At 34.0% G+C, this 72,089-nt stretch overlaps 8 protein-coding genes and 2 pseudogenes across 8 annotated transcripts in view; 3 read left to right on the top strand and 7 right to left on the bottom strand.

Annotated features, from left to right (window-relative positions):
• The first annotated feature begins 3,737 nt into the window (after window positions 1–3,737).
• LOC142630720 (UDP-glycosyltransferase 83A1-like) lies at window positions 3,738–5,291 on the top strand (annotated as a pseudogene).
• Window positions 5,292–8,485: 3,194 nt separating this feature from the next.
• LOC142630774 (UDP-glycosyltransferase 83A1-like) lies at window positions 8,486–10,055 on the top strand. Its single transcript, XM_075804823.1, has 2 exons — window positions 8,486–8,957; window positions 9,172–10,055. Exons 1-2 carry the CDS (start codon window positions 8,486–8,488, stop codon window positions 10,053–10,055), a joined length of 1,356 nt encoding a protein of 451 aa, XP_075660938.1.
• Window positions 10,056–16,242: 6,187 nt separating this feature from the next.
• LOC142631511 (small ribosomal subunit protein eS19x-like) lies at window positions 16,243–19,140 on the top strand. Its single transcript, XM_075805676.1, has 4 exons — window positions 16,243–16,432; window positions 17,876–17,966; window positions 18,078–18,261; window positions 18,728–19,140. Exons 1-4 carry the CDS (start codon window positions 16,349–16,351, stop codon window positions 18,798–18,800), a joined length of 432 nt encoding a protein of 143 aa, XP_075661791.1. The 5' UTR covers window positions 16,243–16,348; the 3' UTR covers window positions 18,801–19,140.
• Window positions 19,141–22,338: 3,198 nt separating this feature from the next.
• Window positions 22,339–23,469, bottom strand: LOC142632785 (RNA polymerase II C-terminal domain phosphatase-like 4). Its single transcript, XM_075807124.1, has one exon. It carries the CDS (start codon window positions 23,467–23,469, stop codon window positions 22,339–22,341), a length of 1,131 nt encoding a protein of 376 aa, XP_075663239.1.
• Window positions 23,470–28,916: 5,447 nt separating this feature from the next.
• LOC142632233 (putative F-box protein At4g22030) lies at window positions 28,917–30,345 on the bottom strand. The gene has a single exon (XM_075806658.1). It carries the CDS (start codon window positions 30,302–30,304, stop codon window positions 29,045–29,047), a length of 1,260 nt encoding a protein of 419 aa, XP_075662773.1. The 5' UTR covers window positions 30,305–30,345; the 3' UTR covers window positions 28,917–29,044.
• A 4,019-nt stretch (window positions 30,346–34,364) lies between these two features.
• On the bottom strand, window positions 34,365–35,770 carry LOC142632183 (putative F-box protein At4g22030). Its single transcript, XM_075806597.1, has one exon. The coding sequence runs from the start codon at window positions 35,699–35,701 to the stop codon at window positions 34,448–34,450; it is 1,254 nt and encodes a 417-aa protein (XP_075662712.1). The 5' UTR covers window positions 35,702–35,770; the 3' UTR covers window positions 34,365–34,447.
• A 7,890-nt stretch (window positions 35,771–43,660) lies between these two features.
• LOC142632185 (putative F-box protein At4g22030) lies at window positions 43,661–45,172 on the bottom strand. Its single transcript, XM_075806599.1, has one exon. The coding sequence runs from the start codon at window positions 45,084–45,086 to the stop codon at window positions 43,833–43,835; it is 1,254 nt and encodes a 417-aa protein (XP_075662714.1). The 5' UTR covers window positions 45,087–45,172; the 3' UTR covers window positions 43,661–43,832.
• Window positions 45,173–53,112: 7,940 nt separating this feature from the next.
• Window positions 53,113–54,418, bottom strand: LOC142633131 (putative F-box protein At4g22030; annotated as a pseudogene).
• Window positions 54,419–61,919: 7,501 nt separating this feature from the next.
• LOC142632137 (putative F-box protein At4g22030) lies at window positions 61,920–63,406 on the bottom strand. Its single transcript, XM_075806553.1, has one exon. The coding sequence runs from the start codon at window positions 63,319–63,321 to the stop codon at window positions 62,068–62,070; it is 1,254 nt and encodes a 417-aa protein (XP_075662668.1). The 5' UTR covers window positions 63,322–63,406; the 3' UTR covers window positions 61,920–62,067.
• Window positions 63,407–71,800: 8,394 nt separating this feature from the next.
• The window catches only part of LOC142630207 (putative F-box protein At4g22030), a 1,250-nt gene continuing 961 nt past the window's right edge, over window positions 71,801–72,089 (bottom strand). Inside the window, exon 1 of the mRNA XM_075804174.1 lies at window positions 71,801–72,089. This exon is cut by the window's right edge and continues 961 nt beyond it. Within this exon, the coding sequence (XP_075660289.1) occupies window positions 71,812–72,089 (278 nt within the window). The 3' untranslated portion in view covers window positions 71,801–71,811.

A 72,089-nucleotide genomic window follows, 5' to 3' on the forward strand; every position in this document is an offset into this window, starting at 1 on the left:
GTGTCAGAAAAAAGTAAAAAATTTTGTAGTTAACGGGCACCGTGCGGTGCCCCTTAACACAACCCTTTTTTTAATTTACATGTGAGCAAGGCACTCACATAATGAGCTTTAATGGGCCTGTTTGTTACACAATCTCAAACTCACATTTTTACATTTTAAATAACTTTACATACTTTTCCACACACTTTTTCACCCACACAAATTTCAAAAAACTACAAAAATCTCATCTCAAACTACTCTACCAAACACCCCCTAAAATTCAAACTTCAAACCCTATAAATAGAGTTCAAAGGTCACTTTTTCAAAGAAAATGGGGGGAAGAGACAAAAAAAAAAGCTGAATAATAGAAAATGTTTAATTTTCTCTCCTATCTATTTAGTTGGGAGGATAGAAAAGTATAGAGATAGAAAACTTTTGTATTTTGTTGAAGAGAAAAATGAGAGAATCAAAAATATAACTTATATAAATTTACTTATTACATTAAATAAGAAAATTATTATTTATTATCAATTAAAATTAATAAAATTACATCTTATAAAAATTAACACAATACACATATTATACTATTTTAAATTTTTGTTATTATATATATATATATATATATATATATATATATATATTAAAACAATGCAAAAAATAAATTTTTAAAAAAAAGCACAAACTGACGCTGAACAACATGATGAAAAAAGTTAGAAATAATGATATAATTGAGGTAAAATTGTAAATTAAATGGCTCAAGCAAAATAGCTTCTATTATACTCACGAATTTAACGTGGGTTCTAATTAGCTCAACTCGTAAAATATTTGATGATGTATAAGAGATCTGGAGTTCAATCTCCACCAACACCGAAAACTATTCTTCGATACTCCGAGATTGTTTAAAAAATGGTATGATTAATACCATCTATTTTTGGAAAGTCTTTATAAGGAATTGAAAAAACTATCATACTAATTAATTACTTTTTCGTTTGTTCATAAAAATATTTCTAAAGTAGTTTACTAACGTGCCCTTAGTAAATCCCATTAAAAAATAATTGGTTTTTGGCGGTGAGAAAACTCTTGGCCCACCAAAAACTCTCCTACTTTTCCCTCTTTTACCGGACAAACCAAATCCAAAGATGATTCTCACTCCTCACAGCTACCATCAGCTTCGCCGCGGCTGCTTTTCGGCAAGTTCAAGTCAAAGATAGAAGAACTACTAAGAAGAAAGATAATATTAATTCCAAAGTCGATTACAACAACGCTAGGCTCCAAGACAAAAACAAGGGTAAATCTACCATTATCTATGTAGTTTTTTATTTCATATCATTGCAAAAGACATGTTATTGAGATTTATTGAATTTGGTGCCTATGACCACAAGCCCAACTAAATTGTAGTAATAAGAAAGTTGTCAAAAGGAGTTTCTTTGAATATGATCACAAGCCCAACTAAATTGTAGTAAGCTTAAAGTCTATAGTGAGCCCATTTGAATTTTCTTTGATCTTCTTTTCAGTAAAATTTTTCTTATGGATCTATGTGATTGTGGAATGCTTTTTCAAGGATGCAGTTGCTTCAAAGTTCTGTTTTCTTAATTTTTACAAAACCCCAACTTTTAGTTCTTATTTTCTCTTATTTTCTTTTTTCTTTTCTTTTTTGAGAAAGACATAAAAGTGAAACAAATATACATATTTACACATGTTTTTATTAAAGTTGGGTAACAAGAGATAATGTGACAATTTTCAAATTACGGATAGACAATGTAAATTCAAGTCAAATTATAATAGATTTATGGTAATTACTCCATAATTAACATACGTAACCTACGTCTTAAGTTTTCAAAACTTGTCATGTCATATACGAACCCATACCCATACATGTAAAGGTGACCATGCTTCGTAGTCTGTGATTCTTATTAAAGAAATGCGTAATAGTAATATAGATGAATCTTGAAAATATATTTTGTTATTAACAAAGTTTCTCTCCAAACTAGTTTGGAGAGAAACCCTACAAAGTCATCATATATCTTTATATTGAGTGTGAATTTTGAAAATCTAACCGTTAGATTATATGTTCTTATTACATTTTTAATACTTACAAAATTTCAAGAAGATCAAAGATCAATTGCTATGTCATCAAATAAATGTTATAATTTCAAGTTTTTGTGATTTAAAGTTATATGTAAAAAATAAGTTAATTGATCAAATAGTAAATAATATCCAATTTGAACGAAATTTGATACGTATGTTAAGAACATAAGGAACATGAAATTCAACGGTTAGATTCTCAAAATTCACACCCAAAAATGAAATATATAAGAAGTTTGAAGAGTTTCTCTCCAAACTAGTTTGGAGAGAAACTTTGTTCTTTTGTTATTGGGCCCATGCTTCCTAGTCTATGATTCTTATTAAAGGCACGCACAATAGTAATATGGATGAATCTTGAAATATATTTTGTTATCGGGCCTGCACTGGAATTCTGTCCCCAGCAAAACCCAAGAAATTTTGGTTTTCCAAATACCCAATCACCATCATGTCCAATTCCTTTAATTTAAGATTAGAAATTCAGCTCCAATTATTGTTCCGGGCCTAATTTGATGGAATAGTCAATGAATATTAATTTAAGACTAGAGATCAAATTCTTTAGAACCCTGCAAGTCATGCACCTTGTCTTGCGGCATCCAATTTCACGTTTGCCAGAAAGAGCTATAAAAATCCAACTAAACCTTCTATCTCTCTCCAAATTTTTGCTCCTATGAGCTTTTGACTTTAAAGTTTTAAGGCCTTAATAGTTAATTCACACTATCTAACTGTCACACACACAGATCATAGCTGTTGTCTGATATTTTGCTGGATCTTCAGTTGACTTCTTGTATGATTTCACACTAACCCATTCATGAACTAAAGTTATTTTGTTCTGCTTTTTACCTGATTCAATACATTTATTTATGAAATTAGATGGTCAAAGTTTGGATTCACCAAAAAAAAAAAGATGGTCAAAGTTTGAATTGCATATATGGGTAAAACACAACTAGTGTTATCTTTTCTAAGAAAAATTAAATTCAAAACAACATTGTTTAGATTTAATTGAGAACCTAAAGTACTATATTCGAGTTTTACCCTATATTTGATTTATTATATATATATCCTTATTGTGTATTAAGATTATTGTTTTTTTGCCATTCGAATCCCCCCTCCCCCACCTATCAAATTATCAAAAATATATGTGGATATTAATTAAGATTATTGTCTTGATTTGCTACATGTTATTACATTGATAAATTGTTCTTTCAATTCTTACCCTGAGGTTATTCTCTTCATGTTCCTGTTTTATTATCAAATCGGAAATTTTAAAGTTATCTTTTTGTAACAGTAGTGTGCGATTACCAATGCCTTTCTCGGCCTTCTAGCTAAGATCAAGTGTGTGATTTACCATTTATCATGCTTTTTGCTCGTAATATATTGTTTTATTTCCTTGTTGTTTACTACCTTCAAACTATGAGACCATTCTAAAGCCTGTCAACATTCGACTTCTTGTGAATTATTGGAGCTCTTCTCAAAAAACAAAAAAGTTTTTTTTTTTTTTTTTTGGCATTCTTAGAAAGTCATGCTATCCATATTCTAGCAATGTGTTGGAGATTTACATGAGATATTGTTCATGATTTAATTGGAATATGACTTCGATGTGTTATTTTACAGATTTTGGAATTTTGAATTTCTGGATGTTATAATTTTTGTGGCAATATAGAGTAGAATTTGTCATGGGCAGCCAATCACATGTGCTAGTCGTATCATTTCCAGCACAGGGCCATGTTGCGCCACTTATGAAGTTGTCTCACCAGATAGCTGATCATGGGATCAAGGTCACATTTGTTAGCACTGAGTTCATAATTGCAAGATTAACAACTACAATGCCAGTGAATAGCCTGATAAGGTTGGTCTCACTACCAGATGGTCTAGAACCTGTGGATGATCGAACTGATGCTCTTAAACTGATAAATAGTTTTCAGGAAGTTATGCCAGGTCATTTCAAGGACTTGATTGAGAAAATTAACGAATCTTATTATGATCGGATTAGTTGTGTCGTTGCTGGGATATCGGTTGTGTGGGCATTTGAAGTTTCTGAGAAGATGGGAATTAGAAGTGCTGCATTTTGGCCTGCTGGACCAGTAACCTTGGCCCTTACACTCCGGATCCCAAAGCTTATTGAGGATGGAATTATAGACACTCAAGTAATAACTAACTAGTATTTTTGACACCTCCCAGTCTCTCCATTTCACTTGAAATGAAGAAAGTTCATTTCACGGTTAAATTTTTATTTTAAATGATGAAAACAAAAAATGGAAAGAAGTTAAAGTTCCATGAAGGTTACTTTTAAATTAAACAATTGATACATGATATGGTACTTGTTTGGTTTTAGTAAAAATAATCTGATGACCCTGTAGGAACTCCAATAAAAAATGACTTGATTTGGCTGTCAAAGGAAATCCCTGCATGGAAAAGCTCAGAGTTTCCATGGAGCTTCCCAGAGAAACAAGGACGCAAAACATTTTTTTTCAATATGCTTTTAGGATGAACCATTTTGTCAAACTATGCAACTGGCTTCTCTGCAACTCATTCTATGAACTAGACTCATCGGCCTTAAATTTAGTTCCTGGGATCATACCTGTCGGTCCATTACTTTCAGGTAGTCAATTGGGCTGTCAAATTGGAGGCTTTTGGCCTGATGATTCAACTTGCCTAAGTTGGCTTGATAAACAACCTGTGGGTTCGGTCATTTATGTTTCCTTTGGCAGTACCTCAATCTTCAACCAACAACAATTTGATGAACTAGCACTTGGACTTGAACTGATAGGTCTTCCATTTTTGTGGGTTATTCGATCTGATATCACCAATGAAGCACTCTCGGAATTCCTAGATGGGATTAGAAAGAGAATAGCTGATCGTGGAAAGATTGTTGATTGGGCACCTCAAGAGGAGGCGCTAGCTCACCCTTCTACTGCATGTTTTATAAGCCATTGTGGATGGAATTCAACCTTGGAAGGCATAAGCATGGGAGTCCCATTTCTATGTTGGCCTTACTTTACAGACTAATTCACATATGTGATGTTTGGAAGGTTGGTTTAGGGTTGAACCCGTATGAAAATGGGATTGTCACAAGGCACGTAATCAACACAAAGATAAAAGCATTGCTCTCTGATGATGTTATAAAGACAAAGGCACTAGAGTTGAAGGAAATGGCTAAAAAGAGTGTTGGTGAAGGTGGATCTTCTTTTAAGAATTTTGAAAGCTTTATTGAACAAATGAAGCATTAAGATGTTTTTAGAGTGTTTATGTTTTATTGTTTCAATGTCTATCGAAGTATGCAATTTCACTCAAGCTTATTGCTAAAAAAATGAAGATGTGAGCAGGTGTTTAAAGATTTGAATTGCCATAATGGCTTGCGAAGTTGGCATCATGAAATCACAATAGGATGTTCTTCAATCCAAGTTCATATATAAATATTTAGTTTTTCATAGAGACTTGATTTTTATATAAAAGGCAAAAACACTATTTTGGTTCGGGGTTATAGTCAATTTGATTTCTATATTTTGGTAGTCATTAATTTGGTCCATGTTATTTTTAACTTATAATTAAATTAGTCTCTACCATTAACTTACTAATAGAAAATGTCTATATAACAAATGGTGTGCATTGTTGGCGCACAGATGGCTAATAAAATAATAATAATAATAATAATTTAATTACTGCTTTTAAAAAGGCCACCTCAGCAATTTTATCAACATCAGCAAATTTAAAAATATATGGAAGAAGGGATGAGTTTTTTTATTATTAAAAAATATCAAGTTTTTCTTACACTTTCTTGTTAGCCAAACACAGAAACCCAGAAATGCAGAAATAAAACTCAACCCAAAAATTCATTCGTTATCTCGCAATCAAAACTTATCATTATCACCCACAAAACCTTCGAATATGAATTCAGCAGCACAAAGTAGCATACCCCTACTATAACGCGCAATCCCACTTGAAGAAAGTGAAAAGAGGATTCCTTCTAGTGGGAATCAGAGTTAGTGAGGAAAAGATTTTGGGTTTTGGGTTGCTGTGTTTGGCTAACAAGAAATTGCAGGAAAATTATGATTTAAAATGAAAAAAAAAATTTAAAATAGAACTCATCCTTTTTTCTTTTTTCTTTTTGATGTTTAATTTTTTTTTCATTTTTAATATTGATGATGTGGCTTTTTTTTTTAAGAAGTAATTACTTTTTTTCATTATTTTACTAGTCATCTGTGTGCCAACAATATGCACCATTTGCTACCTAAGTATTTTCCGTTAATCGCTAGAGACTAATTTGATCGTAAGTTAAGAATAAGATTGACCAAATCGACTACTGCCAAAATATAGAAATCAAATTGACTATGACATCAAGATGATGTTTTATTGGTGTCACTCGGTCATATAATTTAAAGTAACTTTATTCTTTTTATTTAGTTTACTTATGATTCTTATTAAAGGCTCGCCTAACATTTATAATATGGATGAATCTTGAAAAAATATTTTGTTATATTGCTTGCACTGGAACTCAAGTCAAATTATAATAGATTTATTGTAATTACTCCTTAATTAAGATACATATTTTCATCGCACCTGTTTTCTAAGTTTCCAAAACCTGTCATGTCTTATACGTAGCCATACCCATGCCTGTATTTGTGACCATGCATGCTTCCTAGTCTATGATTCTTATTAAAGGCATGTGTAATAGTAATATGGATGAATCTTGAAAATATATTTTGTTATTGGGCCTGCACTGGAATTCTGTGTCCCCAGCAAAACCCATGAAATTTTGGATTCCCAAATACCCAATCACCTTCATGTCCAATTACTATAATTTAAATCAGAAATCCAGCTCCAATTATTTTCAGGACCTAAATTGATGGAATAGTCAATGGACATTAATTTAATACTAGAGATAAAAAATAGATAAAAAAAGACTAGAGATCAAATTCTTGAGAACCCTGCAAGGCATGCACCTTAAATTGTCACATCCAATTTCACATTTGCAAGAATGAGCTATAAGAAGCCAACTAAACCAGCTATTACTCTTCAATTTTTAGTTCCTTTGAGCTTTTCACTTTAAAGTTTTTAGGCCTTATACACACTGTCACACACATAGATCATAGCTGCCTATCTGATATTTTTCTGGATCTTCAGTTCGACTTCTTGTATGTTTTCACACCAACCCTTTCATGAACTAGAGTTACTTGTTCTGCTTTTACCTTATTCAATACATTTATTTATGAAATTTGATGGTCAAAGTTTGAATTATGTATATGGGTAAAACACAACTAGTGTCATCTTTTCTAAGAAAAATTAAATTCAAAACAACCAAGTATTTGCATTTGATTGAGAACCTAAAGTAATGTATCTTTTTTTTTTTTTCTTTTTTTTGCCCAGAGTCTTATAATTCAACTAGTTAGTGCTTCTTGGTGTTTCAAATGAAGATATCCAAGATTAGAATCCTCTACCCCCAACTATCGAATTATAAAAAATAAAATAAAAAAAACAAAGTTTAGTTACGAAATTAGTTGTAGTCTAAAACTACAAACTCACTCAATAAAATAAATATTACAACATATTTTGAAAATCTAACCATTGAATTGTATATTCTTTACGCTCTTAATACACATGTTAAATTTTATGTCAATTTGATATTATTTACTATATGATCTATAAACTTATATTTTATGCCTAATTTTAAATTACAAAAGCTTGCAATTTAAAAACTTTATTGATAACATAGCTATTAATCTTTAATTTTCTTGAAATTTTACAAGCAAGGAAGATATAAGAAGAAAATGTAATTCAATGGTGGATTTGTCAAAATTCACCTCAAATGAAAGGATATTAAATAAGTTTGCAGTCTAAGGCTACAACTAATTTTATAGCCTAAGACTACAACTAATTTTGTAACTAAACTGTAAAGGAGCGTAATAATTAAGATTATTGTCTTGATTTGGTATATGTTATTACATTGATAAACTGTTCTTTCAATTCTTCCCCTGAGGTCATTCTCTTCATGTTTTTGTTTTATTATCAAATCAGAAATTTTACAGTTATGTTGTTATAACAGTAGTGTATGAATTACCAATACCTTTCTTGGCCTTCTAGCTAAGATCAAGTTTGTGGTTTACCATTTATACTGCTTTGCTCATAATATGCTGTTTTATTTAATGGTTTTTAACCTTCAAACTAGCTCTTACACACATAGTCCTATGAGACCATCTTAAGCCTGTCAAATATTCAACTTCTTGTGACTTATTGTATCGCTTCTCACACTAAAAAAAATATAAATAAATATATAAATAAATTTGACTTATTGTTGCAGTCTTAAAGGGTGATGCTATTCTTATTCTACCTATATGTTGGAGATTTACTAGGGAGATTGTTTATGATTTAATTGGAATATGACTTCCATATGTTATTTTGCAGATTTTGGAATTTTGAATTTGTCATGGGTAGCCAACCACATGTGCTAGTCATACCATTTCCAGCACAGGGCCATGTTGCCCCACTTATGAAGTTGTCACACCAGATTGTTGATCATGGGATCAAGGTCACATTTGTTAGCACTGAGTTCATAAATGCAAGATTAACAACTACAATGCCAGTGAATAGCCCGATAAGGCTAGTTTCAATCCCGGACGGTCTAGAACCTGGAGATGATCAAATTGATATTCTTAAACCGATAAATAATTTTGAAGAAGTTAAGCCAGATCATTTCAAGGACTTGATTGAGAAAATTAACGAATCTGATGATGATCGAATCATTTGTGTCATTGCTGATGTAGCAGTTGCGTGGGCATTTGATGTTGCTGAGAAGATGGGAATTCAAAGTGCTGCATTTTGGCCTGCTGGACCAGCAACCTTGGCCCTTGTATTCCTTAGCCCAAAGCTTATTGAGGATGGAATTATAGATACTCAAGGTAATAACTAACTAGTATTCTTGACACCTCCCAGTCTCTCCATTTCACTTGAAATGAAGAAAGTTCATTCGCTGTTAAAATTTTATTTTAAATGATGAGAAGAAAAATGGAAAAGAAGTTAAGGTTCATATGAAGGTTATTTTTAAATTAAACAATTGATACATGATATTGTACTGTGTTTGGTTTTGATAAAAATATTATGATGACCCTGTAGGAACTCCAATAAAAAATGACTTGATTTGGCTGTCAAAGGAAATCCCTGCATGGAAAAGCTCAGAGTTTCCATGGAGCTTCCCAGGAGAATCAAGGATGCAAAACATGTTTTTTCAATATGTTTTCAGGATGAACCATACTGTCAAACTATGCAAATGGCTTCTCTGCAACTCATTCTATGAACTTGACTCGTTGGCCTTAAATTTAATTCCTGGGATCATACCTGTTGGTCCATTACTTTTGGGCAATCAATTGGAAAATCATATTGGAAGCTTTTGGCCTGAGGATTCAACTTGCCTAAGTTGGCTTGATAAACAACCTGAGGGTTCAGTCATTTATGCTTCCTTTGGCAGCACCTCAACCTTCAACCAACAACAATTTGATGAACTAGCACTTGGACTTGAACTCACAGGCCTACCATTTTTGTGGGTTATTCGGTCAGATATCGCCAATGAAGCACTTTCTGAATTCTTGGATGGGATTAGATCGAGAATAGTTGATAGTGGAAAGATTGTTGATTGGGCACCTCAAGAGCAGGTGCTAGCTCACCCTTCTATTGCATGTTTTATAACTCATTGTGGATGGAATTCAACCTTGGAGGGTATAAGCATGGGAGTCCCATCTCTATGTTGGCCTTACTTTACAGATCAATTCCAAAATAAGAGTTACATATGTGATTTTTGGGAGGTTGGTTTAGGGTTGAACCCAGATGAAAATGGGATTATCACAAGGCAAGAAATCAACACAAAGATAAAAACTTTGATCATTGATGATGGTATAAAAACAAATGCATTGAAGCTGAAGCAAATGGCTAAAAAGAGTGTTACTGAAGGTGGATCTTCTTTTAAGAATTTTGAAAGCTTTATTGAACAAATAAAGCATTAAGATGTTCTTAGAGTGTTTCTGTTTTATTGTTTCCGTCTATCGATGTATGCAATTTCATTCAAGCTTGCTTAAAAAATAAAGTTGCGAAAATGGAATCATTAATAGCAACTAGCCTTTGTTTTGCCAACTCATGAATCTCAATTGCATGCTTGTATCATATCATATATTATATTATTATGTAATAAAAATTGTGTTTGAAGCATTAGTCATTTCTGTAATTGATGTTAATAAAAAGCCTGAGAGAACTGCATCAAAGAATTCTGCTAGAAGAAGTCCAATGAAATATAAATAGTGTTATTTTTTTCAATGATGATTGTAAGAGCTATATTTTTATGTATTGGCATATCCGAGATCAAAACGCTTTATATGCAATTGAGTCTTAGTTTCTAGTGTACTTAAGAATAACATATTGTTCACCAACAAGTGGTACAAGTGGTTTTATTGAAAACACAAGATTACTCAAAAAAAAGTGCTCAAGAAAAGCTAAATTGCTGGTCTTGATACTCATCAATATATCGAGAATTAATGAATCTTGATATCTCGCGATCTATCAAGCTTTGCAAAAACTAAACATTAAATTCTGTTTTTAGCCCATGATGACTTGACCTTCTAGGAATTCATGCACTAGGGTTCCAAAACATTTTAAAAAAAAATAATTTATATTCGTCATCGTTGAGACAAAGAGATACATGCATAACAAGAGTTGTTGTGACGTCTATGCGCCTAAGATTTTGTACCTAGCTACTGCACATTCATCCAAATGTGGATTGAAGAACTCTACAAAGTTACAAAAATCAAAAGGATTAGTTGTAGATACAACAAAGGCATCAAGTGCAAGTTGTTTATACCAGGAGATTTAGTACTGAGGAAAGTCTTGGGGAACACCAAAGATCCTACCATGGGAAAACTAGGACCTAATTCGGAGGGAACATATCGAGTTACATCTATCCCGTGGACAAGGGCATATCGGCTAAAGGACCTAGACGAAAGACCTGTAGCTAGCCATGGAATGTATTTAACTTAAAAAAAGTATTACTTTTTATTGATATAACGAAGATTGTACATTATCCATGTTTACTATTGTTAAGTCTGGAGAATAACGAAGGACATCAAGAAGGCCCAAGTCGCAACATTGAGATTATGATGCAAAAAAACAAACCCCGTGGTACTAGGCCCTGTCTTTCCCTTAGGTAGGTCTTAAGCTCAATTTTCTGCCTTAGCCTGACTCTAGGGTTACTAATAGAAAAGGAAATTGAGACTTAAAAAAAAAAAAAAACTCACAGTACTAGTCCCTATCTTTACCTCGAGGAAGTCTTAAAGTTGAATTTTCTACCTTAGCCTAATTCCAGGGTCACTAACAGAAAAGGAAATTGAGACTCAAAAAAAAAAAAAAAAACCCCATGGTACTAGACCCTGTCTTTGCCTCGAGTAGGTCTTAAGCTGAATTTTCGGCCTTAGCCTGACTCCAGGTTCACTAACAGAAAAAGAAATTAAGATTTAAAAAAACAATAATAATAATAGATGCAAATCCCGTGGTACTAGACCCTATGTTTGCTTCAAGTAGGTCTTAAGCTGAATTTTTTGCCTTAACCTAACTCTAGGATCACTAACTGAAAAGGAAATTAAGACTTAAAAAAAAAAATACAAATCCTACTAAAACCTATCTTTGCCTCAGATAGGTCTTAAGCTGAATTTTCTGCCTTAGCTTGACTCCAAGGTCACTAAGAGAAAAGGAAATTGAGACTTAAAAAAAAATGGTGCTAACCAGTCCCACGGAGTTGAACTTTTTTTCTCTACTTTCATTAAAACAAACTTCCTACCTTAGTGAAATTCTATAACTAAAGGAGGAAAGAGGATTACAAAACAATAAAGAATGAAAATAAACACTCTAGAAATACAAGAATGCAAAATATATATATATATATAGAAGAACAATAGTCTGAATTACAAAATTAACCCTTTAGCCAGGGCATATAAAAACAGGAAATAAAAAGAAAGTAAAGCTGGGATCTAAGAAGCTTTAAGCTGCCCCTCGACAAGACGGCTCCTCTTCAGAACTTGTCAAATCACCCACCACTGGGTTAACTGCGGGTGGACCCCTAGCATCCTTCATCGGGAAACTCATCATTGATAATAGCCTAGATCTCGAGGTTTGGGACTATTATCAATTCAGCCGGGACTGAGATGCTATCATCTTGCCTTAGAGTAGGGGAAGCCTTTACCTACATCTTGTCTAAGGCCGCGGTCCATACTTTGGTGAAGTAAACTTGAAGATTCCACTGCACTTCAGGTTTCACCGAGATAATGTAATCAGTCTAGCCTTGGTAATATGTAGCTTGAATCTTCTCATCGTCCATAACAACAAAGGCCTTTAGCTCGGCCTACTTTTCTTCTAACTTCTTTTTAGCTTCCAAGAGCTCTTTCTCCAAAGCTTTTTTCCTCTCAGTTATAGCCTTGGTATTATCCTCAGCCTCAGAGTGAAGCTTCTCTAATTCGAATACTTTGTTCATCACATTTGAGATTTTGCTAAGGAGATCCTCTTTGTCCTTAGCCAACTCCTCCAACTTGGCCTTAGTAGCCAAGTACCTTTTCTCTAGCACTATGGAACATTGATAACCCTGCAAGATAATAGTTAGAAGTAGAACTTAACTTATGAAAAGGAAAGAAAAGTAAAGAGATGGGGAGGGGGGCGACTTACCATGATTGCTTCCCTCTTCATGTGAGAAGGAGGGAGTGATCTCCCATTTCTCCTAATGGTTTATGTCTTCGGGAAGAAGGAGTGCCCGACCCACACACTCAGCAACGAGGCCCCCTCGGCCTTATCTCTACGGCCTAACTCTATCAGTCGTAAGAAAAGGCTCCCCATCTACTACGAAGGACATTGTGTAAGCTGGGGCTCCTTGAGTTTGGACGGGGGCGTCAGCCCCTACAGTAAAAGAGTCTTCAGGGTCAAGGGTCGTCACCTTAGGACCAGAACTCCCTTTCTCTCCCCTTTGCCTTTTTCGCCCACCTCGCAACCCTTGAGATAGAGTAGTGCACACGGGAATAGCTGAAGCCACCACATGGGCAACTGGGGCTTGAACCTGAAGAGCAGGAGAATCATGGGCATGAGTAGAAGAAGGCGTGCCCAGAATTTGGTTGAGAGTGACCCAGGTCCATTGGTAAGACATTTCTTTCAAAGTATCTTCTGCGAGAAGAGTGGTCGGGAGTTCAAGCACTTGAATCCTAGTTGGGGGATCTGGAGAAGCAGAATTACCTGTCTCTTCTTCTTCGGCACAAGTGGTCGATAAGAATAGCTACCATTACCCCTAGATGCTACCGGGGTGAAAGGAGGTGGAGAATCACTACGTTTTCATCCTTCCGCTCTCTTTCAGACGGGGATAGAACGTACCCCTTTACTCGGACATCAATGTAAGGGAGTAAAGGGTGATTCTGTGTGATTGCCTTTTCCACGTTTTGAAAACTCTAGTATACAGGGGTATGCTCGAGGAGAAGATATACGACCCAAAGTTGCCCGTCTAAGTGAAGGTATATGGGAGATCTCAACAGCTTGTTCAAATCTATGGAGTTGATCAATTGCCTTCTCTTTTTAAATGCGTGGTCATCTAAAAAGATAAAAGAGCTATATAGAAATTAGTTAGGAAGATAGTATCGAACAAACCGTGTTAACACATACATATGAAATGATTAAATAAAGATAAAAGAAAGAGGCTCCTAAAAATCCTACCCACCTGCTATACCTGCAATTTTGGGACAATGAATTCCGTCGAAATACCAATTCCCCGAGATGATCAGATAATCTCCTTCTCTCTTTGTTGGAATCTAAAAGGCTTGATATGAGTCTTACTTCCCTGTGCCGAATTTTGAAATAAAATCCCGAGGATTTACTATCTTGGAAGCTATATATATTAGTTAATATCATGCTCGGTTAAATTAAGGCCAAGTCTCCTATTAAGTACATCTACACTACTAACGACTCTAAATACATTAGAGGTACACTGGTCAGGGCACACTTTGAAATGCCTTAAAAAGTTGGTTAATAACTTACTTATAGGGATCCTGACCCCACCCTCTATAAACGCTAACCAAGGAATAACAACCCTATCTTCCCCGCTTAAGAATATTGCCTTAGACTTGGGGCAATATCTCACCTCTACATCCTTGAGGATACTATGCACCCTTTTAAACTCAGCTAGCCTTTCAGGTGTATTAACCATAGGTTTGAACTTTTCCATTGACTAGATTTGATATGTTAAAAATAAAAATTAAAAATTAAAAAAGGAAGAAGAAGAAGAAGACGAAGAAGAAGAAGAGGAAATAGGAAGAAATTAAAGAATTACAAACAAGAAAAAGAGAGAAGGAATGCCAAAGTACATCTGAGAAAGCCCGGAGAAGTTATTAGTGAGGAGGAGTACGAAGAACTCGAGAGAGCTTGGAGAGGGAATGGAGAAAAATAGAAAATGGGAACTCAGAAACTAGTTTGAGTTCCCCCTTTTATAGAGACGGAAGGAGTGGGAAAAGGGGGAAAATGACCCTTGGTTTCTCGAGCCCTTTTCCACTTTCCAAAACGCCCATCTAGCCGCTCATAAACACACGTGCCATTAATCGAAGGGCAGGAAGCTCGGGCACATCTAGAACATTTATTACCTAATGGCACCACCTCACATCAGTGATATGAAGAATGTGGGGAGCTATTGTGTGGAGAGTGGATTCAATTATGGGCCGAGGCCCAAAGGGCTTGAAAGCTTATACTAGAAAGGATGGGTTGAGCCCATCTCTATGAACCACAAAGAGAAGTGTCCCCCTAGACGATTCCCGAGGAGTTCGGGATATGCCACCAACTTTGAACTCTCATTTGAGGTAATAAACACGGATGATCTCGGAGAATACAAAGGAGCGATATCGAGGAACTAATTTCATTTTTTATACCGAGGTTCCATTCTCACCAATTATACCTCGAATAATTCCCTAAGGGGATAAGGATCACAGAAACTGTCACCTCCACATTAATTAGAGGTTCTCTACCTAATCTCTTTCACATTAAATGCATGTAGGACAACCTGAACAATACAAACACCCTCCAAAAGTCCCTTTTCAGGATAAAAAAAAGGGAGATAAACTAATAGAAGAAGGGAAAATATCCCATAAAGATCCAGTTAGGGGCAAGCCAACTGGAAGGATAAGGAGAGGGAAAATGCATATAAAAGAAGAGGAGATGGCAACGAAAAAGGGGATGAGAAAAAAGACTAGATAAGAGAGAGGAAAAATAGGAGAAGAGACATTTTTTTTTATCTTTAAAGTCCCAGTACCACGAGAAAAGAGTGTTATGGTTGTTGCTTGTAATATTAATACAATCTTACTTCCATAAATTAGTTGTTTGAGCTTCCCATTGTGGAGTTTTCACCTTGTTCAATTGATAAATTAATTGTGCTGATCGGTCACTTAGAAAGGAATTTGTCTTAATAGCTCATTTAACATTCCCCCCCCCCCCCCCCCAACAAAAAACACATGCACACATTGATGAGTAACAAAAATTTTATTAAAAATAAAACAAACCCAAGGACACTATAAAAGGACTATTGGGAAATAAGATCAATAAAATATGATTTATATTATTGTAAGAGGTATTATTATTATTATTAAAAAAATAATTGTATATGTGGGGCAAGTGGGGTCTCACAAGGCCCCGTGAGGTGGGGATTAGGCAAGGTAGTTTACCTTAACATTGCCAACATGTTGGTTGGTTTAATGGTAAGGAGTTCGTGGCCCTGCTTGTCAGGCTTGGGTTCGAATCATCTCCATAGCCAATTGTTGGTGGGCATCCTTGGTGGGGTTGACTCCCCGCACGGTCTGGTTAGAACGGCTAGAGCTTATGTCAGATCAGCGCCCTGCCCGGGGGTGTAATGTAGCCATAAAGACCCCCATTTTTCGTTAACCAAAAAAAAAAAAATGTTTACCCCAACATTGTCATCCTTTCAAAATCTTCGACTCCAAACTATCAAATTATAAAAAATAATAAGTAGATAAAAACCTGAATATTTTTAAGGACTAAAAAAAAACTGAGGTTATTAATGCCTTATTAGTGGAATTTAAAAGAATAGCTGGGTCAAAGAAGTAATTTTCAAAATCTCAGTGACCAAAAAAAAAAAAAAAAGTCATGCGCTTGTTTAACCCTAATTCCTGAAACATATCTCATCTTATATACTCTCTTTTTCACAAACCCTCTCACACACATACAACACATCGCCGCAAGAGCACAAGCGCAGCAGCAGCACCAGAAGAAAGAAGAAAAAATGGAGGCGGCGAGAACCGTAAAAGATGTGTCACCTCACGAGTTCGTCAAGGCCTATGCCGCTCACCTCAAACGGTCTGGCCATGTATGTATCTCTCTCTTTCTCTATTCATAAACTCTTATTACATGATGATGCGTATATCTGTTTTGTTATATGAATCTGAAACTTTTACCTTTTGCTTTGTTTTGTTTTGTTTGATTTATTTTTTAGTGAGAAGTGAAAGTGATTTTTCTTTTGGGTATTGGTGGTTAACCATTTGATGAAATATACATTGGAATCTTATTATTGTGGATGTTTGAGTTCCAGGGCAGATGGGTTTGTTTTGTACTTTTATGTAAATCTGAAAATTGCAAAAGAATATTTTATTTTTCATGGAAATCCCAGGTACCCATTTTTGGGATTGTTCCAAAGATGGTTTTTGTGTGTGTGTGTGTGTGTGTGTGTGGAAAGCCGTGATTTATTTGTAAAGTTATAGAAATGATAGATTCTATGGATCTTCTTGTTTTAAGGGTTGTTTTCATTGATGTATAAGGGTACTTATTAGGATGGAGATGAGGTGTAAAGAATAGTGGTGTAGTTCTTCTTTATATATTGGTTTGTTTGTGTCATGTCTTTAGCAAATTTGTTCAGGGGGGTACTTAATAGTTAAACATGATTACATACTCTAAAAGAAAAAGTTTAGATTGATTTCCTTGTGTGTTTATATTTGTAGAACTATATTGTAGTCATGTATTTTTAGATGAATGTGTGATGTGACAATCATTAAAATCAAAGAACTGATTACAATAGTTCAAAACTCAGCAGCAACACTGCAAGCAATCATCATCAGCAACAAATAAGCTGCTACAAACAAAACCAAAAACACACCAAACAGCAACAATGGGCAACAGACAGTACCTTGAACCACACTTGTTACCAAAACAATAAAATAAAAAAAAAGAACATGTCTGCGTTTGAAGACATGTTAGATGTGCCCCAATTAGCACACAGAACCTGGTTTTGCAGAGACTTGTTCATTTTTCTGCGGCCCTTATATATAATTTTATGGATAGAATACATTCCTCTGATACTATACATACATATATATACATACATATATATACATACATACATATATATATATATGTATATATGAATGAGTGTTTAGCGATCAACAGGAATGAACATATTGTACTTATGTTAATGTGATTTCTATTATACTATTAGTTTTTAATATTGGATTTTCCAAATGTGTGCATGAAGTAAAATAATTTGTGATTTTGTTCTTTGCAATTGTTTTGTAAATTGTTATTTTGTTTTGTGCAATCTTTTTTATGTGGGTTTATGTGAAAGCAGGCTGTTGCTTGTTCCCATATTTGTTAGGGTGTTTAATTTGCTTTCTCGTGTCTTTTGTTTATTATGGAAATTAACTAGTTCCTGTGGCTTTCATTGGCATTAAGGATTTATTTTGCTTTGTAAATGTAAGCAACAGTTTTGAGCCAAGCTGCTATTCTTATGTTTTCTTTCTGTCTCCATGTTTTCTAATAGGTTGAGCTGCCTGAATGGACTGATCTTGTTAAGACTGCAACATTTAAGGAACTTGCTCCATATGACCCAGATTGGTACTACATTAGAGCCGGTATGTGTCTCCCTCTCTCTCCTCTAAAAAATGTGTGTGCATGCAATTACATGCAAATGTTTTCTAGTATAATTGTTCTGTGATTGCATTTTTAACTCAATTGTACTGTAGCTTCCATGGCAAGGAAGATCTACTTGAGGGGGGGCCTAGGTGTTGGTGCCTTCAGAAGGATCTATGGAGGAAGCAAGAGAAATGGCAGTCGTCCACCTCATTTCTGCAAAAGCAGTGGTGCTATTGCTCGTCACATACTTCAGCAATTGCAGACAATGAAAATTGTTGAAATTGATGCAAAGGGGTGAGTATCTTTGTCATTGGTTTTGGCTCATTTATTAAAGAATGGCAATTTGTGGCTTAATGTTTGGATTATTCAAACCCCAAAATATTCTCTGTATTACTTGAATTGTGTATTTGAAAGAAACGGGTTCCTGATATGGTTCATTTCATACCCGGAAAAGTTGAGGGTCTGTTTATTGGGTTAAATATATCCAAGTTTTTCCCCAGTGAGAAATATGATTTTAATTGATAAAAGTTAATTCTTTTTGTGATACAAATTAATAAGACACGGTAATTTTTCCTTCGAGTTTTAATTGTCTTTTTGTTCACCTTAGAAATTAAGACAATTTTGTGGGCTTTCTAGTCACATTGAAAAGAAGCCTGAATGCCTGATAAGAAACTTTGTTTTACTGTTCTCTGAGGGCAGCATCATCAATCTAACATCCCATAATTTTTTGGTACTTACAACAACTTCTATTGTCTGCCAGCGGAAGGAAAATCACATCCAGTGGCCGCCGAGATCTTGATCAAGTTGCTGGACGCATCACACTTACCCATTGAGGGGTTAATGCAGGCTTGTTAAGGATGGAGTACTACTTGAGAAGGACCTTGGGATTTAGTTGTTTGAGTGGACATAAATATAAGAGGCCAGTAGCACATTTAATTTTCAGCTTTTACTGTCACATTTGACCTCAGCTTCTATGAGTTCACTGTGCTAGTTGTTTTTACTATGTTATGCAACTGTTCAAGCCTAATTTTTGAAAATGTTCTTATTAATGATTTACCTTTCTTTGCTTCAACTGCTTCGATGTTAGCTTATGGCTACTGAAATAGTTTTATGCATGGCCTTGTAATGGAATAGTTTTATGCTCCTAGTAATGAATTTGAACACATTCGTCGACATGTGCACACATCATAAATGCATACATATATGAACTTACGATGGTTCCATTCTGTACCAAAAACCATGTTGTACTTCACTATAGCTCATCAAGAGCGTGAGAGAGGAACCTCATTACCTGTGTTGTGGCGTATAGAGTGAATTTTTGCTAATTGGACGTGGTTAACCCAGTGTGGTCGATACCGTACCGGTACCGGCCAGTGCACCGGTACCAGTACACTTCTATATTGTACCGAAAAAAAATACCGGCTGCGTATTGGTTATACTAGCCAATTTCGGGCAATATCGGCCGGTACAGAAAAAAGCCTTTTTTTAAAAAAAAAATTTTTTTAGTTTTGTAATTTTTGAATTTTTGTAAAGGCATAATGATAACTTATTTATATTAACTTCTTAGTATTATTTGTTTTCTTAGAATGCAATGAACAACTAAGCTTTTTATTTTTTATATTGTATTTCTTTTCTTTTATTTGATACTAAAGTCTAAAACTATTTATAATTTGTTCTGAATTGAGGTAATGTTTTATAATAAACTTTTATATTTACTACAATATAAGTGAAATATTATATGTTTATAAACATGGTTTTAGAGATTTTGGTGTGTGTGTCTATATATATATATATAAAATAGCGGTAAACTTGAAACGGTACATCGGTATTGACCGGTATCTGAAATATATCGTACCGGTGGTCAAACCGGTATAGCCTCCGGTACGGTATTGACGTCCTTGGGTTAACCTAAATATTGTGGCTTTGGTTGCATTGAAATTGAAATTAGTAATCTGTTATTTTGATATGGTCACCAGCAATTGGTGTGTGAGGTGGTTATATGCTATTCAGTGCACCCTTGCAGCCTCACTGATTGTACTTAACAATGATTAATTTTTCTTTTGATACATGATAGAATACTACTTTAGCTTAATCTAAGTGTATATTAGTATACGTGCGTGAAACTCCTTTTTGGAGACTTAATCCTGGTCTTTACTTTCCACATTTTACAAGCACTTATACTCGTAAAGTGACCATCGCACCAAAGGTATGTGGTGGTCTTAATAATGATCAATTGATTAAACTAAATTTTGAAACTCAATTTTAATTCTTTTTTTATTTGGGTTTGAAACTCAATTAGTTAATACAAAAACCAATCTTCGACTCAATATTGTAAGCATAATAACTTTAATGAAAATTTGTCCAGTACTTTTTATACTTGTCTTATAATTATTTTTGATGGTTTGTTTTATAGAAATTATTACTTTAGTAATGTGAACGAATTAAGCAGTAATTTTTGTAAGGTAATTCATAAGTAAATTTTTAGACTAACATGCAATGCATAAAAAAGTTTTAATAAAATTTGATCTTTGTTTTTTTTTTTTTTTTGGGTCTAAATATAAGATTTAATAATTATGGTAATGATTAGTAGGTATTTTTTTATTAATGTGTTTGTATATAAAACTATATATTCTTCTGTTTAAATAATTTGGTAAGAATTTAGTGGAGACTTTAATTATGAAATAGAATATAAAATATATATATATATATATATATATATATATAATAAAAGAATAAATATAAAATTATGATCAACTTAAATGTGTTTTTATTTTATATATATTTTAGATATAGATTATAGGTTATATATGTGGTTTAATTTAATTTATTTAGCCAACTTAGTGGGGCTCAAGTACAAGCTCAAACTGATTTGGGAAATTAACAAATCAAACGTGAACATAAAAACTGAACCTAGTTTTAAGATTGATGACAATATTTTAGTAAAATGAACTAAGTTAGAAAAACTAAACATTTGTCTTTGCTCGTTTACAACTTGATCTTTTCATGACAGATTTTGGAAGAAACTAAGAAGACATAATTATATCGAGATAAATTTGCATTACAAGATCACATTGAGATTGCAAAATATATTAGTAGCATCAAGGTCCTCGTGCATCTGGCATTTCTCCATTTTCAATCAAACATTCGCCATGTAACTCTTCCGCTTAATCAATCAGTAAAAAGTGGCATTCATGTCACAGTGCTGTTCAACTTTCAACTTTCAACTAGTTCTGTACTTAATCTATTGGGAGTTTGGGACATAAACATTCAGCCAATTCTAAGGACAAATGACCAAAATTCAATTGGATTGATACAATATATAAATAAATCCCAAAAAATATATCATAAAGAAAATTAGAATTATAGAATATAAGGCCAAGAGACAAGGGTCCGACGCCCAAACCGCATCTTGTTTAGGTTATATACTACCTCTATATTGTTGTATAACATTTATACTATGTGATGTATTTCTATCAATACACATCATTCATTTCATGTTTTAAATGTGGACATTGATAATAAAAAAATGTGTACATCACATGTGAAATTATGAACATTAAGTATGAAAATTGTATAATAATGAGTGTGAAACAATATTTTGAATTTGGGTCCTAAGATCAATAGATGCCAAGCAAGTCGGAAAAACTTTACAGGCCACACTTATTACAAGAGTTGTATTGAAAGCGAAACAAGTGGCCTTGACTATTCGGTTCTGTTTCTTTGCATATGATTCTGAGTGTGTCACTGGGCACAAGCTAGTGGTGGATGGTGGCTTTCATTTTCTGTATGAACAGTTTTGGCCCTTCTGGTGATGGTAAAACTCTTACCGCTTCCATACTTTGTCTATATATGTTAAACTATGGTTCAAGATCTGTTTAACCACCTGATGTTAGACTAACATGGCTAAATATTCTCCCACCCCTACAATTCATGAAATTGCAGATACACAATATGACTTTTTAATCTAACAATAGCGTAATTCGATATATTCAACAGGCTAGACTGGTTTGGATTCCCATGGTCACATTCAGACAAAATTGTGGACGTCAAGGAGATAGAAGAATCATATTATAAAAAACCACAGTAATCCTGTCTCATCACAATTGAGAAAGAATTCGATTCCTACACATAGCAATTAACCGCTTGAAATCAAGCTCAAAAAAGGGAAAAACATGTTCCATACAGTTTGTGAACCACAAAGTTGCGTGGAATAAACACTGCCCCTCAAAAAAATAAAGTTATGAACCCTGAATTTCTTTGTCTAGGAAAAACCCTCTAGTTCACTAATTGCAGAGTGTTACATCAACAACAAAAAAAATTGGAAATTATGCCTGTGCTGTTTGTAGAAGTGAACTAAGATGATCTCAACTTCTAGTTTTTCAGCTCAACCTGAAAATCTTTTTCAGGATACCTTTTACATGCATCGTAGCAAGCATGTAACCACCTTGGATGGACCAAAATACTTTTGTCCAGCTCTGCCTGCTGAGACTCCTCTGTTGTGGCAGCCCAAGTGACCACATGTGTGAAGGGGGTAAGAACATCATCCATAGAACAAATTGCTCCTAACTCCTCTGCCATCAACCAAAGACACGAATTTTCTGGCTTCAAACTCGGGGGAAAAATACCTTTGAAGATTAATTTACATCCTTGGAGTACCCTAAGGTGAGCAAGTATCGATCTAACATCTCTATGCACAAGACCACCCTTGGATTTTGGGTTGAAAAACAGTCTGTGGATTAGTTTAAGTTTTTCAAGAATGGTGGGGAGCACACCAGTGGTCTCATCTTCATCAGTGTTCAATGCAGAAAAAGATGCAATACTGGTGGCACTTTTTGGATTAAAGTATAAATATTTCTTAACAAGAATCAAGTTTGATTGATCATGTTTCCACACATGCTGGTTATCATCAACAATAATAGCTGTACGTTTGTGCCTTGGCACAAGATCAAGACTCTTCTCTTCTGAGTCAACTAAATCTTCACGTGTAATAACTCTGGACTTGAAGTAAACTTTTTCAGGGTCAAGAAACTCAACCATTTTTGATGCATAATCTCGTTTACCCATTGTACATATATGCAATTCAAACATGGTACTTGCTTCTTTCAGAAAAGTGTGAACGAAAGGCCTCAACTTGGTCATCATCGCCCAAGGTTGCACACGGAATAGGCTATCCTTGAACTTAGGTTGCAAAAGTTCTTCAGGGGTTTTCAGATATTTCGATCTTTTTGTCGTATGAAGCAAAGTTTTATCTAGATCAAGAACTAAAACAAGCTTTTCATTGTTTAACAATTTCTCTGACTCTACTACCATCTGTAACTGGGAAATTTCATCATCAGGGCTAACCCACAAATCCTTATCAACGTACTTGAACATAAATGCTTCATTCACACAATCCATACTCCCTCCATAAGCCTTAAGATTTGCTTTATGTGTATCATCATGAACACCCATGATACTAAATGAACTGGAGTACAAGCCTGATGAATCTTGTGGGAAGACCATCTTGGGAATAATGATCTTCATGATGAATCTTGTAAGTTTCTTTATCCCAAGATGTATATTACAAAGGAAGTATCAAAATATTCTCACAAAACCTGAACTCCAAATACATACACCCAAAAGAGCTCTCTGACCACAAGGGGAAACCTTAATTTTCCCAAAGTAAATTGCCTCAGCTAGAACGCTATTACAAAACCAATGTTGAGGCACAAAACATGTATGTATATATATATAGCAAAGTCTAGTTTGTGCCGTGGAGCATAATTACGGAATCCAAGTAGGACTTGGATTGCTAAAGTCGGCAAAAGTATTTTATAAAGATTTCTAGTAACTTTGTTTCAAAAGGATTTTAGTGTGTAATGAAATTTCGCTTACCTTCTTTTAAAATTTCACTTAATCCAAGTGGTTGCACCAAATTGTAGTAATTTTTAGATAAGAGCAACATTTTATTTGTTCTTATTAATTTCTTTAAATAAAATAACAATAAGTGTTTTAACAAAATATACAACCTACAATAAGTGTTTTCTAAAATTCAAAAAAAGATTAAATTTAGTTGACTGGTACCATATAATTACAACTTACAATTGTGTCTATCTAAAATATAATCTACAAAGCCTAAAATCAATAGAATAGAATTACCTATATATAAAAAAAGGTTTCAATAAATAAAAAAAATACATAAAAGCAAATAGGATAGAATAAAAAAAAAGAAAAAGATAAAAATTAAATACTATTGTGTATCAACATACGTTTTTGTTGATTTTTTTTTTAATTCCTTGTTGTTTTTTTGATAAATATGCATCATTTTCCTAATAATTAAGTAACAAAAGAAAGTATTTGATTTACATCTACAACTATAGTTATGTCTATCTAAAATGATATCAACAAAGCCTAAAATCAATAGGATAGAATTACCTATATTAAAAAAAGGATAGAATTTAAATAAAAAAGAGAGATAAAAAATACGTAAAAGAAAAAAAAGATAGAATTTAAATACTGTGCATCAAACTACGTTTTTTTTAAAAAACTACATATCTCTTCTTCTTTTTTGGATAAATTTGCATTTTATTTCATCTTTTTTCTAATAATAAAGTTTTTTTTTTTTTTTAAAAGTGTAATTGATTTTCATCTAAACCCCTTCTTTTGGTTCATATCATCTTCTTCACAACCTAAAATTCTCTCTATATTCACACAATTTTTTGGTGTATTACTCTTTCTATTACAAATACAATTATTTGCTATACTCTTCCCTTCTCCTCTCTACCCTACATACAACCTTTGTAGGTATTTTTATTTTCTTTCATCAAATTGAATAGATTTTGTGTATTTGTTGCCTTTTTATAATATATTATATGATTTTTATCAACAAGTTTTAAAGATAGGCTGAAATTCTATGTTTGATTGCACCTTTAATTGTAGTGTTTTTTTTAGATGTAAATATAGCAAACAATATATTTGCATCATTTCTTTTTTCATCACGTGATTATTTATTGTTGACATCAATATTTTATTGTGGATTTAATTTGTTATGGTTTTTGTTTGATGCTTTGTTCCATGTAATCTATCTTCTTTAATAGCAAAATTTGATGTCAACGTGAAATTGGATACAAGAGAAAAAGAATGATCTAAAAATGTTCTTATATCCATCAGTCCAAGTTCCTATGTAAGTTTATCTTTACTTAACTCAGTTTTCTTTTTCTTGTTTAAGTTCAAAAATTTGGATTGTTTTTCATTAATGAATTGAGATTTTGGCTTAATTTTGTTTTAACTGTTTTAATTATTGAATTCATTATTTTTTCATGTGAAATATTAATATATGTTTTTTTTTTTTGAGAAAAAAAAAGTGTTCTTAAAGGCTAAAGCAAAATACAATTACAAACATTACTTTAAGTTAGGGTGTTATATTTAATTACAAACATTACTTCAAGTTAGGGTGTTATATTTATTTATTAGTAAGTTTTCTATTTTATTTTATTTCATTTTATTTGATAAACACACACACACACACAGATATAGGGGAAGATGGATAAGATAAGAAATACATATATTAGTAAGTTAGAATGTTACATTAAGTTAGGGTATTTTATTTATATATTATTAAGTTAGAATGTTACATATGGATACATATGTTGGTTTTATAGCTAAGTGGTGATACAACTTATAACCATTTGAATAAAATCAACACTAAAAAATGATTTAAATATCAAAATAAGACATAAAAATTAAATTTCTTTTAGGATGATTCTTTCTTCATAAATAAATAGTAATTATTAAAAAAAATTAGAAATTTTTTTATTAATCATTATGATTACATATATTATATATAAGGACAAATATACAAAATTCATTTTGTTTTAAGATTTTAAAAAATAGATTTTTTTTTTTTGGTTATTATCTTTTACACACTCACATAGAAAGAGAGAGAGTGAGAGACAAAGATTTTATTAATAATTGTTATACTATTTTTACAATTTGCCATAGTTTTTAAAATATTTTTTTGAACAAAAAAAATCCCAAACTTGACCTTACATAATATACATCTTCTATGTAACTTTTTGTTTTTGTTTTTTTTTTCATTTTATTTGTTATTCAAATTATTTATGTTATCAGAATATTTTTTTTATTAAGCTGTGTATCGCACGGATATAATACTAGTAAATAAATAAAGAGTAGGTTAAGGTGACAAGCACTTATAATTGTGACCAAATTTCTTGAGAAATATTAGGATTTGCTGTGGCAAAATTGTAAGTGGTGGAAAAAAAAATTTATGTGAAAGTAACAAAAATTTTATTAATAGTCAGTCACAATTAGTCACATAAAATATATAATTGAAACAAAAAGTATGATAAAAATCGTGGTTCCAAATTACTTATTGCTTATGAAGTTCATAAGTGAAAATGCCAACTTCATCACAACTACTCTTAATTTAGCAAATTTTTTCTAAATGATTATTTTCTTGCTGAATTTGTAATTAACTATCGGTAGCGACGTTAAGTAATTCTAGTATAATCATCATCAATCATCATATCCACATGCCCCCAGTGTTAACAAAATAGGTGAATCTTTCTTAAAATAATGCATCTCCTTAAAAAAAAAAAATGCAAAAATGGACCAATGGTGTCAAATATATTAGAATTTCCATACGGATATAATGTGAATTGAATATTGTATATAAAAAAAGTATATATATATATATATATATATATATATTTGTATATATATTTAAAATATTAAAATTATTTTTAGGGTTACTGCACTTCCTCTAGAATATGTAATGTTTTCCTTAAATTTTAAAATTGAACAATGTTTCTACAAAACTTTAAAAATGGGCAATGTCTCCTTTTTGACCATTCTCATTAGCTTATGCAAATATATATACGTGCGCGCATTTTGTATCATTAAAACTTGATTTATTTATTTTGCATTATCACTCTAACAACACACTTATGAATTTTAGTTAACTCAATTAATAAAATTTTTAATGACTGAATAAGAGATTTGGAGTTTAATTTCTGTCTACACCAAAAACTGATTAGTGTTTTGATTTGATTATAAAGAACGGATGACATAGGTTGAAACTCTCTTAAAAAAAAAAAAAAAACTCTAATAACACACCCTACATTTCATTCTCTATTTTACACTGCATCATAATAAATAATATATATTTTTAGACCCACAACAATATCAACACTCTTCCTGCTATCCTCGTGAGGCAGAGCTACTGCCGGTATTAGGGGCTTTGTTAACCGAAGGCTATTTTACAATAGCGAAATACTCCGGTTGTTGAAGAACAAAAGCTTGGGGATTGTTATCTAGTTCAGGCTCTTCACCCTGAGGACCATCTTCAATGGTTTGCATGTAAGCAGCAGCAACATCTGAATCACAAGGGCTAACTTCAATGGTAGAAGCCTTGACTTACTTAAAGGCTTTTGGATTGGTTGGGTCATTAGCATGAAAAAAAATCAGAGCATTATTTGCAGCTTCAGCCACACCAGCATTCACCTAGCAGGTGCATTTTGAACAGTAGCCTCATTATCAACAGCAGGCATCATTTCAGTGGTAGGTGCTGCCCATATTGGTAGCATTGGTCAAACCCTAGTTTTCAGAACCAAACAATAGTCCATCATACAACTAAGCCGCCACGTGAGAACCGCATCCAAAACCTCAGGCGTAAATGGGTTCTGGTGTTGGTGCTCTGGCATGATGCAATGTTAAGATTGGTAATGGCGGCGGCGTGGTTGCTTGGGTTTTTATTGATAGTGGCGGAATTGATTAAGGAAGAAGACGGTGGTTTGCTTGTTATGGTGGTAATATGAGAGAGAGAAGAGGTAAGAGAGCGAGAACTTTCCTTTGCCAGAAATCAAAGGATAGGAAAGAAATTGAATAAAAAAAGGCCTAAAAAGAAATGCATGCTGTGAGCTATAGTATCCTTTATTTTTATGGAATAATGTAGCAACATGTAAAGTTTTCTACAGTGTTGCATAATGGGTTGGAGGCGTGTTTTTGGTGTTTTTTTTTTTTTTTTGTTATAGCATTCTCTAAATTGCATTTGGATAATTAGATGACCAGATGCATGATCCAATGATAATGCTTTCATTATTGGTATGCTTCTCTTAAAATTTAAAACTGAGCAATGTTCTCCCTTAACGTAGTAAGTATTTTAACATATTGTATTAAGATTTACTTAAAATTTGATGGAAAATACCTTTTCTTTTAAATTTAATGTAAATCATAATTCAGTAGTTATAATGAAAGATGAGAAATTTTAATCTTAGATGTTTCTGCTGAAAACACCAAAAGAGTGGCAAGCTGCAATTGATGCAATATATATAAAGTGAAATATCTAGAAAGCTTCAAATTATTTTGATTCACACACACACATATATATATATTCACACAAACTGATATTTTAGTGTTTCATATGCTAAAATAATTATTAATTCGATTATATTTTTGTTGAACGTTGAAAAATCCAATCTATATAACTATATCTCCCCAAAAAAGAAAAAAATCAACAAGCAAAGCAGACTCCTTTTGTATGTTTACATTGAATTTTTGGTTTGTTCACTCTCTGGCCTGAGATGGCAAAAAGGAAAGAGGCTGTGGCGAGGTTTTACTTGTGCCATTTCCAATTCGATGACCAGCTCCAACTATTCAATAGTGTTGCATTATAAAACAATAAAGTACAACATTTCAAATAATCTATCCAGTGCAATTCTTTGACCATCTGTCTTGAATAGTTTACTAAGTATTCAACTAATCTACAATAGAGAATTACTTCTTCAACAACATAAATTTGAACTCTCTTGTGCTACGGTCGTAAAGTTATTTGTGTCTGCAACTTAAATTGTCAACAACTTGTACTAGGAAATTCAAGTTGTTGTATTATATATGCAAGAAAGTGAGAAACTAAGAAAATACATACATATTTACAAACTCTTTTTGCACAAGTAGTTAATATTAAATTTGAGAATTTTGAACATTTTTTCTATGTTAGAAGATTGTACAAAGAATTAATCAAGTTATGAACAATTGATGAATCAAAAAATTGAATTAACTATGTACAAAATATCCAAAACTAGAAAAGCTTGCTTGCGAATTCGTCTACATGGGAAGAAGCTGACTTTCTAGCAAGTACTCTGAGTTGTGATAAGCTTCTCCCAAGTTTCAAAGCCACCTTCATTTCAAACAATTCCCCATTTTCTCTTTTCTCCAAATCTCTTTCCTCAAGTGTGGTTTCAATTGATTCTTTCAATAGCTGCAAAAATCCACCACAGTTTCTATACATCTCAATCACCATCCCAACTTGTCCACCATGCTCAAAAGCATTAACTGCGCTAGCTAAAGCCCCAGCAGCCACTGCTACTATTGGTGCCCATGATCCATGACCAACAAAAGCTGAGCCCAAGGCTGCAATGCCTGTGAGTAATGGACCTGAGATAGCTAAAGTCTTGTTGATCTTCAATGCCAAGTTGCCAAGTCTTACATAGTCCTCAATGTCTTTTCTCTCCACCACCTTAATGATCTCTCTCATTTCCATTTCAAGTTCCTCACTCCATCCATTGTTCTCTTTTGGAGCAGTAGTAGTGTAACACTGTTTTCCTTGATGTGAGTACTCGTTCTTCTTTTGGATTGAAGGCCACCAAACAGCTGGCTCAATCTTTGCAGGGAATTTTTCAAGCATTGCACCAAGCAAGGGAAGTGGGTAGGCTTTATCAAGGGCCAAAACCTTTTCCATCACCTCCTTCACATCTTCTTGAGTTGGAGTTCCAACGGCGAGCATGGTTTGGATTTGGCTCTGGAGCTGCTTGAACAATCTTGTAGCATTACGTTGTTCTTCAGCAAGCTGTGAAGGCTGAATTTTATTCATTATTAGCAACATTCCCGTGGCCGCGGAATACAAAAGAGTAGACGATAATTTCGACGCCAAAAGGGGCATTCCAATGCCACCAGCTGTGGCTGCAACACCAGCCATTGTTGCAGCAGTGAGAATCATCATATTGATTGAGTTTAGAAGAAGGGTGTTCCAGTTGTCACGTTGTTCTCCAATGTTGGCGTGCATCTCTATTCTATTAGCAACGGCCTCTAAGATAGCATAGAGTTGAGTGGTAACAATATTTGTACTAGAATTGTGTGATCTATCATTGATCTTTTCTATTGGGATTGTGTTTATGAACCCGTCTCTTATATTCAGTTCCTCACCCAGATTTCTTGTTGGTATTTTTGGAAGTGAGAGAGAGAGTTTTGGAAGATTTGGGACATGAATAGCAGCATTGATTTTCCTTGAACAACAACATGAAGAAGAAGAAGATGAAGGTAACAGGAGAACTGAAGCCATTTGATTGAGAGGTTTTCTCTTTTGGTTCTTGTGTATATATGTTGTAGAAAAAGAAAGGTTTTGAATGAAGGTGATGAGGCTCTCAACTATTATTTATAGCGTGGAACTATATCTGGGTCAGCTACAGAAATATGTTGAATTCAATGGCTGACTGGCCTGAGTGCCTGACCCATTCCTTTCGGCTGACTTTTTCATTTTATTTTATTTTTTTGGGAGGTTAATTTTACTGGCTGACCCATTCTGTATTTATAATTGTCTATGTTCAAAAATTTTGTCTTGTTTACAGTGTCTCGAATTATAATTGGGTCACGACGTAGCTCTTAGTTTATTACTACAATCTGATTGATTTCCTATATATTTTGTGTCATACTATTTTAGATATCTCTAAGATCGGTCAACATCGCAAAGTCGAAAGACACCGTAACTTTTGTGGCACAATTTTTATTAAAGTTTTGAAATAATTAACAATTAAAAAAAAAAGATAAGTTTATATAAAAATGATTGTTTATAATTAGAGAGATTTATAAAATTTTACTCAAAAAAGAAAAAAAAAAAGATCTATAAAATAATTTAGAAATAATAGGAAGCAAGAAAACTTACAAATTGGAGCCTAATTCAACTATTTTCATTAGTAGAGGGGGGAATTCAAATATTGCAATTTGGTCGAAATTGATGTTAAAAGCTAAAATTATGTACTTAAAGAGAGATCTATAAAAAAAATTATAAATAATAGGAACCAAAAAAACTTACAAATTGGAACTTAATTCAACTATTTTCATTAATAGAGGGGGAAATTCAAATATTGTAACCGTGTAATAGAGATTGAAAATGAGCGACAATAGGAGAACTTACAAATTGTGATTTGTGGGTTTCAGTTAGCTCAACTAGTAAAATCTCTGATGGCGTTGTATCAGAGATCTAGGGTTCAATTTTCACTTACACCAAAAACTAATTGGTATTTTGGTCTGATGATAAAGACCTATCATTAGGGCAGACGCTATAGGTTGAAACTCTCTAAAAAAAAAATTGTGATTTAATGTTTTATTATACTTACATCATGTGATTTAATATAATTCCACTATATCATTTTTTTTTTTTTTACAATTCATAGATGCAATCATGCAACAAGTTCTCTTGTGATTCAATATCATTCCATTGTAACATTTTTTATCTTTTACAATTAATAGATGCAACAAGGCATAGAAACATTAATATGAGCATATGACTGTACGAAATTTATAGGTCAGATCACGTTATCTTTTTCATCAGTACTCACACTTTATTTAATGTAATACAAAACTTTAGCATTAAAAAACATATGGTACTAATTCTAAACGTAAATTTCAACTCTGTTCTCTCAAAAAAAAAAAAAAATTGCAACTCTGTTTTTGTTTTTTTTATTGTTTTTAGTCCCAATTTGGTAAACAAACAATTTCATTACTTCAGTTTCTTGAAAAGAAAAAAAAAATTGTTATCAACCATAGTGTTTAATGCTAATATCAAATTCCTTAAACAACATTCATTTTAATAATCAACACTTTTTTTTCACTTTGAATAATAATAATTTACAAAATTCAAGTGAATACTCTTAAAATTCTTTCATTTATTTTTCTTTTTATCAATATTGTTCACCCTTTCCATGTGTACACACGAGTTACAAGCTAGTGTGTGTTTGTGTATTAAAAGCCAAAATTTAGAGAAAATCCAATTAGATTTCAGTTGAATTCTCAATTTCGCACCACGTGTCCAATTTAATTTTTAATTTTTTTGTCAAGTGAATTATTAAGTGTAAAAATCAAAGGATCCAAATCCAATTAAATTTTAAATTGGATTTCAATTGAAATCCAATTTTGTGCCACATGTCTATTTAAAATTTTTTTAAAAAAAATTTTAGTGGCAAATGAATTATTGAGTGCAAAAATCAAAGAATTTTCCCAATTAAATTCTAATATATATATATATATATAACAAGAAACCATTTCATACTTAGAAATGCACGGTTTAAAAAATGTGTAAACAATAATACCATGTATAATTTAAATATCTTCTTAAAAAAATGTATCATTTGAATGGTGTAATTATGATTGTTTTTAATTGTACCGTGCATATTGACAGGGTTACACATTAGTTTATATATAAAGTTAAACCTAAAAAAAAATCCAATTAAATTTTCAATTAGTGTCTAATTTTGCACCACGTCCCTTTTTTTTTTTTGGTACTAAGGGTCCGTTTAGATAGAACTTATTTTTCTAAAATTGAAAACTAAAAAATGAAAATACGGTAGCAAAATAATTTTTAAATGTGTGAATAGTGCCGTGAGACCCATTTTTAATGAAAAAGTTGCTGAAAAGTGAAATTTGTGGGACCTGTAAACAGTGCATCCGTGCACTGTTCACTGCTGAAAAGTCAAAACATGCGGTTGGGTAAAAAAAAAAAATGTGGACATAGACGCACAAATGCGCAATCCAAACGCCCTCTAAGTGAGTTATTAGTGCAAAAGTGAAAGCATCACAAACAAATGAATAGGAAGAAAAAGAAATGTTTGGTTTGACTTTGACAAGATATTGACATGATTCTAGGCTACCGGGATTGGTTAAAAGTAAAATAATAATAATAATAATAATGAAAATGAAAATTATATTTATATTTATATTTATGTTGGACTTAAGCTTTAGATTAGCTTTTGTTCCCATCTAAACCAAGTTTAAATCTAAACTCTAGCATAATAGAAAATTAATAACATTTTCTATCAATATTTTTAGTTTATAGTATTATTATATACAAATAGTAGTTGAACAAACTAAAATTGAAAAATTCATGGATAAAAATTTAAATGATTTTTTTATTTATTTCAAATATTCTTATATTTATTTTATAAGTTGATTATTTATATTTTCAAATATGTAAACATTATATACATTATATATAAACTAAGTAAAAATTTAATATGCATTTAGTGATACTTATTTGTAAATTTATTACATGTATATGTATGAGATTACAAACTAGTTCTGTGTGGGCAATTTTTGTATTTCAAGGAAACTTATTACGTACTCCCTAGAAACTTGTTGTTGTCCCACATCACAAAGATTCCTCTCCACTTTCTCACTTATAAGCCTGAGCTGAAGTGAGGAGTGTACCATCAGTTATTAATAACTGATGGTACACTCCTCACTTCAGCTCACGCTTATAAGTGAGAAAGTGGGGAGGAATCTTTGCGATGTGGGACAAAATGAAAGTTTTCAGGGAGTACGCATGAGTTTTCCTGGAGTACAAAAATTGCCCACACAAGTTCATTAAAACAAGAATGCACAACTAATAAATTGAAATTAAAATTATATTTCCCTATTTTCTTCATATCCATCATCCACGTGTAGGTCAAGTTACTGGCCTTGATCCTTGTCCCATCAACCCCTTTCTGAAGTCCCTAGGAGCAGCTGTAAAGCTACTTATTACTATTCAAGTATTACCTCCACATTAATGCGGTCAGAGGATTAGCTGCAGAGCATTCAATGCGCGGTGGTAGCAGTTTTCTCTTAAATATTTCTTAACTTCCCTTTGTCCTATGCTTTCCCAAACCTTTATATTGTCATAATCTTTTCGTAACCCACTGATTCTTACCCCTTCGCTAACATCTCATTGTCCTCGGACTACTAAGCGTTCTCAGACAAGACTCATGACCCAATACGCATTTATAAGTCTTTTATCCCTACGAAATTAAAACTCCAATGCCCTTAAAAGTGCACTTTTCAATGCACAATAGTTTCAAAAAATATTTTTAAAAAAAAAAACCAAAAATAGTTAATAAAAAAAAAGCTAAAATGCAAACTACACCGGTAAAATTTGACCGTTTGACAAAATTTTATTTTAGTCCTTTAACTTTATTTTTGTTCAATTAAATCATCTAAGTATCAAATTTATTTAATTTAGGTCTTTGGTCCAATTTTAATTTTATTATATGTTAGAACCTAAGAAAATACATACATGCATATTCTTTTACAACCTATTTTTGCACAAGTAGCTAATATAAAATTTGAGAATTAAATATATTTACTATGTTGGAAGATTGTACAAAGAATAGATTAAGTTATAAACAATTGACAAATCAAAAAATTGAATTAGCTTTGTACGAAATATACAAAACTAGAAAAGCTTGTTTGCGAATTCGTCTACATGGGAAGAAGCTGACTTTCTTGCAAGTTCTCTGAGCTGTGATAAGCTTCTCCCAAGTTTCAAAGCCACCTTCATTTCAAACAATTCCCCATTCTCTCTTTTCTCCAAATCTCTTTCCTCAAGTGTGGTTTCAATTGATTCTTGCAGTAGTTGGAAAAAGCCACCACAGTTTCTATACATCTCAATCACCATCCCAACTTGTCCTCCATGCTCAAAAGCATTTACTGTGCTAGCTAAAGCCCCAGCAGCCACTGCTACTATTGGTGCCCATGATCCATTACCAACAAAAGCTGAGCCCAAGGCTGCAATGCCTGTGAGTAATGGACCTGAGATAGCTAAGGTCTTGTTGATCTTCAATGCCAAGTGGCCAAGTCTTACATAGTCCTCAATGTCTTTTCTCCCCACCACCTTAACAATCTCTCGCATTTCCATTTCAAGTTCCTCACTCCATCCATTGTTACATTGTTTTCCTTCATGTAAAAAGTTTTTCTTTTGTAGTACTTGATTCTTAGGCCACCAAACAGCTGGCTCAAACTGCGCAGGGAATTTTTCAAGCATTGCACCAAGCAAGGGAAGTGGGTAGGCTTTATCAAGTGCCAAAACTTTTTCCATTACCTCCTTCATATCTTCTTGAGTTGGAGTTCCGATGGCGAGCATGGTTTGAATTTGGCTCTGGAGCTGCTTGAACAATCTTGTAGCATTACGTTGTTCCTCAGCAAGCTGAGAAGGCTGAATTCTGTTCATTATTAGCAACATTCCTGTGGCCGCGGAATACAAAAGAGTAGACGATAATTTCAATGCCAAAAGGGGCATTCCAATGCCGCCAGCTGTGGCTGCAACACCAGCCATTGTTGCGGCAGTGAGAATCATCATGTTGATGGAGTTTAGAAGAAGGGTGTTCCAATTGTCACGTTGTTCTCCAATGTTGGCGTGCATCTCTACTCTATCAGCTACAGCCTCTAAGATAGCATAGAGTTGAGTGGAAACAATATTTGTACTAGAGTTGCGTGATCTATCATCAATGACATGATTGATCTTTTCTACTGGGATTGTGTTTATGAACCCATCTCTTGTATTCAGTTCCTCACCTAGATTTCTCATTGGTATTTTGGGAAGTGAGAGAGAGAGTTTTGGAAGCTTTGGGACATGAATAGCAGCATTGATTTTCCCTGAACAACAACATGAAGAAGAAGAAGACGAAGGTAATAGAAGAACTGTAGCCATTTGATTAAGAGGTTTTCACTTTTGGTTCTTGTGTATATATGTTGTAGAAAAGAAAGGTTTTGACTTGTTTTTTTGGCTGAATGAAAGGTTTTGATTTTGGAATGAAGTTGATGAGGCTATCAACTCTTATTTATAGCGTACAACCATAGCTGGGTTAGCTACAGAAAAATGATTAATTCAATGGCTGACTGGCTTGACCAATTCCTATATTGTCTGACTTTTTCATTTTAATTTTTTTTGGGAGAGTTAAGTTTATTGCCTGACCCATTCTGTATTTATAATTTTCTACGTTCAAAAATTTTGTCTTGTTTACAGTGTCTCGAATTATAACTGGGTCACGACGTAGCTATTAGTTTATTATTACTTATATCTAATTGTTTTCTTATATTTTTTGTGTCATACAATTTTAGATCTCTAAGAGGTCAACATCTCCAGGTCGAAAGCATGTGTCCTTTTCATTCGCACCCAATGTCGAAAGTTTAGTATACTGTTTGACAATAAATATTAAAAAAAAGTGATAGGTTTATAAGAAAGTAATTGTTTTACAATTTATAGTAGACCATATTATTAAATAATGATAAATGGTGGTGGTGTAGAAAAATTGTTATATATGTGGGAAGTGAAAGAATCTAAGTGAGTATTTGGGCCTTGGGTATTTGGGCCTTGGGCTTTATCAGTGGGCGCTAGTTCGTTCTTGACTAAAGGCCTTTAGGGCCATGAGTTTGCTCATGAGTCGAGGGTCCGAGGATTCATCCGAGGAAGAGTCACTCCTCAGACAGATCAATGACTACTTGGAGGTTCACTAGAAAGATCAGGACAGAGTTTTGGAAAGACTGTAAGTTACGAAGGGAGTCTAAATACCCTCTAGACATTTCGTTGTAAGAGAAATATCTTAGGAAAAGGCTGCTGCCTCCACATTAAAGACCCTGCACCTACCTCCCTGGCCGCATTAATGGGGAAGTGACCCATGAACAGTGGAGTTCAGCCTTCTGACTAGTATTTAAAGATTTCAAGAATGTGGTAGAAGAAAAATTTTGGGGTGACACGTGGATAAAGGGAGAAGGAAAGGAAGTATATAAGGGGAAGAGGGGGTAGCAGAGAGGGAGTAGTGGTTTTTTTGAAAAGGAACTTAAGAAGGACTAGAAGCTGTAACCTTTATAACAAAAAAAAGAAATAATATACAAAGGGGTCCTCGGCCTACGTCCAAGGAGGTTCATTTTTCTCTATTTGTCCATTGTTCATAAATATTGTAATATTTTGGCCCGTTCATCAAGTTTCGAGCACCATCGAATTAAATTACGAACCCACACTCTACAAGTTGAATTGTTTAAGGCTCATTGGGCCTGAGCCCACGTATATTTTTGGGTCCAGGTGCAATTGTGTACTTACAATTGGCGCCGTCTGTGGGAAATCGAAGGGTGGAAGAACTCGAACACCATGGCAGGCTTAGGCTCCCACCATGCAGAATCTCAAGGATCGCAACCTGAGAATCTTTTCGAGCGTCTTGAGTGCCGGAAGGATCGAGAGGGTAGCGTTCATACCGAGTATCCTAAAGCAAGTCATACTCACAGTGGAGGGGCCAGTACCGCCCATGAAGATGGTACTAAAGCCATGCAGAAGGAGATTGATCACCTTAAGAAGAAGCTGCATCGCGTTAGGCGGAGGCGTGCCTCACCCTCATCCAGTACCTCTTCCGGGAAATCTCGGGGAAGTAGTTACAATTCGAGGTCATGGTCGCCTCCCAGCAGAACATCTTCTTGCGAAGAGGATAGCCTATCAGGTCATAGGAGCAGGAAGCTCCCCTCCAGGGGCTTAGGGAACGATGCCATGAGCCAGGCGTTGCATCAGCTCTCCAAATCGCCATTCTCGCGCAGGATTGAGAATGGGAGGCTCCCCAAGAGGTTCACCCAGCCCACCTTCACCATTTATAACAGCCGGACTGACCCGGTGGAACATGTGAGCCACTTTAACCAGAGAATGGCTGTGCATTCTCACAATGAGACCTTGATGTGCAAAGTCTTCCCTTCTAGCTTGGGACTTGTCGCTATGAGGTGGTTTAACGGTCTCAAATCAGGGTCTATAAATTCGTTCAGGGAACTGACCAGAGCATTTGCTTCAAGATTTATTACATGAAGCAGAGTTCCTCGACCGTTGGACTCGCTGTTGTCTATGGCTATGAAGGAGGGCGAGACGTTGAAAGCATACTCCAACAGGTATTGGGAGATGTTTAATGAGATAGATGGTGATTTTGATGAGGTGGTGATCAATACTTTTAAGGTGGGCCTTCCAACTGATCATGACTTGAGGAAGTCCTTGACCAAAAAACTCGTACAGAGTGTACGTCGCCTCATGGACCGTATTGACGAATATAAAAGGGTCGAGGAAGACCAACAGCAGGGGAAGGGTAAGACAAAGGTTATCCCGCAGGAGAGAAGGGATTTCAAGTCGGACAGGTATCACAACAACAAGCCGAGAAGAGATTACTCCGGGTAGTCTGGCTCGGCGGCACCTCAGACAGTTAATACTGTATTTCGAGAGCCGGTGCACTAGCTACTGGAGAAGGTCCGTAAGGAACCCTACTTCAAATGGCCCAGTAAGATGGCGGGGGATCCTGCCAAGAGGAATCAAAATCTCTTTTGTCAGTACCATCAAGACATGGGTCATACTACCGAGAACTGTCGGACTCTCTGGAATCACTTGGAGCAGCTCGTTAGCGAAGGAAAGTTAAAGCAGCACATGTACCAACCTAGCAGGCAAGGCAGTCAGTCTGGCTCGAATAATTAGAGGAATAACTCATCTCAGCCTCCTCTGGGAACGACCAACATTATCTTTGCTGCACCAAGCAGGACTGGCTCATGTCCTACTAGGGTGATGGCCGTTTCGGACTCCCAAGCCGAGGAGGGGGGATCCAAGCCGAAGAGACTGAAGTTAAGTGTGCCCGTCTTGGGATTTTCAGAAGAGGATAAGGTTGGGACCATCCAACCCCATGGCGACGCCCTAGTGGTTACTCTGAGGATAGGGAATTATGATGTGAGAAGGGTAATGATTGATCAAGGCAGCAGCGCGGATATCATGTATCCTGACTTATTTAAGGGGCTAAAGTTGAAATTGGAGGATCTCGCCCCTTACGACTCGCCGTTAATAAGTTTTGAAGGGAAAGCCGTTATACCAAAAGGACAGATTCGGTTGCCCGTGCAATCTAGCTCCAAGACGGTCGAGGTGGATTTTATCGTGGTTGATGCATATTCCCCATACACAGCCATCCTTACCCAACCCTGGCTGCACGCTCTGGGAGCCGTTTCCTCCTCCTTGCATGTTAAGGTTAAGTTCCCTTCGGGGGAGTGCATCGAAGAGATTCTCGGCAGCCAGTTGATGGTCCGGCAATGCATATCGGCCGCAGTGCTGCATCAGACCGAAACGCAGTCCTCGACCTAGGCTATGAAAGACTTATAGCAATTAACGAATTTGGATGCGCCCGACGTGGTGACAGCAGAGGAGGCCATATGTGAAGACCTTGAGAATTTTTTGATATCAGATGATCCCGAAAGGTTCTTCCAGGTTGAGGTATGTTTACCACACCAGGAGAAGATGGAATTGGTGGAGTTTTTGAAGAACAACGTCGATATTTTTGCCTGGGACCCTTATGAGGCTCCGGGGGTTGACCCAAGCTTCATTTGTCATCATTTGAATGTCAATCCTACTATTCCTCCTAGAAGGCAACCCCCTCGGCGTTCCTCTAGGGAGCATTCTGAAGTCGTTAAGGAAAAGGTGCTCAAGCTCAAGAGGGCTGGGGCTATTAAGGAAGTTTTCTATCCGGAGTGGTTGGCGCACACGGTTGTGGTCAAAAAGAAAAGTGGGAAATGGCAAGTATGTGTAGACTTCATAGATTTAAACAAAGCCTGCCCGAAGGACTCATTCCCAATGCCGCGCATCGACCAGCTAGTGGATGCCACCGTCGGACATCCTCGGATGAGCTTTTTGGATGCCTTTCAGGGTTATCACCAAATTCCACTGGTAGCAGAAGATCAGGAGAAAACTGCCTTTATTACTCCGATAGGGAATTATCACTATAAAGTGATGCCGTTCGGATTGAAGAATGCTAGGACTACTTACCAAATGATGATGACTAGAATGTTCGAGTCGCAGCTTGGAAAGACCATTGAGATATACGTGGATGACATGGTAGTGAAGAGTAAGACGATATCTGAACACGTGAAGGATTTAGACGACACCTTCTAGGTACTAAGAAAGTACAAGTTGCGTCTTAACGCCTCAAAGTGTTCTTTTGGCGTGAGTTCGGGGAAGTTCTTAGGTTATATGGTTACTCATAGAGGTATAGAGGTGAATCCAACGCAAGTCAGAGCTATTCAGACCTTACAGCCACCTCGAAATCCTAAAGAAGTTCAGAAATTAACCGGAATGATCGCTACTCTCAGCAGGTTCATCTCTCGGTCAGTTGACCGATGCAAGCCTTTCTTCCAACTTCTGAATAAGTGGAAGGGGTTCCAATGGTCTGAGGAGTGCGTTGCAGCCTTCCAACAACTTAAGGAATATCTTTCCCGGCCACCTATTATGTCTCGGCCTGAAGTAGATGAGGTCCTGTTTGCATATCTGGCAGTGGCCGTTCATGCGGTCAGCCTAGTCCTCATAAGGGACGACGGTGGGGTTCAAAGACCGGTCTACTACGTCAGTAAAACTCTGAATGAAGCCGAGGTGCGTTACCTACTTTTGGAGAAAGCACTTTTAGCCATAGTTCATGCCACGCGAAGGCTTCCTCATTACTTCCAGTCCCACACCGTTGTAGTTCTGACCCAACTGCCTCTCAAGTTAGTTTTGCGTAACGCTGACTACTTTGGAAGGGTGGCTAAATGGGGAACTATCTTAGGAGCTTTTGACATCAAATACATGCCGCACACCTCAGTAAAAGGCCAGGTTCTTGCGGATTTGACGGCAGAGTTCGCTGAACCATTGTTGGAAGAAGTTGTACAAGAATTACACATGGATGAAAAATCAGTGGGCGTGATCATTGGTATAGGAACCCCGACTTGGGAGGTGTATGTTGATGGGGCTGTTAACCAGAAAGGGTCCGGTATCGGACTTGTCTTGGTATCCCCCGAGGGAATTATCTTTGAAAGATCTCTGAGGTTGGCGTTCTCGGCTACCAATAATGAGGCCGAGTACGAAGCAGTCCTGGTCGGCATGAACATGGTGTATAAAATGGGTGGAAAGGGAGTTCATATGCGCTCGGATTCTCAGTTAGTGGTCGGTCAGGTGACTAGGACGATGGAGGCTAGGGACCCAAGAATGCAAAAATACTTGGCCCTGGTCAAACGTTTACAATCTAACTTCGATTCCTTTATCCTATCACATGTTTCTAGAAATGGAAATACACATGCAGACTCCTTGGCTACCTTAGTGACATCCTCGGTTCAGAATTTACCTAGGACTATCCTTGTTGAGGATTTGCTAGAGCCAGCTCTTACTACTGTTTCTCCAATTTGGATCCACTTAATAAGGCTTGGACCTAGTTGGATTGACCCTATGGTATCTTTTCTGAAAAATGACGTTCTACCCAACGACAAGTCTGAAGCGGACAAAATCCGTCGAAAGGCAACGCGTTTCTGGTTGTCCAAGGATCAGAAGCTGTATAAACGATCGTTCTCCGGACCATATCTGTTATGCGTGCACCCCGAGTCAACGGAGGCACTTTTGGAAGAACTGCACGAGGGGATTTGTGGAAGCCACACTAGAGGGAGGTCCCTAGCCCATAGGGCCCTGACTCAAGGGTATTGGTGGCCCAATATGCAGAAGGAAGCTCAGGATTATGCAAGAAAGTGTGATCAGTGCCAAAGGTTCGCTCCCAACATTCATCAGCCTAGAGGAACCCTTAACCCTCTCTCCAGTCCGTGGCCTTTTACTCAATGGGAATTGGACATAGTAGGACCATTTTCGAGGGCTGTAGGAAACAAAAGGTGGTTGCTTGTGGAGACCGACTACTTCACCAAATGGGTAGAGGCTGAGCCCTTGGCAAATATTAGGGACGTCGATTCCAAGAGGTTCATCTAGAAAAATATCGTCACTAGATTTGGCGTACTACATACACTCATTTCGGACAATGGGGTTCAATTTGACAGTAAAGCTTTTAGGAAATATTGTAGTGACATAGGCATCACAAATAGGTACTCAACTCTAGCTTATCCCCAGGGAAATGGGCAGGCCAAGGCCGTCAACAAGGTTATAGTTAATGGACTCAAGAAAAGACTGGACGATGCGAAAGGTAGATGGGTGGAGGAATTGCCGCATGTCTTATGGACGTATCGAACTACGCCGCGTAGATCCACAGGAAAACACCATTCTCTATGGCTTATGGGGCAGAGGCAGTGATCCCTTTAGAGTCTAGTTTCCCCACACTAAGGATGAGTACTTTTAGCCCAGAAAACAACAACAGCCTCCTGGAGAAGGGCTTAGATCTAGTGGAGGAACGGCGAGAGGCAGCTATGGTTCAAATGGCTTATTATCAGCAGAAGCTTAAACGAGGGTATGATGCTCGTGTGAAGCTCAGGCCCCTAGCGCCTGGGGATCTGGTTCTGAGAAAAGTCGTGGATACTGCAAGAAACCCAGCTTGGGGAAAATTAGGACCGAACTGGGAAGGACCATATCGGATTATTTCTGTAGCAGGCATAGGGTCATATCGACTAGCTGATTTAGATGAAAAAGTTGTACAGCGTCCATGGAATGTAAACAACCTTCGAATGTATTATTATTAATAAAAGGCACTTTTATCATCTGTGGTTTAAGTTATAAATGTATATGAACTTATCAATTACAACTCTCGAAGTATCAAACAGAAACTTGGTTATGCATGGTCCTCGAACTACATACCTTGTAGAAATTGATATCTTATTATTTGTTAAACAGAACCTTAGTTATGCCAGGTCCTCGGGTCTTCTACTTTGGAGAAATTAACATCTTAAGTTATTATTACCAAGTATCAAACAGAAACTTGGTTATGCATGGTCCTCGGACTATATACCTTGTGGAAATTGATATCTTATTATTTGTTAAACAGAACCTTAGTTATACCGGGTCCTCAGGCCTTCTACTTTGGAAAAATTAACATCTTAAGTTATTATTACTAAGTATCAAACAGAAACTTGGTTATGCATGGTCCTCGGACTACATACCTTGTGGAAATTGATATCTTATTATTTGTTAAACAGAACCTTAGTTATGCCAGGTCATCGAGCCTTCTACTTTGGGGAAATTAACATCTTAAGTTATTATTACTAAGTATAAAACAGAAACTTGGTTATGTATGGTCCTTGGACTACATACCTTGTGGAAATTGATATCTTATTATTTGTTAAACAGAACCTTAGTTATGCCGGGTCCTCAGGCCTTCTACTTTGGGAAAATTAACATCTTAAGTTATTATTACTAAGTATCAAACAGAAACTTGGTTATGCATAGTCCTCGGACTACATACCTTGGGGAAATTGATATCTTATTATTTGTTAAACAGAACCTTAGTTATGCCGGGTCCTCGGGCCTTCTACTTTGGGAAAATTAACATCTTAAGTTATTATTACTAAGTATCGAATAGAAACTTGGTTATGCATGGTCCTCGGGCTACGTACCTTGTGAAAATTGATGTCTTATTATTTGTTAAACAGAACCTTAGTTATGCTGGGTCCTCAGGCCTTCTACTTTGGGGAAATTAACATCTTAAGTTACTATTACTAAGTATCAAATAGAAACTTGGTTTTGTAAGGTCCTCTGACCACATGCCTTGTTAAGATTGATTTTTGATTTTTTGTCGAACAGAACTCTGGTTAAATTGATACTTAAGTTATATATCTTTAAGTGTTGGGCAGAAATTTGATAAGGTAGAGTCCTCGGATTATATATCTTTAATTTAGGTCTTTGGTCCAATTTTAATTTTATTATATGTTAGGACCTAAGAAAATACATACATGCATATTCTTTTACAACCTATTTTTGCACAAGTAGCTAATATAAAATTTGAGAATTAAACATATTTACTACGTTAGAAGATTGTACAAAGAATTAATTAAGTTATAAATAATTGATGAACCAAAAAATTGAATTAGCTATGTACAAATATACAAAACTAGAAAAGCTTGCTTGCGAATTCGTCTACATTGGAAGAAGCTGACTTTCTTGCAAGTTCTCTGAGTTGTGATAAGCTTCTCCCAAGTTTCAAAGCCACCTTCATTTCAAACAATTCCCCATTCTCTCTTTTCTCCAAATCTCTTTCCTCAAGTGTGGTTTCAATTGATTCTTGCAGTAGTTGGAAAAAGCCACCACAGTTTCTATACATCTCAATCACCATCCCAACTTGTCCTCCATGCTCAAAAGCATTTACTGTGCTAGCTAAAGCCCCAGCAGCCACTGCTACTATTGGTGCCCATGATCCATTACCAACAAAAGCTGAGCCCAAGGCTGCAATGCCTGTGAGTAATGGACCTGAGATAGCTAAAGTCTTGTTGATCTTCAATGCCAAGTTGCCAAGTCTTACATAGTCCTCAATGTCTTTTCTCTCCACCACCTTAACAATCTCTCGCATTTCCATTTCAAGTTCCTCACTCCATCCATTGTTACATTGTTTTCCTTCATGTAAAAAGTTTTTCTTTTGTAGTACTTGATTCTTAGGCCACCAAACAGCTGGCTCAAACTGCGCAGGGAATTTTTCAAGCATTGCACCAAGCAAGGGAAGTGGGTAGGCTTTATCAAGTGCCAAAAATTTTTCCATTACCTCCTTCACATCTTCTTGAGTTGGAGTTCCGATGGCGAGCATGGTTTGAATTTGGCTCTGGAGCTGCTTGAACAATCTTGTAGCATTACGTTGTTCCTCAGCAAGCTGAGAAGGCTGAATTCTGTTCATTATTAGCAACATTCCAGTGGCCGCGGAATACAAAAGAGTAGACGATAATTTCAATGCCAAAAGGGGCATTCCAATGCCGCCAGCTGTGGCTGCAACACCAGCCATTGTTGCGGCAGTGAGAATCATCATGTTGATGGAGTTTAGAAGAAGGGTGTTCCAATTGTCACGTTGTTCTCCAATGTTGGCGTGCATCTCTACTCTATCAGCTACAGCCTCTAAGATAGCATAGAGTTGAGTGGAAACAATATTTGTACTAGAGTTGCGTGATCTATCATCATTGACATGATTGATCTTTTCTACTGGGATTGTGTTTATGAACCCATCTCTTGTATTCAGTTCCTCACCTAGATTTCTCATTGGTATTTTGGGAAGTGAGAGAGAGAGTTTTGGAAGCTTTGGGACATGAATAGCAGCATTGATTTTCCCTGAACAATAACATGAAGAAGAAGAAGACGAAGGTAATAGAAGAACTGAAGCCATTTGATTATGAGGTTTTCACTTTTGGTTTTTGTGTATATATGTTGTAGAAAAGAAAGGTTTTGATTTGTTTTTTTGTCTGAATGAAAGGTTTTGATTTTGGAATGAAGTTGATGAGGCTATCAACTCTTATTTATAGCGTAAAACCATAACTGGGTCAGCTACAGAAAAATGATGACTTCAATGGCTGACTGGCTTGACCAATTCCTATATTGGCTGACTTTTTCATTTTAATTTTTTTGGGGGAGTTAAGTTTATTGCCTGACCCATTCTGTATTTATAATTTTCTACGTTCAAAAATTTTGTCTTGTTTACAGTGTCTCGAATTATAACTGGGTCACGACGTAGCTATTAGTTTATTACTAATATCTAATTGTTTTCTTATATTTTTTGTGTCATACAATTTTATATCTCTAAGAGGTCAACATCTCCAGGTCAAAAGCATGTGTTCTTTCATTCGCACACCATGTGGAAAGTTTAGTATAATGTTTGACAATAAACATTAAAAAAAGTAATAGGTTTATAAGAAAGTAATTGTTTACAATTTACGATAGACCATATCATCAAATAATAATAAATGGTGGTGGTGTAGAAAAATTATTTTATATATATATATATATATAGATGCCTTTTATTTGGTTTTTGATATTGGATTTTGAGAACCTTGGTTTAAGTTGATGATAAAAGCTCAAATTATGTACTTAAGAGAGATCTATAAAAATTTTCCTAAAAAAAAAGATTTATAAAAAAAATTATAAATAATAGTAACCAAGAAAACTTACAAATTGAAGCATAATTCAACTATTTTCATTAGTAGAGGGCAGAATTCAAATATTGCAACTTGGTCTAAATTGATGTTAAGAGCTCAAATTGTGTACTTGGAAAAAAAAAAGATTTATGTAAAAAAAAAAAGTTATAAATAATAGGAACCAAGAAAACTTACAAATTGGAGCCTAATTTTAACTATTTTCATTAGTGGAGGGGGAAATTCAAATATTGCAACTGTGAAATAGAGATTGAAATTGAGTGACAAGAGGAGAACTTATAAATTGTGATTTATCGTTTTATTATACTTACCTCATGTGATTTAATATAATTCCACTGTAACATTTTGTTTTTACAATTCATGGATACAATCATGCAACAAGTTCTCTTGTGATTCAGTATCATTCCATTTTAACATTTTTCATCTTTTACAATTAATAGATGCAACAAGGTGTAGCAACATTAATATGAGCATATGACAGTTTAATGTAACAAAACTTTAGCATTAAAAAACATGCGGTACTAATTCTGAACGTAGATTTCAATTTTTTTTTATTCATTTTATTGTTTTTAGTCCCAACTTGATAAACAAACAATTTCATTACTTCGGTTTCATGAAAAAAAATTGTTATCAACCATAGTGTTTCATGCTAATATCAAATCCCTTATACAATGTTCATAACAATAGTCAACATTTTTTTTTTCTCACTTTGAATAATAATAATTTAAATTTTTCAAAATTCAAATGAATACTCTTAAAATTCTTTCATTTTTTTTTTCTTTTTCTCAATATTGTTCAACATTTCCACGCGTATGCACAAGTTACAAGTTAGTTTATATATGTTTTTTTGTGTGTGTGTGTCTATTAAGAGTAAAAGCTTAGAAAAAATCCAATTAGATTTCAATTGGATTCTCAATTTTGTACCACGTGTTCCATTTAATTTTTAATTTTTGTGCCAAACGAAATATTGAGTATAAAATTCAAATAGTCTAAATCCAATTAAATTTTAAATTGGATTTCAATTAAACTCCAATTTTGTGTTAAGCATCCATCTAATTTTTTTATTTTTGTGGCTAATGAATCATTGGGAGCAAAAACCAAAAAATCTAAATCCAATTAAATTATAAATCATTTCATATTTTAGAAATGTTTGGTTTAAAAAAGGTGTAAGCTAATACCTTGTATAATTTGAATATCTTCTTAAAAAATGTATAATAATGATGTAATTTTGATTGTTTTTAATTATGTCTTGCTTATGCACGGGATTACACACTAGTTTAGACATAAATTCAAAACTGAGAGAAAATTCAGTTGGGGTCTAATTTTGTACCACATGTCCCATTTTATTTTTTGGGGTAATTACTCTAAACTCACATGTGGTTTGGCCCGAAATCACTTTGCCTACCCGTGGTTTAAAAAGTATTACTTTACCAACCTGAGGTATGTTCCGTTTGTTTTCCGTAATCCACCTTTGTTAAAATCAGGGGTAAATAGGTATTTTTACTCAAATTTTATGTCTCTCTCCTCTCAAAACAAAAAATAGCACAAAAATGTAAGAGAAACAATATCAAAAGGTGGTATTAGTCACTCTCTCAATTCACATAAATCTTGAACATGAAGAACATACCCAAAAAAATAAAATCCAGATCAACCTACACAAATAACCAAACAATACAATTCAAAGCCAAAATAATGAAAACCCAATTGGTAAAGTAGCTCTTGTTTGAATCAAACTGGCGACCCCAATCGGCCGTTAGTCTCCATCGTGAAGCTCTGCTGTGTCGAGGTTCTTATGTTCTTTGTTTCTCTGTTATTTACAAAGTGTCGATCAAAACTTTGTCCTGTTCTTTCAAATTCAGTTCTCAATTTCGGGTTGTCAATAGTGTGAAAGGGAAAATTCTGGGTTGCTATTAATTTTTTGTCCATACTTTACTATGGATTTCCTTTGTATTTGGAATTGAATAATTGGGACCATTTGTGGTTGCTGCAGTAACTAGCTTATATGGGTTTGGAGATAATTCTGTTTTTCCAAAGGTTTTATGTGTTATTCAATGAATGGTTTGGTTCTATTTAGTGCTAGGAGTATACCAAATATATTTGATGAAAGCAAAACCAGTTACCGATTTAGGCTCTTAATTTCTTTTTACTGTCATGGATTTATGGCAGTCTTTTTTTGTTGGGTTTATGTTACTCATTAGGCTTTGATTTCAACAACAACTTCAACTTCACGGTGGGGTTCCGAACCTTATTTCATCTCCTCGGCATCGGCGAAGGAGGATGAAGTCGAACTACGTCGCCGGTTTGTACTCTCGATTTTGGCCGTTGATTGGCCTATTGTTGTGGGGTTGGATTTTCACAAAATAATTTGGTAATAACACAATTCAAAGCCAAAGAACCAGATTTACTTATCTGGGTTATTTGTGTAGGCTAATCTGTAGGTTGATCCGGGTTGATCTGTAGGTTGATTTGGGTTTTATTTTTTTGGGTATGTTCTTCATGTTCAAGATTTATGTGAATTGAGAGAGAGACCAGTCCCACTTTTTGATCGTATTTCTCTTGCATTTTTGTGCTATTTTTTGTTCTGAGAGGAGAGAGATATAAAATTTGAGCAAAAATACTTATTTACTCCTAATTTTAACAGAGGTGGTTACGAAAAACAAATGGAGCATACCTCATGTGGGTAAAGTGTCACTTTTTAAACTACGAGTAAGCAAAGTGATTTCGGGCCAAACCACATATAGGTTTAATGTAAATACCCCTAATTTGAAATTCATTTTTACGATATTTTGTTCTTCAATTTGAATTCAAATTTAGTTTTTATGGATTTTACAGCTAACTTTTAAGAGAGGTGATACGTTTACAATATTTTCACAACAAATCATAGATGACAAATTGTGGACATAGTATTCTCAACTTCGAAGGTTAATTTTTTTTTTTTTTTTGGTAATTACACTAAATCTACCTGTGGTTTGGCCCGAAATTACTTTGCCTACTCGTGGTTTAAAAAATATCACTTTACCCACCTGAGGCGTGTTCCATTTGTTTTCCGTAACACACCTCTGTTAAAATCAGGGGTAAATAGGTATTTTTGCTCAAATTTTATGTCTCTCTCCTCCCAAAACAAAAAATAGCACAACAATGCAAGAGAAACAAGATCAAAAGGGAGGGTTTTGTAAAAAGGAAGCTCTCTCTCTCTCTCTCTGCATCCCTATTGTACAGTACTCGAAGAGAGGCATTTGTTGATGAATATGGATATGAGTGTGTGCGCTCAAGCTTTAAACTTTTCATTGTATGATGAGCAGAGGCTTCAATCTCTTCTTCTCAGAGGAGGAAACCCAATAGCTACAAAGTCTTGCAACAGTCATTGATGCTTTGTTCTGTGAGGAAGAGTGTTTTGAGGAAGTGAATGGTATTAGGGAAGAAGGGAGTGATGAAAATGTGAAAAAGCACTCATTTTTCCCTTCGGTTTTGCTAGAGAATGACTTGGTTTGGGAGGATGATGAACTTGTGTCCCTAAAATCCAAGGAGGGAGAGACCCATGTGTGTTTGAGCAGTCAAATCTCAGATGGGTCTCTAATGGTGGCTAGGAAAGAGGCTGTGGATTGGATTTTGAAACTAGGTTGTGTATTTAAGTACTTAACTATGTGCTCAAACCCAAAAAAGCTAAAAGTAGAGATTCATTGTAGTGAGTTGCAGCTGAGTTGAGAAGGGTTACCTTGTCATGAATATCAGGTTTTGACTTATCATCTCCGGCTTTCAAAAAGCAGACCGAGCGTAGCACTCTCTTGGAAATGGGTCTACTAGATTGGAGGGAAAAACCAGTGTAAGTTTGTTTGGGTGAAGAATTCGGGAGTAGATGGTAATGGTAGAGCGAAGAAGAGTGAGCAGCTAGTGAGGAAAGTACCATCGACACCATTTTTGTTCTTGAGAATTTCAGGTGTTAAAAGAGTGTTTAGACTAGAGCAAGCAAGAGCAAGGAGTGGAGTGGCCCCTTGCTTGGTAGGATAAGTTTTTTTTTTCTTTTTTTTTTCCATAAACTAATCTAGAGAAAACTAGGTTGTTCTTACGAGTCATCTTCCATCTATATTAGCTACTACAACAATGCTTCATGTAATTAGGGATATAGAGCCTTTTGATCTTGTTTCTCTTGTATTTTTGTGCTATTTTTTGTTTTGGATGGAGAGAGACATAAAATTTGAGAAAAAATATTTATTTACCCCTGATTTTAACAAAGGTGGGTTACGAAAAACAAACGGAATATACCTCAGGTGGGTAAAGTGACACTTTTTAAATCACGGGTAGGTAAAGTGATTTCAAGCCAAACCACAGGTGAGTTTAGTGTAATTACCCCTTATTTTTTTAATTTTAGTGCCAAATAAGCTATTAGTGCAAAAGCAAAAGAGTCCAAAATAAATAAATAGGAAGGAAAAGAAATGTTTGGTTTGACTTTGACAAGGAATTGACATGATTATTAGCAACGGGGATTGTGAAAATAAAATAATAATAATAATAATGAAAATGGAATATATATATATATATATATATATATATATATATATATATATATATATATATATATATATGTTGGGCTTAAGCTTTAAATTAGGTTTTGTTCCCATCTAAACCAAGTCTAAATCTAAACTAAACTCTAGCATAACAGAAAATTAATAACATTAGCTATCAATATTTTTTTCATATAGTATTATTATTATGCAAATAGTGGTTGGACAAACTAAAATTGAGAATTTTATGGATAACAATTTAAATTATTTTTTTATTTGTTTCAAATAAACTTATATTTATTTTATAAGTTGATTATTCATATTTTCTTTTTTCTTTTTCTTTTTTTTGACATCCAAATGATAGAAAATTTTCATTTATGTGTAAGGAGTTTCAGTACAGTAATCCCCAGTATTTGTGTTGGGGTTTCAAAAGTTTAAAAACAAGATACAAAATGCAGCAAAAAAACGTGGCTTGTCACTACAAAGCCATGAGGTGTTGGTACTCATCCAACAGACCGCATGCGACATCGACGATTGTTTTTGGTTGGAGTTGGACATGCTCAAAGTAAAATTTTTTTCTCGCATTCCAAATCGACCATGCCGTAGTTGCCCACTGTTCAAGTTCCCGTTGGCTCAGCCTGTCACACAACTGTCGGAATAAGTGGAAAAAATCGTCAGTTATATTTCTGCATTTCTGGATTCAGCTACTCATCAATGCCCATACGTTTTGTGCAAATGGGCATTCCCATAGGATATGACTTGTATTCTCGGACTGTTGGTGGCAGAATTCACATCTAGTCTTCACATGTATTCGTCGTCTATGGAGATTTCCTTGGTTGGGAGACAATTGGAGCAAGCTCTCCATAAAAACATTCGAACTTTGGGTGGTACATTGAGTGTCCAGATTTTGCTCCAAGTTGGTTTGAAGGCACGGCTTGATGAATGTTCTGCCCACGGATGCATGTTCAGGCGGAGTGCAAGCTGATAGGCTGTTTTAACTATGAATTTCCCAGCTTTATTTTCTATCCAAATCAGTGTGTCCGAAGAGTCAAGATGGTCCAGTGGTACTGCTAGAATTTCCTGCCTTGTCCTCATTGCAAACATTGTCTCAATTTTGCCTCTATCCCACTACCGTGATTCTTCATCCAAGAGCTCACAGACCCTCATGTCTTTGGCATGTTCATTCAATGGTATTGGAGGGTGTGATAGCCATTTGTGAGAGTAGACCCCCACTGTCTTGCCATCTCCCACACGCCACTTAGAGCCATTGTAAATGATGTCTCTTGCTACAAGTAGGCTTCTCCAAACAAAAGACGGGTTACTCCCTAATTGAGCCGTCATGAATGAACAATTAGGAAAGTACCTCGCCTTGTATGCCCTATAGAACAAGGAATTTGTGTCTTGGGTTAGTCTACATGCTTGCTTTGAGAGCATTGCCAAGTTGAAAGCATACAAGTCTCTAAAACCCATCCCTCCTTCCTTCTTGCTTATGCATAGTTTTTTCCAATTAACCCAATGGATCTTTTTTTCTTCCTTTTTTTGTCCCCACCAATATTTTGCTAGCAAGGAATTGATAGTGTCGCACATGGATTTGGGTAGCTTAAAAAGGCTCATGGCATATGTGGGAATCGCTTGTGCCACTGTTTTTATAAGGATCTCCCAACCTGCCTTTGATATAAACTTCTCCTTCCACCCCATCACACGCTTGAGAATTTTTTCTTCTAATTCTTTGAAGGTGTTCACCCTTGATTTACCACATGTCATTGGTAGACCATGGTATTTGTCACTGTTTGTCATTACTCTAGCCCCCAATTGATGTTGGATCAATCTCCTTATATCGGGATTTGTGTTCTTGCTAAAAAACAAGGAAGTTTTTTGGCGATTGATTGCTTGTCCCGATGCTGCCTTATATTGGCCAAGGATGCTCAATAATTGTTGACACTCTCCAACCATGGCTTTGCAAAATAGTAAACTATCGTCTGCAAAAAGAAGGTGGGAGATACACACCCCATTTCGGCTAGACATAATTCCATTAATCACACGATTCTCCACTGCCTTATTTAGTAGTGCCGAGAGGCCTTTTGTACAAAGGAGGAAAAGGTAAGGAGATAGTGGGCCTCCTTGCCGAATGCCCCTAAATTGAGTGATCCACCCCATTTCGGCTTTTCAAATATGTAAACATTATATACATTATATATAAACTAAGTAAAAATTTAATATGCATTTAGTGATGCTTATTTGTAAATGTATCTCATATATATATATATATATATATATATATATGAGATTACAAACTAGTTCACTAAAAAATGAATGCACAGCTAATAAATTGTAATTAAAATAAAACTCGAATGCCCTTAAAATTGCACTTTTCAATGCACTAATTGTGTTTTTTTTTTTAAAAGCCAAAATTACTTAATAAAAAAATAAGGCTAAAATGCAAATTAAACCTGTAAAATTTGACCATTTGGCAAAAATTTATTTTAGTTCTTTAACTTTACTTTCGTTCAATTAAATCATCTAAGTATCAAATTTATTTAATTTAGGTCTCTGGTCCAATTTTAATTTTATTATATGTTAGAACCTAAGAAAATACATACATGCATATTCTTTAATTTACAGCCTATTTTCGTACAAGTAGCTAATATAAAATTTGAGAGTTAAATATATACTATGATAGAAGATTGTACAAAGAATTAATTAAGTTATAAACAGTTGATGAATCAAAAAAATTGAATTAGCTATGTACAAATGTACAAAACTAGAAAAGCTTGCTTGCGAATTCGTTTACTTGGGAAGAAGCTGACTTTCTTGCAAGTTCTCTGAGTTGTGATAAGCTTCTCCCAAGTTTCAAAGCCACCTTCATTTCAAACAATTCCCCATTCTCTCTTTTCTTCAAATCTCTTTCCTCAAGTGTGATTTCAATTAATTCTTGCAGTATTTGAAAAAGCCACCACAGTTTCTATACATCTCAATCACCATCCCAACTTGTCCACCATGCTCAAAAGCATTAACTGTGCTAGCTAAAGCCCCAGCAGCCACTGCTATTATTGGTGCCCATGATCCATGTCCAACAAAAGCTGAGCCCAAGGCTGCAATGCCTGTGAGTAATGGACCTGAGATAGCTAAAGTCTTGTTGATGTTCAATGCCAAGTTGCCGAGTCTTACATAGTCCTCAATGTCTTTTCTCTCCACCACCTTAACAATCTCTCGCATTTCCATTTCAAGTTCCTCACTCCATCCGTTGTTACATTGTTTTCCTTCAGGTAAAAAGTTCTTCTTTTGTAGTTCTTGATTTTTAGGCCACCAAACAGCTGGCTCAATCTTTGCAGGGAATTTTTCAAGCATTGCACCAAGCAAGGGAAGTGGGTAGGCTTCATCAAGGGCCAAAACTTTTTCCGTCACCTCCTTCACATCTTCTTGAGTTGGAGTTCCAATGGCGAGCATGGTTCGGATTTGGCTCTGGAGCTGCTTGAACAATCTTGCAGCATTACGTTGTTCTTCAGCCAGCTGTGAAGGCTGAATTTTGTTCATTATTAGCAACATTCCTGTGGTCGCGGAATACAAAAGAGTAGACGATAATTTCAACGCCAAAAGGGGCATTCCAGTGTCACCAGCTGTGGCTGCGCCATTGTTGCAGCAGTGAGAATCATCATGTTGATTGAGTTTAGAAGAAGGGTGTTCCAGTTGTCACGTTGTTCTCCAATGTTGGCGTGCATCTCTACTCTATCAGCTACGGCCTCTAAGATAGCATAGAGTTGAGTGGTAACAATATTGATACTAGAGTTGTGTGATCTATCATTGAACTTTTCTACTGGGATTGTGTTCATGAACCCGTCTCTTATATTCAGCTCCTCACCTTCTGGATTTCTCATTGGTATTTTTGGAAGTGAGAGAGAGAGTTTTGGAAGATTTGGGACATGAATAGCAGCATTGATTTTCCTTGAACAACAACATGAAGAAGAAGAAGATGAAGGTAATGGGAGAACTGAAGCCATTTGATTGAGAGGTTTTCTCTTTTGGTTCTTGTGTATATATATGTTGTAGAAAAAGAAAGGTTTTGAATGAAGGTGATGAGGCTCTCAACTCTTTATTTACAGTGTAGAACTATAATTGGGTCAGCTACTGAAAAATGTTGAATTCAATGGCTGACTGGCTTGATCCATTCGTATTGGCTGACTTTTTCTTTTTTTGGGTTAATTTTATTGGCTGACCTATTCTGTATTTATAATTTTCTATGTTCAAAAATGTTGTCTTATTGTTTATTGTGTCGAACTATAACTGGGTCGCGACGTAGCTATTAGTCTATTACTACAAACTGATTGCTTTCTTATATTTTGCGTCATACAATTTTAGATATCTATAAGAGCCGGTCAACATCTCCAAGTCGAAAGCATGTGTCCTTTTCATATGCACTCCAAGTCCAAAGTCTAGTACAGTGACGTAACTTTTGTGTCACATTATTGTTTCGAAGTGTTTTTTTTTTTTTTCTTTTTTTGCTGAGGTGTTTGATGATAAGTATTAGGAAAAAAGATAAGTTTATGTAAAAATAATTTTTTACAAGCACGTTTTGCGCATTTTTTAGCTCTCATGTTTTTTTTTTTTTTTTTGTAGGTCTTGTACATTGTTCACAAGACCAATAAGTACTTTTTTCAGTAAAAACAATTTTAAAATTGAGTTCTACGGCATTATTTACACGTTTAAAAATTATTTTGCTATAATATTTTCAGTTTTCAATTTTCAGTAATAAACGGTATCCAAACAGATCTATCATCAGATAATGATAGTTGGTGGTGGTGTAAAAATTCTATAATGGGTATGTCTTTTATTTGCTTTTTGATATTGGATTTTGAGGACCCTTGGTCTAAATTGATTTTAGAAGCTCAAATTATGTACTTAAGAGAGATTTACAAAACTTTTCCTCCCAAAAAAACAAGTAATAGGAACGAAGAAAACCATGAAAATTATTATCATATATAAGCTCAAATTTAAAAATACCTTCGATAGTGTAGAAAACCTTCAATACTGGAAACGAAAGAATTTTTTTTTAGAATAAAGTCAATTCTCCACAACCTTGGCCATGTGCTTGACTTCCAATTTTTTTTCACAGCTCTTTTGCCTTCATCTCTCCCGTAACAAAATAATTTTGATTCCTAGCAAAACGCGTAGGAGGACAATACCATAATCCTGTACCTTCTTCTAGTCTTTAACATATTTTAAGTTTGCTATTTTCCACAACAATATACTCTTGTTGGATCGTAACATCCATGACGTCTCATTATCACACAGCTAAAGTTGTTTGTTCCATCAAGTTTGGCATTAAAGACAGTAATTGTCCACAACAATGATATTCGAGGAAAGAAATTTCGCTCACAATATAAAATTACATAAGTAGTATAGAAACTTTTTCTTGAAATCCAATCTTGAATATACCCAAAAATTTGAATCTCATGAACAATAAAAACTGATTGGTGTCTTGATCTGATGATAAAGAGTTATCATTAGGAGTGAACGTCATAGGTTGAAACTTTCTCAAAAAAATAAAAAAAATACTAGATAAATTATATTTTCATTCATAAAAAAGGAAAAGAGAAATTTTATTTATATAGTGGCGGCAGTCTCACGTGAGGTAAACAATAACAATGCTCACAACATTATCAATAGATTCAATACTAGGCAATATATTACCCACTCATTGCGCAGGATACATTATCGCGAAAATTTTTATTTAAAATATTTAGACCTTTTTTGAAGTTGTTTAAAAAAATCTCTTCTATTTTCCAATCAATTTTTTATAAAATTTTAGAATTTTTAATTCTCTACTATTTTCCATTACATATTGGAACAAAAATTTTGTAATATATAATATTTTGAATCAGAATGGTTGAACAAATCAGACCACATAAAATTATTTTATTATTAAGCATTACAGACTTCATTTTTTCCTTCATAAAAATAGAAAATGAATACTAAAGTGTTGCAATCAATCCCATTGAAATATGAGTTCATATGTCAAAGTGGATAAAAAAAATATTTTACAAAGATACACAATTAAAATCCCAACAATTATATGTCCCGTACATCAATAAATATAAGGGCCCATTTCATTGGAAAGGTAGGAAAGTGAGAGGATAGAAAATAATAAGAGAATGAAAAAGTAGGAGGATAGAAAAGATTTAATTTCTCTCATTTTTGTTTGATTGAAAGTGAAAAAGATGAGAGATAGAAAAAATGAATTTGAATAAATTTACTCATATATCTTTATTAAAGAATAATGCACAATTAAAACAAAAAATTGAGACACAACCAAAATCGAAAAAAACAACAATCACCCAAATTATTAAAAAAATAAAATTCATGTCCCAAAAAAATCACTTCTAGTTTTTTTTTTATGAAAAAAAAAAAAAAGAGGCAACTGGATGAAAAAACATTTTGGTGGGCCTAAGGAGAAAACTTTTAGCCCCACCATTTATTTTTCTTCCTCTTCACCCAACCAAACACACTCCAAAAAAGTTTTCCTTCCTATTTTCTCTCCAAAATTTTTCATCCATCCTGTTTCACCTCCAAACAAAGAGATGAAGAGAAAAAGATAATCTATATATATAGGGTTGGGTTCAAGTTACACCTGGTGTAACTCTAAGTAATATTACACCACCCAATAAATTATTATAGAATTTATATTTTGAAAATTCTATAGTTGAATTACATGTTCTATATGTTTTTAACATTCATACCAATTTTCATGTCAATTGAATGTTATTTACAATTCAATCCATAAACTCATATTTTATGCATTATTTTAAATTTAAAAAAAAAACTTGAATTTAAATAATTGATCAATGACATGACTATTGATCTTTGATCACCTTGAAATTTTGCAAATATAAAGAATATACGAATATAATGTAATTTAACGATGGATTTGTCAAAATTCGCATCTAATTAAAAAAATATTGAGTGGTGTAACATTACTTAGAGTTACACTAGGTGTTACTTGAACTCATAAGGTTCTGCCATGTGGCGCACTTTGTGAAGATAATTGAAATACTCTTAAATCATATTAGAGATAAGAACAAAATTAAAAAAAAAGAGACATTTTATTTCCTTTGATTCAATGTTTCAAGATTACTTTTTGTTATAATTTATTTAATGTTTCAAAAATATTATTTGTTTTATTTGGTTCAATAATTCAAGACTTTTCATCTCTCTCACACACAAAACTCTTTGCATTTCCATTCACCCTTAATTTTCACTTTTGCTCCTTTATATACACATGCCCACACCCCATTATGTCATCCCATATCAAATATACTCAAACAAAAAACGATATTATTTACTCTCAGCCTTTAAACAACACTTATATAACTCCAACATTGTCATATCATTTGATTCTTACCCTTCGTATGAGTAAGCTATGACCAAGGAAGGGGGCTTGCGTTTTTTATTCAGTTACAACAGCTTATAGTTTTGATGTTGGAAAATCATAAATGTATTTTGTTTTAGAACTCATAATGTGTAGGTTTCCTTGTAGCTTTTTTTACTACTATATTGTACAGTATGAGTCATAGTGATAAAATAAAAATCAATTATGATTTCAAAGAATTTTGCGCTTTTTTTATAGATACAGAAGTCTAACTAAAGACAATTAAATTTTGATAAATTGATGTATTTTTAGCTAATTTTCCTTTGTTTAATCATGTTTTCTCTATGTTAATACTTACAAATGATTTCCTTTATTTCATTGAGATAATGAATTGGTTATTTGAGATTGAGGTCTTGATATTTGGTTGTGAGAATAAAATGGTTGAGGAAGTGTTTGGGAAATTTTTTAAATTTATATAATTTTAGAATATAAAAGTATATGCTTTAAAAATTCTTATTTTTAGATTTCAAAATCATTTAATCGGATAAAAAATAAAGCCTACTTTAAACAATAAATATTATAATATGGTATAGTCTTATATATAGTGTTATGCAAATTTTTTTAATAAAATACTAAATAAGAAAATCAAGCTTCAAACTATTCAACAAAATTGTGAGTACAATAAAATAAGTATTATATGTAGGTCTTAATGTACATAAAAATAATCTCAAATAAAAATTGTAAAATATCCGTGCATCATGCAAAACATCATCTAATAATTTATAATAGCAATCACATTGGCTTAGTCAAAATTTTCTATCTGTTATAAAATAAGAACTACTTTTTGTACTTTATCTAGCCATTTTCAAAACACTAACATCTAATTTTTTTTATCCTATATTCTAATTGTGCTATAATTTTGTGTCACGTATCCTATTTAAATTTTTTAATCTTTGTGCTAATTGAGTTATTAAGTGCAAAAACGAAAGATTCTGAAATAAGTGAATGAACCGTAAAAAAATCAAATCAACCAATAATCAATTTTGCTGCTCTTGCTTTTCATATCCAACGATTTGAATGCACACAAGTTCACGTGAAAGCAGGTTCGCTCTGTTTCAAGAAATCACTAGAGCAAACAAAGACACTTGTGAAAAATAAAAATTTTATGTCGTTTTTTGTTTTTTTTTATTTCCTGTTTTGTAGGGAGCAAAACAAGATGTGGAGATACGAAAATTTCAGAAAGAGAATAAGGCAGGTTATTATTGGTAACAAAACACTATTAATTTATTTTTAGTATGATAATTATTGATAAAAATTTATGCGTAAACTTTGCTATCTATATGGATTACAAATTTGTGCCACGTATTCCATCTAATTTTTAATTTTTGTACCAAACAAATTATATATATATAACAGAAACCTCTGAAGCTCTCACAATTTTTCACGTCAAAACAATATTTAAATAAAATTATTTTTTTTTAGTTCAAACTTAACTAGGAGTGAAACTCTATCTCTTGAATAAATTCAACTTAAACTCAAACTTATCATCATCATTTTTTTTAAATAGAATTATTTTTGTTTAATCAAAACTTAACAATAAGTGAAAATCTATATAAAACAGAAACCTCTGAGGCTTTTACAATTTTCCACATTAGCACAATATTTAAATAAAATTTTTTTTTTAGATCAAACTTAACTAGAATTGAAACTCTATCTCCTTAATAAGTCCAACTTAAACTCAAACTCATCATTATCATTTTTTTTTAAATAAAATTATTTTTGTTTAATCAAAACTTAACAAGAAGTGAAACTCATAAAGTTGAGCCAAAAGATCCCGATTCAAGATAAATTCATGAGGAAGTGGGATCTCTTTAGGATCCACTCCAGTATTTAGAAATTGGTTAATCGGTAAAGATACATGTACTTGATGCCCCGCCCAAGAAAGAGACCCAAGTCCTAGTAGCCCTGCTAAACTCCATTTTGTGCTCGCTCTCTTCTGTCATGCATCATGGCTAGGTGAGTTAGCCCATTGCGAATTAACCTCCGTGCTTCCAATCTGGTTATGCACTTTTTGGTCTGACTCGATAGGGCAGGGCTTTGGATGAGGCCCTTACTTAAAAGGGCGAAAGCCCCAACTCATCCACCATCTCCGTGGACGCTATGTTATCCAAATTCCCAGCATCAATGATCATCTTTGCACTGGCCAATTCCAACATAGATTTGGAATACATCCTTCCGTCTCCTCCTATCTCTCTAACAAGTCCAACTTAAACTTAAACTCAAACGTTGATAATCTATATATATACAAAAAATTATGATAGGACTAAAAAAAAAAAAAGAGACTCATGTTAACAATCATGGGTTTGGTTTTTGGGTTGAAATTTCTTCTAATTATTTTTTTTTTTTTATTGTCCATGGCAGATAAAGCATCTCTATTGTTTTGGAGAAAAATAAAAAAATACAGCCTATGTCTTCCAGCCTAGAGAACGATACATTTTTATTTGATATGTTATATATAAATTTGGTTTGAATCTGAAATAGAATTTGGGGATTCTATAAATTTTGAAGTTTTAAGTCTTGGAGTTTTTGGTATTTGCGTGTCCGTAGGTTGATCTTAATTCTTCACCTTAAATGCTTTTTATTTAGGTTCATGTGATTTTTTGTTTTCTTATTAAAATTTATATTTTTGGTTGATTAATTATTTTTTTGGATTAATTCCAATTAAATTTTTTTTTTTTCAAAATGTCTATTTACTCATTGTTGGATTTTTTTTTTTTTAGAATCAATAGTTTTTCCGTGCATCGCATGGGTTAGCAACTAGTTAAGTATAAAAATAGAAGAGTACAAATCCAATTAGGTTCTAAATTGGATTTCAATTGGAGTCTAATTTTGCACCACGTATCCATATAATTTTTTTAATTTTTATGGCAAGTAAATTGTTAGATGCGAAAATCAAAAAATCTAAATCCAATGAAATTCTAAATCATATATATATATATATGAGAAATCATTACATATTTTAGAAATATATGGTCAAAAAAAAAGTGTAAGTTAATACTACGTATAATTTGAACATCTTCTAAAAAAAGTTATAATTTGAACCATATAATTATGATTATTTTTAATTATATCTGTGCATATGCACAGGGGTTACACATTGGTATATATATAAATTCAAAACTTAGATTTTCAATTGGTGTTTAATTTTGCACCACATGTCTCATGTGTTTTTTTTTTTTTTAACTTTTGTTCCAAGTGAGTTATTAGTACGAAAACCAGAGTCAAATAAATAAATAAATAAGAAGGAAAAAGAAATGTTTGGTTTGACTTTGATAACGTATTAACATGATTGTTGGCAATGGAGACTGGGGAAAATTAAATAAATAATTTAAATGGAATTTAAATTTAAATCTAAACTAAACTCTAGCAAATTGAAAATTAATAACATTTTCCATCTACATTTTTTTCTTATAGATTATTATTCTACTGACAGTGGTCAGACAAACTAAAATTGAAAATTTCACGGATAACAATTTAAATGATTTTTTTATTTACTTCAAATAAACTTATATTTTGTTTTATAAGTAGTTTTTTATATTTTTAAATATATAAACTTTATTTGTAAACTAAGTAAAATTTAGTATACATTTAGTAATGCTTATTTGTAAGTGTATCTCATGCATACACATGAGATTATAAACTAGTTTCATTAAAACTTGAATACACAACTAATAAACTGTAATTAAAATAAGGGAACTAAGAAAAAAATATGTGTATGTGTGTGTTTTTCTCAACAAAAAAAAAAAAAAAAAAGATGCCCTTAAAAGTGCACTATTCAATGCACAAATTTTAATTTGTGTTTCAAAAATAAACTACCAAAATTAGTCAATAAAAAAATGCTAAATTGCAAATTATATCCTCTAAGTTCGATTGAAATTCATTTCAGTCTTTTAGTTTTACCTTCCTTCAATTGAGCCCTCCAAATTTTAAATTCATTAATTCAATTTAGGTCTTGCGTCCAATTTTTATTTTATTATATGATAGAAAGTGAGAAACTAAGAAAATACATGCATGCATATTCTTGTGCTGCGGTCGTAAAGTTATTTGCGTCTGCAACTTAAATTTTCAACAACTTGTAATAGGAAATTCAAGTTATTATATAATATGTGCAAGAAAGTGAGAAAGTGAGAAAATACATACATATTTGCAAACTCATTTTGTACAAGTAGCTAATACAAAATTTGAGAATTAAGTTTTTTTTTTCCATGTTAGAAGATTGTACAAAGAATAAATTAAGTTATAAACAATTGACAAATTAAAAAATTGAATTAACTATGTACGAAACACCCAAAACTAGAAAAGTTTGCTTGCGAATTCGTCTACTTGGGAAGAAGCTGAGTTTCTTGCAAGTTCTCTGAGCTGTGATAAGCTTCTCCCAAGTTTCAAAGCCACCTTCATTTCAAACAATTTCCCATTCTCTCTTTTCTCCAAATCTCTTTCCTCAAGTGTGGTTTCAATTGATTCTTGCAGTAGTTGGAAAAAGCCACCACAGTTTCTATACATCTCAATCACCATCCCAACTTGTCCTCCATGCTCAAAAGCATTTACTGTGCTAGCTAAAGCCCCAGCAGCCACTGCTACTATTGGTGCCCATGATCCATTACCAACAAAAGCTGAGCCCAAGGCTGCAATGCCTGTGAGTAATGGACCTGAGATAGCTAAAGTCTTGTTGATCTTCAATGCCAAGTTGCCAAGTCTTACATAGTCCTCAATGTCTTTTCTCTCCACCACCTTAACAATCTCTCGCATTTCCATTTCAAGTTCCTCACTCCATCCATTGTTACATTGTTTTCCTTCATGTAAAAAGTTTTTCTTTTGTAGTACTTGATTTTTAGGCCACCAAACAGCTGGCTCAAACTTTGTAGGGAATTTTTCAAGCATTGCACCAAGCAAGGGAAGTGGGTAGGCTTTATCAAGGGCCAAAACTTTTTCCATCACCTCCTTCACATCTTCTTGAGTTGGAGTTCCGATGGCGAGCATGGTTTGAATTTGGCTCTGGAGCTGCTTGAACAATCTTGTAGCATTACGTTGTTCCTCAGCAAGCTGAGTAGGCTGAATTTTGTTCATTATTAGCAACATTCCTGTGGCCGCGGAATACAAAAGAGTAGACGATAATTTCAAAGCCAAAATGGGCATTCCAATGCCGCCAGCTGTGGCTGCAACACCAGCCATTGTTGCGGCAGTGAGAATCATCATGTTGATGGAGTTTAGAAGAAGGGTGTTCCAATTGTCACGTTGTTCTCCAATGTTGGCGTGCATCTCTACTCTATCAGCTACAGCCTCTAAGATAGCATAGAGTTGAGTGGAAACAATATTTGTACTAGAGTTGTGTGATCTATCATCAATGACATGATTGATCTTTTCTACTGGGATTGTGTTTATGAACCCATCTCTTGTATTCAGTTCCCCACCTAGATTTCTCATTGGTATTTTGGGAAGTGAGAGAGAGAGTTTTGGAAGCTTCGGGACATGAATAGCAGCATTGATTTTCCCTGAACAATAACATGAAGAAGAAGAAGACGAAGGTAATAGAAGAACTGAAGCCATTTGATTAAGAGGTTTTCACTTTTGGTTCTTGTGTATATATGTTGTAGAAAAGAAAGGTTTTGATTTGTTTTTTTGGCTGAATGAAAGATTTTGATTTTGGAATGAAGTTGATGAGGCTATCAACTCTTATTTATAGCGTACAACCATAACTGGGTCAGCTACAGAAAAATGTTGAATTCAATGGCTAACTGGCTTGACCAACTCCTATATTGGCTGACTTTTTCATTTCAATTTTTTTGGGGAGTTGAAGTTTATTGCCTGACCCATTCTGTATTTATAATTTTCTATGTTCAAAAGTTATGTCTTGTCTACAGTGTCTCGAACTATAACTGGGTCACGACGTAGCTAGCTATAAGCATATTTATGACCACTATCTGATTGTTTTCTTATATTTTTTGTGTCATGCAATAGTGGTCAACATCTCCAAGTCGAAAGCATGTGTCCTTTTCATACGCACACCAAGTCGAAATAGTAACATAACTTTTATGGAAAAATTATTATATGTATGTCTTTTATTTGGTTTTTGATATTGGATTTTGAGGACCCTTGGTCAAAATTGATGTTAAAAGCTCAAATTATGTACTTAAGAGAAATTCACAAAAAAATTCTTATAAAAAAAATTATAAATAATTGGAACCAAGAAAACTTACAAATTGGAGCCTAATTCAACTATTTTCATTAGTAGTGGGGGAAATTCAAATATTTCAACTGCGTAATAGAGGTTGAAATAAGCGACAAGATGAGAATTTACAAATTGTGATTTAACGTTTTATTATACTTACCTCATGTGATTTAATATAATCCCACTGTAACATTTTTCTTTTGTATAATTTATAAATGCAATCCTGCAACAAGCTCTCTTGCGATTCAATATCATTCCATTGTAACATTTTTTATCATTTTCAATTAATAGATGCACAAGGTGTAGAAACATTAATATAAGCATATGACCGTAAGAGATTCATAGGTAAGATCACGTTATCTTTTTCATCACTGCACACTTTAATGTAATACAAAACTTTAGCATTAAAAAACATTTGGTACTAATTCTAAATGTAGATTTCAATTTTTTTTTTTTTTTTTTTTTTTTAGTCCCAATTTGATAAACAAAAAATTCCTTTACTTCAGTTTCTTCAAAAAAATATTGTTATCAACCATAGTGTTCATGCTAATATCAAATTCCTTATACAACATTCATAATAAAGATGGGTTCAAGTTACACCTGATGTATCTCTAAAGATATTTAAACATCCAATTTGGAGCTACATATAGGTCCAGTACTTTTTGTATACAAATATAAAATCAATTAATTTTATAAGTATTAATAATAATGACTTGATTATATTCCCCAATCCAGGAGGACCAAAAGATGGCTACACGATTGGCATGGAAATCAAAGTACCTTTGAGCAGCAGCAGTTAGCTGCAAAAGTTTTAGAGCTTTTGAAGGTATACTTATAACTCAAAACTATTCTTTTATTGGCCTTACTTTAACTCATTGTGGCTTTATAATGTAGAGGCATCATTTTAAAAAGTCAAAAGCAAGACCAAGTTGGCTCAACTTGTTAATAACTTGACTATATTTTAGTATAGAGCTACAAACTAACTACATGGTAGAATGAACTGACCTTTCACTTTTGTTTTTTAATTGAAAAGGGGCAAACAAAAAATTGCAATGTCAAAACTGTTCTGTGTAAGTTTTCACATGGTTGGGAACTGTTAAGTGTTGGCAATTGTTTTGTTGGTTCCAATTGGTTGCATCTGTTGAGTGTTTGCAATTGTGTTGGGCAGGGATTACAGATATAGCAAGGGGAAAAAAATTTATAGCTGCGTTTTTAAAAACGCGGCTATAGAAAAACCCAATGTAAGGGGCTTTAGCCGTGTTTCTAAACGCAGCGCCAAGATGGCCTATAGTCGCGTTTTAAAAAACGCAACTACAGGTCTGAGCCTACATCCGTGTTTAGAAAACGTAGCTCAAGGCGGGCCTATAGCCGCGTTTTTTTACAAAGCGCAGCTATAGGTCTCAGCTTATAAGGGTGGAAAAAACGCAACTATAAGGTCACCTGGAGCTGTGTTTATAAAAATGCGGCTTTAGACCCCACAGGGAGCTATTGACGCGCAAGATAGGCCGTGTTTGAAAACACAGCTATAGCCTATAGCTAGGTTTTTATGGTCTATAGCTGCATTTTTGAAAAGTAGCTATAGCCCTCGTTTTTTGTAGTGAGAGTTACACCTTTTTTAAACCATTGGATTTAAGTAGATCCAACGGTCAAAAAAGACCCTCATTAATGCTAATATTTTGATTAGGATCTCATTAATTATCCCTCATTTATTATATTTTATACCTATCTTTAAACCCAAAAAAAAAAGTGTTATCTCTCTATGTTTCTCTCACTGTCTATCATAGCAAACCTTGAGGCTCCGTTTGGGAGTTCATAAGGGAAGGGAATGGAATGGAAAAGAATAGAATGGAATGGAATTAAGTAACCTTGATTGGATGTTTTAAAATAAAGGAATGAATATGAATGGAATGTAAGTAATCTTGTTTGGGAGTAACAAGGAGGGAATGAAATGGAATTATTTTATGACAATATTACTATTAGACCCCTATTTTAAAATAAATAGTTGAATATATAGGGGTATTTTGAGAGTTTTAGTAAAAAAATTCATTAAATCTAATTTCATTCCCTCTCATTCCTCCCAATTTCGGGGAAAATGAAAATTTGAGGTTTCAAGGAAATAGAGAGGAATGAGTGTCCCCTCTTACCTATTCCATTCCCTCCCACTCAAACTTCCAAACAAGGGAATGAATTTTCCATTCCCTCTATTAAAACTCTCAAACAAGGGAAGGGAAGAATATTCTAAAATTATTCTTTTCATTCGTTTTCATTCCATTCCCTCCTCCCAAACGAGACTTGAAGGCTGTTCATCCACAAATTCTTTAATACCCTGTGAAATTTCAGATAGAGATGTAGAGCTCGTCACTCACAGGACCACTGACAATCAGTGTTATATCTCAGACTAAAACAAGTCATCAGAATTTCATTAATAACTCAGACTAAACAATTAGTGTTATATCATAGAATTAGTTCTGGCTGACCATAAAATGTTAGTAGATACAGCAAGAAGTAATTAGGTGAAAGATCAAATCAGCTCTAACTTCCTCATTTATAGCCAAAAAGATTGACGGAAACACATGCCTACAATGGCAATAATTCATTCAAAAGAGAATCAACTAGGCAATAGAGTCAGAAAATGACAAAATCTATAGTTTTCAAGTAGCAAAACACATGTACAATGTTCAGAAAACATCAGTTAATTATTACAACCATAGCTTACAAATCAGCAAACTCTTTGTTGTTTCTTTTTTTTTTTAAATTGATTGGATAACCAAATCAAATAACTCTTATTTAAAAGTACACATGCCTCAGATATGAATAAAAATCATCTGCCTTGGACTATATATGGATTGACTTAACAATTAAAGGAATACAGGCAGCAACAACCAACTTTAGCATTCATGGAGAGTGTATCAGAACAAAAAAGGTCAGTAGCATAGCCATAATAAAATAGGTTCCATTATGTTATTTTTTTTATTATTTTTTTTCCTTCTTCTGCCGGCAATCTATCCATGGAGGTGGAACAAAGGTGGAGGAGAAAGAGATAGAGAGAGAAACGTAGAGAGTTAGTCAAACATAACACTTTTTTTGGGTTTAGAGATAGATATACTAAAATATAATAAATGAGAGATAATTAATAAGATCCTAATCAAAATATTAGCATTAATGGGGTCTTTTTTGGCCGTTGAATTTACTTAAATCTAATAGTTTAAAAAATGTGTAACTCTTTAGAGTTACACCAGGTGTAATTATAGCCATAAGAAAAAATGGAACTAGTACCCGAGCCTAATCACCATAACATGTACGCTTATTTCTAGTTTAGACTTTAGAGATCAGTTGTGGAAGAAAGGAAGGAAATGGGGGAAAATGAAGAAAAATAAATATCAAAAGATAGGAATGTGAAGGTTTAGCGTTTACGGGAAAATTATTAGGTACTCTCGGAGTATCGGAGTACCATAAATGCGTACTCTCTCCTTTCACATGGATGGTGAGTCCCACCATGAATTTAATTAGTAAAACCCATCATTTATGTGAGAGGAGGGAGTACGCATTTATGGTACTCCGGGAGCACACAATAATTTCTCATTGTTTATGTTGTTATTGCTATTGTTGTTCTTTTTTTCTTTGACTTTTTGTGTGTCCTTTAATCAAGCCAAAAACAATAAATAAGGAGAGAGAGAAAATACTAGTATTAATTAAGCGAAATTACAATATTGGTCCCTTAAGTTTATCCTATGTGCACAATTGGTCTCTTAAGTTTAAAGTAAGCATAATTGATCCCTTTAGTTTTAAAACTGAATTGTGTTAGTCCTTTTACTAACTGCTGTTAATGGTGTTACTTACGTGGCTAACAGAATAATAATTTGTCAATTTTTTTAATGATATAACATTTTTTTTATTAAACAATTACAGGATAGGCTCACCTCCTGTTTAATACCCTCATGTTTTCTCTATTTTTTTTTAAATTGACGAAGAACACGTGTAAGTGAAGCAATCCAAAGACCAAAAAAATTCCCACAAAGCAACTTTTCTTTCATTCTCTCTCCATTACTCTCTCTCTCTCTCTCTCTTCGTCTCTCTTTATCTCTCAACTCTCTCTAGAACTCCAGATCTGAGCATCAAAGGTGTTTCTCTTTGTCATTAAATTGTGTCTTGCTCCTTCCTTCATCTTCTACACAAAGACAAATTCACTTTTGTTTGAATCTTATATTCAGTTTGTTGGGCTTTTGGGCATTATTGCTTACAATGGAACCCCTTCATCTGTAAGAATTTTTTTTCTTTTTTAGGTGAGTTTAAGCCAAGCTTTTGTATTTTCTTGAAACCCAAAACAACTATAGACTAGGATTTACCAGCTTTGGTGTTCTTGTGGAACCATTTATGATTGAGTGGTGGAGGGTTTGGGTTCAATTTCCTTTCCCTGATCCAATGTCCCAATTTCGCCCTTTCTTCTCCAGCAAGCACCGATCTTCTTAGGTAAGGTCTGATCTTGGAGCGTCTGATGCTTAGCTCTGAAGAAAGCTAGACGAAGAGAGTAATGGAGATAGTGGACTTTTTCAATAATTGCTATTGTACTAGAGATTTGTGCACTGCTTTGTGGATTTTTACCGTCCTTGTGAATGAGATGAAGGAAGGAACAAAGACAATTTACTGAGAAAGACTCAGTTATGGAGTTTTACCAGGAGGAAGAGAGAGAGAGAAAGTTGCTTTCTGGGTTCTCTTTTAGCCTTTGGATTGATTCACTTACACGTGTCTTTCATCTATTTAAAAAATGCCACATCATCAATAAAAGAAATGATACATCATTAAAAAAAAATGCTAAGTCATTGTTTCGTTAGTCACGTAAGTAACACTACTAATAGTAGTTAGTAAAATGACTAATATAACTTAATTTTAAAACCTTAGGGACCAATTATGCTTATTTCAAACTTGAGGGACTAATTACGCACACAGAGTAAACGTAAGGGATCAACATTGTAATTTCGTCTATTAATTATGAATGAGATGGAAAGTAATAGTATTTAATGATATTTTTTTAGCCGTTAAATCACTTACAAATCTACGGTGTAAAAAATGTATAACCTTACAAAAATTTCACCAGGTATAACTTAAACCCATCTCATATATATATATATATATATATATATATATATATATATATATATATATATATATAGACACACACACACATACATACACACTAAAAACCAAAACTTATTGAGTGTTTGGATTGAGCGTTTCCGCGTCTGCGTTTAGTCCAGACGCGTTTTGCTCTTTCTTTTTTTCTTTTTCTTTTTTTCCCCAGCCGCACTTGTTGACTGTCCTGCATTTCTCCTCTTTTTTTTTTCCTGCAGCAACACGCTTTTCAGGGACAAACGGCTACTGTTTATGAACAGTAGCCGTATATATCTGACTTTTCAGCTGCTTTCTGCCGTGAACAGTGCATTCGTGTACTGTTTACAGACCCACAAATTTTATTTTCAGCTATTTTTTTATTAAAAATGGGTCCCACAATACTATTTATACATTTAAAAATTATTTTGCTACAGTGTTTTCAGTTTTCAGCAATAAGTTCTATCCAAACGGACCCTTAGAGAAAATCCAATTAAATTTCAATTGGATTCTTAATTTTGCACCACATGTCTCATTTAGTTTTTAATTTTTGTGCCAAGTGAATTATTCAAATCCAATTAAATTTTAAATTAGATTTCAATTGAAATTCAATTTTACACCATGTGTTTATCTTTCTTTCTTTTTTTTTCATGGTAAATGAATTATTGAGTGCAAAAATTCTAGAATCTAAATCCAATTAAATTCTAAATCATATATATATATATAATGAAAAACTATTTTAAATTTTAGAAATGTATGGTTTTAAATAAGACATAAGCTAATACCATGTATAATTTGAATATCTTCTAAAGAATATATAATTTGAATGGTGTAATTGTAATTGTTTTTAATTGTACCAAGCATATGCACGGGATTACACACTAATTTATATATAAAGTCAAATCTAAGAGAAAGTCCAATTAAATTTTTAATTGGTGTCTAATTTTACGCCACATGTCTTATTTTATTTTTTTAATTTTGGTGTCAAGTGAGTTATTAGTGCAAAAGCTAAAAGAGTAAAAAATAAATAAATAGGAAGGACAAAGAAATGTTTAGTTTGTCTTTGACAAGGTATTGACATGATTCTTAGCAACGGGGATTGGTGAAAATTTTAAAAAAAAATTAATAATAATAATGAAAATGGAATTTATATTTATGTTGGACTTAAGCTTTAGACTAGGTTTGGTTCCCATCTAAACCAAGTCTAAATCTAAACTAAGCTAACATAACAGAAAATTAATAACATTTCTATCAATATTTTTTTTCTTATAGTTGTAAGTGCACAATTGTACCTAGACCCAAACACAATATTATGGGCTCAGGCCCAATGAGCCTTAGACAAAAAAATTTGTAGAGTGTGGGTTTGAAATCTACTTTAGAGGTACTGAGAACTTAACAACAGGCTACGGTGTAAAGATACTTGTAAATAGAAGATGATAATGGCAAATGAACCTCCTCAGACGTAAGCTAAGGACCACTTCTGTATTATTTCACTTTCTTTCTTAAAGGTTACAATTCTTAATTTCTTTCTTGGTTACTGACTGATCCCCCTTTTTTTCTTTGGCGTTCACCCCTTTTAAATACTCCTTCTCTTGGTGATTTATCCACGTGTTGCTCAAATCTCCTTCCCTCTAAATATTTCTTCTCTTAGTGCTTTTGAATAGTAACCAGGAGTTTCAGTTCTACTGTTCAGGGGTCACTTCTCCATTAATGCGGCCAGGGAGGTAGGTGCAGAGTCTTTAATGTGGAGGTAGCAGCCTTTTCCTAAGATATTTCTCTTACACCGATGTATCTAAAAGGTTCAGGAATTCCCCCTTTTAACCAACAGTCTTTCCGAAATTCTGTCTTGACCTTTATAGTGAATCTCCGAGTTTTATGGGGTCTATCCGAGGAGAAACTCACCCTCAGATGTGTCCTCGGACTCTCGGCGTATGGGCCGGTATGCTGTACTAACGAGTTGTTGATTTAAGAACAGGTCGGCCCACCTTGCTAGGGCCCAAAGGCCCAAATGCCTGCTTGGGTCCTTTTACTCCCCACAATAGTATTATTATTATAAAAATAGTGGTTGGACAAACTAAAATTAAGAATTTCATGGATAACAATTTAAATAATTTTTTTATTTGTTTCAAATAAACTTATATTTATTTTATATGTTGATTTTTTATATTTTCAAATATGTAAACATTATATACATTATATATAAACTAAGTAAAAATTTAATATGCATTTAGTAATGCTTATTTGTAAATGTATCTCGTATATATGTATGAGATTACAATCTAGTTCATTAAAACAAGAATGCACTAACTAATAAATTGTAGTTAAAATAAAACTCTATTGCCCTTAAAATTGCACTTTTCAGTGCACTAATTATGTTTTTTTTTTCTTTTTTTTAAAAAAACCAAACTTAGTTAATATAAAAATAAGGCTAAAATGCAAATTGCACTAGCTAAATTTGACCATTTGACTGAAATTCGTTTCAATTCTTTAACTTTACTTTCGTTCAATAGAATTATTTAAATATCAAATATATTTCATTTAGGTCTTTGGTCCAATTTTCATTTTATTATATGTTAGAAACTAAGAAAATACATACATACGTATGTACATATTCTTTTACAAACTCTTTTTGCACAAGTAGCTAATATAAATTTTGAGAATTAAATATTTTTACTACGTTAGAAGATTGTAAAAAGATTTAATTAAGTTATAAACAATTGATGAATCAAAAAATTGAATTAACTATGCACAAATATAGAAAACTAGAAAAGCTTGCTGGCAAATTCGTCTACTTGGGAAGAAGCTGAGTTTCTTGCAAGTTCTTTGAGTTGTGATAAGCTTCTCCCAAGTTTCAAAGACACCTTCATTTCAAAAAATTCCCCATTTTCTCTTTTCTCCAAATCTCTTTCCTCAAGTGTGGTTTCAATTGATTCTTGCAGTAACTGGAAAAAGCCACCACAGTTTCTATACATCTCAATCACCATCCCAACTTGTCCACCATGCTCAAAAGCATTAACTGTGCTAGCTAAAGCCCCAGCAG

The sequence above is a fragment of the Castanea sativa genome, chromosome 4, assembly GCF_040712315.1.
Source record: "Castanea sativa cultivar Marrone di Chiusa Pesio chromosome 4, ASM4071231v1".
Classification (NCBI taxonomy): domain Eukaryota; kingdom Viridiplantae; phylum Streptophyta; class Magnoliopsida; order Fagales; family Fagaceae; genus Castanea; species Castanea sativa.

Coding starts and splice junctions, on each gene's coding strand:
- LOC142632183 (XM_075806597.1), bottom strand. CDS start 35,701: ATGGCTACAGTTCTTCTATTACCTTCGTCTTCTTCTTCTTCATGTTGT.
- LOC142632185 (XM_075806599.1), bottom strand. CDS start 45,086: ATGGCTTCAGTTCTTCTATTACCTTCGTCTTCTTCTTCTTCATGTTAT.
- LOC142630774 (XM_075804823.1), top strand. CDS start 8,486: ATGGGTAGCCAACCACATGTGCTAGTCATACCATTTCCAGCACAGGGC. Junction 8,958..9,171: donor TGGAATTATAGATACTCAAG/GTAATAACTAAC, acceptor ATGACCCTGTAG/GAACTCCAATAAAAAATGAC.
- LOC142632785 (XM_075807124.1), bottom strand. CDS start 23,469: ATGGTCTTCCCACAAGATTCATCAGGCTTGTACTCCAGTTCATTTAGT.
- LOC142632233 (XM_075806658.1), bottom strand. CDS start 30,304: ATGGCTTCAGTTCTCCTGTTACCTTCATCTTCTTCTTCTTCATGTTGT.
- LOC142632137 (XM_075806553.1), bottom strand. CDS start 63,321: ATGGCTTCAGTTCTTCTATTACCTTCGTCTTCTTCTTCTTCATGTTAT.
- LOC142631511 (XM_075805676.1), top strand. CDS start 16,349: ATGGAGGCGGCGAGAACCGTAAAAGATGTGTCACCTCACGAGTTCGTC. Junction 16,433..17,875: donor ACCTCAAACGGTCTGGCCAT/GTATGTATCTCT, acceptor GTTTTCTAATAG/GTTGAGCTGCCTGAATGGAC. Junction 18,262..18,727: donor GTTGAAATTGATGCAAAGGG/GTGAGTATCTTT, acceptor ATTGTCTGCCAG/CGGAAGGAAAATCACATCCA.